General features: G+C 34.1%; 2 protein-coding genes across 3 annotated transcripts; one reads left to right on the top strand and one right to left on the bottom strand.

Moving 5' to 3' along the window:
* Nucleotides 1-4059: 4059 nt before the first annotated feature.
* Nucleotides 4060-29803, top strand: LOC110099017 (protein transport protein Sec61 subunit gamma-1). 2 transcript variants are annotated; one of them, XM_020826024.2, is made up of 3 exons: nucleotides 4060-4279; nucleotides 4417-4532; nucleotides 29584-29803. In XM_020826024.2, the coding sequence occupies exons 1-2, from the start codon at nucleotides 4186-4188 to the stop codon at nucleotides 4530-4532; spliced, it is 210 nt and encodes a 69-aa protein (XP_020681683.1). In that variant the 5' UTR covers nucleotides 4060-4185; the 3' UTR covers nucleotides 29584-29803. The 2 variants fall into 2 exon arrangements, with proteins under 2 accessions (XP_020681683.1, XP_020681682.1); XM_020826023.2 differs by lacking the exon at nucleotides 29584-29803 and having other exon boundaries at nucleotides 4061-4279; nucleotides 4417-4851.
* Nucleotides 29804-54135: 24332 nt separating this feature from the next.
* LOC110098996 (probable alpha,alpha-trehalose-phosphate synthase [UDP-forming] 9) lies at nucleotides 54136-58134 on the bottom strand. Its single transcript, XM_020825981.2, has 3 exons — nucleotides 56042-58134; nucleotides 55106-55379; nucleotides 54136-54726 (listed from the first exon to the last, which is right to left on the bottom strand). The coding sequence occupies exons 1-3, from the start codon at nucleotides 58018-58020 to the stop codon at nucleotides 54403-54405; spliced, it is 2577 nt and encodes an 858-aa protein (XP_020681640.1). The 5' UTR covers nucleotides 58021-58134; the 3' UTR covers nucleotides 54136-54402.
* Between the last annotated feature and the right edge of the window lie 877 nt (nucleotides 58135-59011).

The raw sequence follows: 59011 nt of genomic DNA on the forward strand, positions 1-59011 counted from the left end.
TTTATTCATCTAAAAAAAGTCTAGTCATCATTAAGGGTAAATAGAAGAGACTCTTTGGAATAGAACTTAGGAACTTTTTATGTGCACCAAATTAAGAAGTGAATAATACAACATCCTTAATCGAGAGTTTTCTTAGATCAAGGTCTAAGATGTAATTAACTACGGGGGCTTGTGCCCGTAGGAAACCGATCCCGACAATCAAATAAACCTCATTCGAGCTGATGTATCGAATGGGGGAAATCTCGTGAAGTTAGGGTTATATATATATTATTATCCATTGAGGTTGGTAGGTGAAAGCCGCTACTCTCTATGACTAATCATATCTATAACTCCATCTGCTCTTCCATCGGCCTGCTTGTGTCGATTGTAAAGGCCTACGACCATTTTGTCCTACGAGATAGTGTGATCGCACTCTTTACATTCAAACCACATGAGCAGAATCCTTTCAGAGACCCATAGCCATTAAAGAAGTATACAATACAGCTGAGCATAGAATTTGTAGTTGTCATATGTGGAAAAATATTAAAAAAAAATTTTCATTGCAAAGAAGGACATAAACTCCAAGGTTTGGTTTGGGGAGCAGTAAATGCTTACACTAGCATAGAGTATACCATTAAGCTAGCTGAGCTATGTGTTTTACATCCTAATCTCCATATGTACCTTATGTCATTACCTTACAAGTGGTCACGAAGTCAATTTATGTTTGGGAAAATGACTTATCACGTCATACCAGCTTGTCCGAGTGTCCGGCTGTCCCGTCGCCTCATGTCATCGCGTCGCCCAATCGCGTTAAGCTTCGCATCGCATGCAGGCTTTGCATCGTGCGTCGCTCAATCACGCAGGCTTCGCCCAATCGCGTCGCCCATGGCTCCGTCGCTTCGTCCAGTCACCGTCGTTTAGCCAACTCCGGTCTTAGGTGCTTTGTCGCTCCACGCCTCCACCTCCCTGTGCCGCCTCGACCACGCTAAGTCCAGCATCCACAGTCCACCTCGCCCTCACGATGCTCCGGTCGCACCGCGGTTCCGCCTCGACCACCTTAGTGTTCAGGTCGTTCGACACTTCGAACAGAAGCATACCTGAAGTAGACCACATGCATCAATTTTAGAGGGTCGGGTCAACCCGTAACCCGCACGGGTCGGGTTCAGGTTAAAATTCTGGACCCGTTTGTAAAACCGGGTCAGGTTCGGGTTGACCCGTTTAGACCCGGGTCAACTCGGGTTCGACCCGAACCCGACCCGCCGACCCGTTTTGACACCCCTAAATGCGTGGATTGTGGATGCTAGAAATAAACCGGTTGTTGACTTAATTGACACGATTCGTGGTAAACTCATGGAACAAAGGGCAACACATAAAATTACAAGTTCAACATGGCATCGTGAGTTAGTGCCCCATGCAGAGGAATATATAAGAGAAATAACTACCAGGAAAGAACATTTATTAATTAGGCAATCCAGTTTTCATAGGGCTGAAGTGGAATCACTCCATTGCAGACATATTGTTGATATTGAGACCAAAGAATGCACTTGTAATGTTTGGAAATTAACTGGACTTCCTTGCATCCATGCCATAGCATTTATTGGGAAGAAAGAGCATCCATTATGGCATACATATGTTAATGATTACTACTACATTTATAGGTAATATCTACATATTCTTCTTTTAATGTTCAAATGATGTGTTACATTAGGTTGACCATTTACGAGTGCTTTAGGTACCGGCTATCATATGATGGAGCTATTGCTATGTTACCTGGGAAGGATCAGTGGCAGGTTGTTCAAGATTTGGTTGAAGTAGGAGCGCCCAATACATCAAGACCTAGAGGAAGGCCTAAAAGAAGAAGATTGCCAATTTTTTGGAAAAGAAAAGAAAAATTCACAAATGTAGCAGATGTGGACTTTTGGGTCATCATCGAAGTACATGCAAGAATCCATTAAAGAACATCATCGATGACACATTGCAAATGCAAGAAGGGCAACCGAAACGATCAAAATTACCAAGCAGAAGAACGCCAACGGAAATCTTTGAGGGTGATGAATACGATTTTCCTTATGTGGAAGGTCTATAAGTATTAGGAGGTTGTGCATGTTTTTGGCTATATATTTTGTAACAGTGTTAATGTAGTAGGTGAACCCAAACAAAAGCATTCAGTTTTTGGCTATATATTTTGTAACACTGTTAATGTGGAAGGTGAACCCAAACAAAAAGCATTCAGTTTTTTGCTATATATTTTGTAACACTGCTAATTATTGAGCTGTCCAATGATATACTGGTTTGAATTGTTGAGATCTCTGCTAATTCGTTTCTCAGGAAACCTAGCAGATGCTATATATGAGAAGACATAGCCTACTATACATGAGAAGACCGCCTAGCATGCTATATGGACATAGTTTGGATTTGCAAACTGATGTAGAACACTATCTGTAATGGTAGCATGCTATAAAGTTTTGCAAAACTTCTCCCAGCATGCTATATAGGTAATGGCAGCATGCTATATCATCCAGTTTTGCAGAACACGTTATGTAATTAACTCATTTTTAACTCCAAGTCATCTTGACCGTAAACATACAGTTTTACAGAACACGTGCATTGCAGTCAAAGCCTTGATTTTTTTACATCTTTGAGTTAAAATAGAACATGCTTACGGTCAAGATGAGAAACTGATGTTCTTTGAGTTAAAACATTCAAACATTAACATTTCATTCAATACTGATTTCATTGACTACAGATACAAAAATTAGCATTTCAATGAAACAAATACTGTTTTCATTCCACAAAATCATTTAAGATACAAAAAGATAATGGAATACATGCCAAAAAAGCTAGCTCTAGTCACAACAACGCTAGAACTAGTAACCTTCCACAAATACAACATAAACTACTAACATAATTCATATCGTCTTCTTAAACCATCCATACAATCTACTTCAATAACACATAATACTATCCAAAATAAAGTTGAATTGTAATGTCAATAAGAACAAACTGCAACAAAAACTTTAATCATCAAGAGAATATGGTCAAGCTTCTTAGAATTCCTTCTCTTGTAGACATTTAATTCGTTATATGTGACATAGCATGGCTCTTCTTCTTCATCAACCCATTTAAAGTAATGGCAATCATCATCACTTCGATTATAAATACACCTATAAAATTGTCTTCCACTATTTGGTCCTTGGTGGCAGGTGAACAAAACACATTTGAGGTGACAATGACAGTATACTTGGGATTGCTGCCGCCTGACTTTCGCAACAGATGAATTTGAAGAACTCATTTAAACTGCAAAAAAAAAAAAAAAAAAAAAAATTTAAAAAAAAAAAAAAAAAAAAAAAAAAAAAAAAAAAATCAGTTAATAAATTGCAAAAAAATTTCAGTTAACACATGAACTTTAAGAAAACACCCTTTCATTTATACAATTTTTGTGTTTAGCAACAACGTGTAGAAACATGGGAAGAGTAACTCAATACTCATCTACTGCAATCTGCTCAAACATTAAATATCAAAATTAAACACCATTTTTAACATCGAATAAACACTGCTATCCAATGACAACAGAAAAAAGGCGTTACTACAGGCCAATGGCGATTGTGAAGACTTCCGATCTTCACATATAGGCGTAAAAAAGAAAAACCGTTAAAAAAAAGGGACTCATCTACTACAATCAAAGTTAAAACAACTAAAAAATTAACGATTGTGAAGAGTTCCGATCTTCACATATATGCATTCGATCTCAGTCCGATCTCAGCGACCAGCGGTTGGAAGAGATGTCGAAACCTGCATTTAACATCTACACCTCAAATCAAAACAATATTTTCATTCTTTACCTTGGATTGTGAAGAGATACGATCTAAATAGCGTTTTCCCCCTCCATAGCTTCGCCTGTTCAAGCCCTAAAAAATGAAAAACCGGGAATATGACGTCGTGAGCGTCCGTGAAGGAGTGGTAGAAATGATGTGTAATAAGATTTTGAGTGGTATTTGTGTAATATTAATAAATGAGGTGTTAGATATGTAAGATATATAAAATGATAGGTATACAGTGGTATGCATGTAAATTTACCTAAATTTTTTTGAGTAGCACCCGGCGCGTTATTTCAATCCATTCCTGCCCTAATTCCTCCTTCCCCGTCGCGAAAACGAGCCGTCTTCTCTCAGATCAGATCGCGATCATCTCCATTTCGCGAGCGTCATGGATGCCGTTGACTCTGTTGTTGATCCTCTGAGGGAATTCGCTAAGGACAGCGTCCGTCTCGTGAAGCGATGCCACAAGCCGGACAGGAAGGGTAAATTCCAAATCACAGCTCGGTCACCCTCCCTCCTGTCCTTCAGCCGCCGATCGAATTGCGATTCTTACATGTATGGATCTACATTCCTGATTTTGGAACCTATTTTGATTGGAATTATTGCCTTTGGAATGCAGAATTTACGAAGGTGGCTGTACGGACGGCGATTGGCTTTGTGGTCATGGGATTTGTGGGCTTCTTCGTGAAACTAATTTTTATTCCGATCAACAACATCATCGTCGGGGCAACCTAGGTAATTAGGTCGTTATGCACGGATGGAAATCACTTTAATTACATGAAAATTCCCATAATTTTATGAGTAGTACAGGTGGGTAGTTTGATATTGGAGTAAGGTTGGATAAGTAAATGAGCATGACTCGATACCTCTTTAATTTCCTACCCTTTCTCTTTTCCCCTTGCTTGTGAATCCATTTGAATCATGTGGTTCACCGATTCTTGGATTCCATTGTTTCGATTCTGTTTATTGTTATGAATATCTTATATGCATTTAAAAGGCTCACTTGTCATCTGAACATGATTGTTTTTTGTGTTACTTATTATTATCATGCTTACCATTTAGCAGTTTTTTCTGATAAATTTATATGCACCAAGCCGGCGATGAGCCAATTGCAGTTCTATCCAACCACGACTCAACCTAAAGCGCAATCCTTTGACCTGCCTCAAGCATCACGTGGAGATTGGTTAATTAATGGGCATTCAATTGGGTGAATAAATGGTAACACATGTAATTTTCCCTGAGTTTGTTAACGAAGGAATAGGGCTCCTATTTTTATTTAATCTTTTGAGTTTAGGCTGTGTCACTTGGTGCTTAGTAGAAAAAAATGCGCTACTTTGGTAATCATGAAGAGGGATTTGCATAAAATGGCTACAGTAGTTGCATTGGGATAATGAAATGCCAAAATTCCTTATAATTTCTTAGTTTTCTCTTATTCTTTCTTGTTCACTTTTTGCCGTAATGATGCTGTGTCCTAGGAGTTGCCATCATCTTCCTTGACTTGCTGTTCACCCATATCAACTAATGCTCTTGTTGAGCTCATTATTGAAATGGATGATTGAACCCGCAACACATTTAAGGAGAGTGATTGCCTCTTTGCTATTGAAGACAAACTTGCCACAATCAACTAGACTCTTAGGGATATCCAAATTTGCTTAACCCTCGTGGAAGTCAAATTTGAGCAATATCTGCCCTTAGTCGCTCCTATCAAATAGCCTCCACACCTTGTTGTCGACGAACAAAGCATGTAGAATTGATGGGCAACAACACGCTCAATGCAATGCCCATCCCCATTCCCTAATTCATAAGTGACACAATGAAGATTTGGATCCAAAACGTCGAGCGAACCCAAATATGGCTTTCGCAAATTATTCGATCTAGACAAATCACATTGAAGTCCTTAAATGTGGGCTGACTAGTTGATGTGTGGTACTTGTGGTTTGTGAAAACAAGTCATCTCACCTTTTGGCTAGATATCATTACAGCTCTTTGCATTTGCTTTGGACCATCAAATTATTGTAACCTTCATGATGAATTAATTAAACTAATAAAATCTGCCACAATGGCTGATTACTAACTACAGTTAAAAAAAAACGCTCCAATAATATCTTTGGGGTTAATGGAATTTTCTATAGAGTTTTTTTTTTTTTAAATTACGATTTAAAAGTCAATATTCACAATTCAATAAACAACAAATCCTCTTCATCAACTAGCCCCTTACCACCTCTCCAACCCAATCTCCCAAAGCCATTATACCTTCCACTATAACCAACATCTCCAATGCCCTAAAAAAAAAATTAACTCTAGTTGAAGTGGTTGCACACCAAGGAAAAGGGGTTTTGTTTTAATTGTGATGAGAAGTTCCTTCATAATCATATTTGTATTGGGAAATTATATACACTCTTGAATGACCTAGATAAACCATAATTGGCACCTATCGACAACTTAGTCGACACAATCCCATAACCTGTAGACATGAAACCACCAAATGCAACATCATCGTTGAAAATTAGTTTCCATGGTTGACTGAGTTTATGTTGGCTCCACCTGTGGTTTGTGGGGTATAATTTTTTAGTTTTATTGAACTTCGAGGAGTCTCTTACAATAAAGCTTAAAAAAGAGACTTAATCCCCCTTTAGAGTTTGTTTTGTTGAGGAAGGTCTTTATGGGATTTTTTTTGGAGCTCTCACTCCAAGATTCATGGGAATTAATATTGTTATTGAGGTCTTGAGAAGAATTCAAGTTATAATGATATTTATTATAAGAGCAAATACTATTGAATTGTCTTCAAAAGAATCAAAAATCTAGAAGGATTTGAATGGGATCCCAAAAATGCTAGGGCGTTCCTTGGAAGCGACGCGCTATATAGGTTGAATACAATGAAACTGTGCAAAGGCAGCTACATTGGTGCCCTGATGCAGTGTTAAATAAGTGTTCCCATATTATGAATGGATGTGGGCAAATAAGTTAGTCTATGAAATTAGAATTAGAATATAAACTTATAATATAGGTTCTCTTATGGGCAAATTAATATAATTAATATATATTATGATTAATAGGAAGATAAATATTTTATGTATTCAAGAAATTATATGGATTTGAGAAAAGGTTAAACAATTTGATAGTTTAAAATTTAAACTATTGCATTTAGTTAGGAGTCATACTAGAAATGACGTATGTGTGATTGCAGATAAGAGTTTGAATGATAGTGTTATAGAATTTAATAGAATTGAAGATAGAATTATAATTTTAAATATTGTTGTTGATATTAAGATTATTAATATTATAAGTGCTTATGCTTTTCTAGTCTGTTTGAATATGTGTTTAAAATTAAAATTTTGGAATGACTTAGAAGAAAATTATTATAAAGAATATCTTTTGAAGAAAGAGTTTTTGTTTGATGAGATTTATATGGATATTTTAGTAGAGTGATATAATATTTTAAAAGCATTTATGATGATTATTGATATGAAGTGATTAATGAAGATGATCAGATCATATTAGATTTTGGTTTATAATTTTGTAATGGCTAATATCTTATTTAAGAAAAATGAGGAGCATCTCATAACTTATAAAAATGGATATAATAAAACTCAGATGAATTATTTTCTTATAAAAAATAAATCGTTTAGATCGTAAATATTGTAAAGTTATTCTAAGTGAGAGTTTATCCATCTAATGTTGCGGATTAGTTTAGACTTTAAGTGAAAGGATGCAATATGAAAAGTAAAGTAAAATATTAGTCTAAAATTAGATGATGGTATTTAAAGAATGCATTTTTTTTTTAGAATATTATGTGAATAAAAGTATCTAGAGATATTGCTAATGTTGCAAAGCATGTACTTGGAGTATCAAAAGGAAAAACTCCTAATACTAAAAAAAGTTGGAGTTAGAATTAAAATATACAAAAAATATAAAAATATGAAATTTTGTTATAAAAAATTGATTAAGATGTAAAAATTCAGTAAATTGAGAAAGCAATTTGCGATGCAAAAAGTTTATTTTTTAATGATTTATATAATAAATTAGATACTAATGAGGGCGAATTATATATGCATAAGTTAGCTAAATAAATAAATATGAGAATTAAAGATCTAGTTCAAGTGAAGTGCATTAATGCTAAAGATAAAAAATATATTTTTCTTAGAAAATGATATTCAACCTAGATGGATGAGATATTTCAATAAACATTTCAATGAAAATTTTGAGAATACGATTGACTTTAGTGATCATAACACCCTAAATGAAAATAGATATTTTTTATCATAATATTATTAAAATCGAAGTTATAATAAAAAATGAAGCGTGGAAAAGCTGTAAAACCTGATGATATATAAATGAAGCGTGGAAATGCTTAGGAGATCAATGAATTTTTTGTCTCATTAAACCTTTTAATATTATTTTAAAGATTAAAAGATATCAAACGAGTGGAGAAAAGTATGTTTGTTCTTCTTTTAAAAAACAAAAGTGATGCACAAGAGTGTGCAAATTGTAGAGGAATTAAATTAATGTGCCATATATTAAAATTATGTGAGAGAGTAATTGAAAATATGTTTCGACATGATACTAATGTTTCTCAAAATCAATTTGGATTCATGCTGGTTAGGTCTACGATAGAAGCTATACATTTGTTCAGAGGTTTGATGGAGAAGTATAGATAGACTAAGATTGATCTACGTATGGTATTCATTTATTTAGAGAAAACATATGATAAAATTTCAAGTGAAGAGCTACGGAGAGTTCTAGAAAAGAAATAAGTTAATAATACATATATTCAAGTCATTATATATATATATATATATATATATATATATATATATATAACATATTACTTTGTTCAAACATAAAGTGATTTGATCAAGTTTTTTTCTATTTCAGTGGATTACATCACAGATCAACTTTAAACCTATATCTTTTTTTGCTTTAGTCATGGTTTTTCTTACTAGACATTTTATATTCTTGTTGATACAACTAGATAAGGAGTTAAAAGGAAACTTAAATTATGGAGGTCAACCTTAGAGTCTAAAGGTTTTTGTTTGAGTATATCTAAAACTAAATACATGGAGTATTATTTTTGTAGTAGTAAATTTAGTGGTGGGATTGTGATGTTGGGTGATTAAGTCATTAAAATAGTACACATTTTAGATATCTCGGGTGTACTATTCAAAGCAATAGTGAAATAGATGGGGATATTATTAGTAGAATTCAAGTTGGATGGTTGAAATGGAGAAATGCATCGGCCGTATTGTGAAAAGTACCTATCAAACTTAAGACATAATGGGAATTTGACCTCTCAAACTTTTTTTATTAGATTTAAATCAGAATTTGATTTAAATAAGAATTTGACTCTTAAGAAGACATAATGGAGAAAAATGATTTATATAGCCGACCCATATAGTGAGATAAATGCTTGATGTTATTGTTGTTGTTAATTTGTTATTATCTTAATACTTGCATGTATTGGGTTCATAATAATTAAAAATTGATTCTTGCATATATTCATAACAAAAATCACATGATATGAATTAAGTTTAATTTAATATTATTTTGAAGACTAAAAAGATATTAGATGAGTTGAGAAAGAGCATGTTAGTTCTTATTTTTTAGAATGAAGGTGATGCATAAGAGGTGCAAATTACAAAGGATTTAAGTTAATGTGTTATACATTAAAATTATGGAAGAGAGTAATTGAGCATAGATTACAACGTAATACTAATGTTTTCAAAATTAATTTGGATTCATGCTGAGTAGGTCTACTATGGAAGGTATACATTTGTTGAGAGATTTTATGGAGTAAAGAGGATTTACATATGATATTTATTGATTTAGAGAATATGCATGATAAAGTTCCAAGAGAAATGCTTTGGAGAGTTCTAGAAAAGAAAAAAGTTAATAATGCTTATATTTAAGTCATCAATGCTATGTATACAGGCGCTCTTACTTTTATTCAAATATAAGGTGGTTTGATCAAGTATATTTTGATTTCAATTGGATTACATCAAGGATTAGCTTTAAGTCCACATCTTTTTTGCTTTAATGATGGATGTTCTTACTAGACATTTCAAAAGAATGTACCATGGTGTATGTTTTTTGTTGATAATATTCTTCTTGTTGATAGAAAGGGAGTTTAAGGAAAACTTAAATTATGGAGGTCAACTGTAGAGTCCAAAGGTTTTTGTTTTGAGTAGATTTAAAACGAAATACATGGAGTGTAATTTTAGTAGAAATATGTATAGTGGGTGGATTGTGACTTTGGGTAGTCAAGTCATTAAAAAGAGTGCATGTTTTAGATATCTTGGGTTTGTCGTTCAAAATGATGGCCAAATAGATGGGGATATTATTAGTAGAATTTAAGTTGAATGATTGAAGTGAAGTAATGCATGCATCAAGCCTATTGTGTGATAGAAAAGTATCCTCAAACTTAAAGGAAAATTTTATAAGATCGTGGTGAGACCTGCAATGCTTTATGACGCACAATGTTGGAAATTAAAAAAGAAGCAAAAAATTAAGTGTTGCAAAGATGAGGATGCTCAAGTGGATGAGTGACTTTCCACTTAGAGACAAAATGCGAAATGAGTATATATGTGAATAGGATGGAGTAGTACCAATGGTAGATAATATTAGAGAGAGCAGTCTGAGCTGGTTTGGTCATATATAGTGTTTGCCTTCTAACTATCCAAATATGATAGTAGACGTGTTAGATTTGGCTTATATTAAGAAAGGTAGAGGTGGAACTAAAAAAAGTATTTTAAATGATATTTTTTATTAAATTTAAATGAGAATTTGACTCTTAATATGACACAATGGAGAAAAGGAAAAAATGATTAATGTAGTCGAATCCATGTAGTGTGTGATAAAGGCTTGATGTTGTTGTTGTGCCTAGATCCTTGACCGCTTTTTTATAGGAGCACATTGAAGTTACACTGCAATCTAGAATATTTAAATTACTTTTAAATGGTACTTTGGCCTCTCTATTATTGGATTTGGTATCCTTGAATACGACTCTTATTGGTAGGTGTGTTTCTTGTAGATAAATTACTGCAGCATGAGTAGGATGGAGATGGTTATCAGGTACAACTTCTTATTACTGTTAGCCAAGTACAATTGAGCAATCATTGACATCTAACATTAATGGTTAGGTACTAGTGGGCAATTTTGCTTGAAATGGTTACCCTTTGTAGGGTTCTTGGTTTTTAATTGAGCTAGTTATAGTTGATAACTTCTCTTAGACTACTTCTTGTTGACGATTTAATCTAATGAATGATTTTCTTAGTTCGGCTTACCCAGACAACTCAGCCCAAATCACCAATAACTTAGCTCTTATCACTAAACAGTATTTAAAATTTAATTTATCTCATACTTTTAAAATTTATATCCCTTTTCTGAATCTTGCCAAACTAGTCCATGAATATCTTAGTCTTCAATGGAAGGTTTTTGTGACCTTTCATTGAAAATATGACTTGCAATATGAAGAAAAGATGAGTCGAAAAATCTCATATGAATAAGAAACCTTCTAAAGCAGCTAACTCTTTTGCAACATTATTTACAAACTATGTTGCTGCCCTTCTTGTAGCAACATCTCGTTTCTAGTCAAAGATTATCATTTCTCCTGCCTTTATTAAGATGATAGACAGAAGCTACTAGTGGAATCTATCAATGAGATTCTTCCTATTTCTCAATCTACAGTTATAAATTCTGCAACCGCGTCCCTTCTCTTGATTTTGTTCAAAGAATTACTTATCTTTAATCTCATTAAATTGTCTACTACAAAGTTCGTTCCTGCATGGATGTAGATGATGGCCAATGAGGAAGTCTCAACGAATGCTAGCTAGACCCAAAAAATCTTATATGATGAAGTAGCCTTCATAGTTACCTCATACCTCATACGGTGAAAAGCTGGAACCATAAAACTTGTCAATAGGGCTTTGGTTAGGAGGATGACCTTGTAGACCGTTATTTCGATGCTATTAACCAAAACACTAACGACTTGCTCAAGTATTAGGTGGAGTCCTTTGTTTCACACAAAGCAAGAAGGTGAACATAGTCCCAGGTGCTCAATGATGAAGCTGGAATTGCCGAGTACTTGCGATACATTGATATGTTGTTTAACAAGCTTGATGCTTGCACATATCACCCTCAGGATCTCGTGAACAGATCAACAATTTAAGAGTGAGGGTCGGTTGTTTGAAAGATAAACTTAGTGTATTGGAAGCTATGTTTTGAGAACAATAATTTGTGTTTTTCATAGGGGTGTCAATTTCGGGTCACGATTCGGGTTCGGGTCGAACCCGAAATTGACCCGACACCATTCGGGTCAACCCGAACCCGACCCGTTTATGCAAACGGATCGGTTTTCCGGACCCGAGCCCGACCCGCTTTGGGTCCGGGTCAAATCGACCCGACCCGAATGACCCGGGTTGGACAAAAAACTAATAGTTTTCGAGTCCAAAATCGGGTCAAACACCGCTTTTCGGGTAAAAAACTGGTCAAAATCAGGTCAATCTCGGGTTCCTGGGTCAGAAACGGGTTTTTAGGTCAAAAAACGGGTCATTTTCGGGTCAAAGTATCAACCCGAACCCGACCCGGTTTTTGAAACGGGTCGACCCGTTTCGGGTTCGGGTCAACCCAAATACGAAATTTTCGGGTCGGGTTTTCGGGTGGGGTCCAATATTGACACCCCTAGTTTTTCATTTAATACTTGTATTTGAGGATGTTGACAGCTTGAAAGTCCTTGGATAAAGTGAATCAACATCACCGTGAAATTTGTGAGTATCTATGGAGTTGCTTATTTTGACTACTTTGTAAAAAGAATAGAGTTCATGCTATAGCAGCTGATTGAATTAGGTGATGTACACTACAGTATTGTTTACGGTGATCGCTTCCATGCTTCCACAAAATAATCAGAGCTTCAATATATAGGATCAATGAGGAATTCTTGAGTTATCTTCGTTACTAGGTTTTTAGACATTATCTATATTATCATCCGAGGAGTCATTATAAAGAACTACCAATGTCTTCCTCCAAATAGGTTCCATTAGAATGGCTGTCTAAGGCAATTATGCAAGAAAAACAAAATCAGACACCTCTTTTTGAGTTGCGATCCTCATGAGCAACTCTCGTGGAGCAAAAGTCAGTGCTTCTAGCGGAGCAACAATCGTCTTTTAATTTTGCTCATTTGATTCAGCTTCTTAAAAGATAAACACTTCACCAATTTAAGTTAGAAAAGGGGAGGCTTATTTTATAATAATAATAATTTTTTGATGTATATTTTTAATTATTTATTGTGTTGGGATGAAAGGTTTCCTTCTATTTCTTTTAGACACGTGCTTATAGTTTTTATCTTTCATTTTCTTGTTTATTTTCATTCATTTGATATGGTGCTTATATGTTTCTAGGTAATAGTATGCTATATCTTGTAGTTATTCTTGTTTTGGGTGATAAACACCTCACCAATTTAAGTTAGAAAAGGGGAGGCTTATTTTATAATAAGAATAATTTTTTGATGTATATTTTTAATTATTTATTGTGTTGGGATGAAAGGTTTCCTTCTATTTCTTTTAGTCACGTGCTTATAGTTTTTATCTTTCATTTTCTTGTTTGTTTTCAGTCATTTTATATGGTGCTTATATGTTTCTAGGTAATAGGATGCTATATCTTGTAGTTATTCCTGTTTTGGGTTAACCAACTTATGGTTCTGCTCAAGTTTTGATAGGTATGTACCAACTAGTGGTTGGTAGTTGGCCATGATGCATGAATTTAAATTTCTTATGTTAGTACCTAAGTAGAAATTTGAAAGTACTTTTTTCTTAATTGACACTAGCTATTATCTATGTGGAGGTTCTTAGTATTCTTTCTACTTCTCTAGGCATTTCATGCCTTTTCTTCTTTCTCCATTCGGCAATCTTCATGTCAAAACCAATGGCTTTTGGATGTGCTTAACGTTTTGTTAATCTTGAGTGGATGACTGTTTCCATCATGATGATGCGCCTTGGTGGTATTTACACAGTGTATGCAATTTCACTTAAATGTTTTCTACGAATGTTTGACAAAAGTGAATTTCCAATCTCCTTTAAAAAGAACGATTAATTCATATTAATTTTGGCTTGGTCTTCAACTTCACTTGTTTTCCTTCGGGTGTAGAGATTTTTGATTTCGTTAAGTGGCAATTTGATTGGATGTTTTAAAATGCATTTTAGAAATGCAAGTAATTTAAATGAATGTGTCTTAGAAATGTTGGGGTTATTTGGTTGAATGAAATGCATTGAAAGTTTTTTTGGGCTTGTTAAGATACATTTCAATTATGTTAAAACCCTTCTCTTTCTATCTTGTGCCCACAAGATGGACTTGGGCTTGGGTGCCGGTGATGAGAGTTGCTTCGTGGGTTTTTATGTCAAGTTGGTTGAACATCTCTTCGAGGTGAGATGATCTTGTGCTTGATCTTGCCAATCTTGGTGGGGTTATTTCTCATGAAAGATTTGCTATTATGAGTGACAATGTAGGTTATTCTGTGTCATTAGTGCTGGTAGAGATCAGAGTGGTTGCATATGTTTTTGGAAAGGTGAAAATCAAAGGGCAAGATGTTAAGGAGTATGGATAGGCCGAGTTTAAGGTGGTGGAATTTGCTATTAAGGGAGCCTTTGGAGGAGAATACATATATGACTATAGGTGGAGTCGTGAGACATAAGCTTGGGCGGCTAGAGAGGCCTGTGGTGTAATAATTCAAATATGTGAAATAAATTTAATAATTTATTTGAAAAACATGAAAATTTTTAAGTAGTTCGGGTTCGGGTTGACCCTAACCCGAAATTTTCGGGTCGGGTTCGGGTCGGGTTTTCGGGTCGTGTCAAATATTGACACCCCTAGACATTGATATGGTGAGCGTTGTGGTGTTATGCCATGAACAATATATATATATATACCTGTCTCACCCCACCAACTCCCCCACTTGGTTGCTTGGTCAGGAAGAAATTGAGAGAGGAGAGAGGAGAGAGAAAGACATTTGATCATATTTGTCAGTCATTTTTGCTACATATTTTGTCTATTCATTGTAAGTGACTAATCTCTTCTTTTTTCAATGATGTTGATTTCTACGAATTTTATCTTTCCTAAATCTGACGAAAATACATTCTCCTGATATTATGAATGGTTTGATATGATTTTATTACATTTTAAATGAAGTACTGAATGATATCAGATACATGATATGAGAACTCCACGTGATACCTTATTGATCCACGTGATACCCTACTGATCCACGTGATTCATTAATTGGGAGTCATCATGAGCTAAAGATTGATTGAGAGTTATAAGGAGTCGGGACGATTGATTCATATAATTTAAGGGGAGTTATAAGGAGTACATTAATTGGGAGTTATAAGGGGAGACTGATTGGGAGTCATAAGTGCAAGAGCAAGATACCCTTAATATACACTCATTGAATATCTGAATTTTGATACCGACACTGATATGAATATTGTATTGATATTGTAACTGATAATAATACTATTTACTGCCATTAACACCATTTAACGTTATTGATCATGATACTAAATTGTTACTTGCATTAGTATTGTTGACTGTTATTGATATTATGACTAATGATGTAATAGATTGAGATGTGATGAACTATAGAAGGATAAATTGATACAGATAATCAGTGTAGATATTGATGCATATATTTTTTATATGATTTTTAGCATATTGTTTTTTTTTTCTTATATTGATTTTCGTTGTAAGATTTTAGTTACTTGCGGGTTGTGCTCATTACACATATTTAGGCTTCGTTTGTTTTTTTTTGCGCTTTTGTAAAAGACAGTTTTAAAAAACTTTAGTTCAGAAAATGGAGTTTTGTAACGGAGAAGCATATATAAAAAGCTTTCTCAAAACTGCAGAAAAATGAAAAAAAGAGAGTTATTGAGAACATGATTTGAAGAACCAAACAACACAAAAAAAAAATTCCTCCGTTTCCAAAAACGGAAAAGGCAAAAAAACGCTCAAACAAACAAAGCCTTACATGTTTTCAGGAAAGGGTAAGGATTTTATGATATGAGGCTCCAGACAAGACAAAATATAATCATGTTTCATTTTGCTGTTCATTGATAAACTTTAGTTAAAATGTTAAAATGAAAGGCAGATGTAATTCTTCTAATATAGATCATGAAGTGTGACATTTGGGAGGTTGCATTGGTGATGAGTGGGCTTAGGGAAGGAAAACACGAGATGGGATATTATTCATTTATTCGATGAAGGTGGGAGGCATTGTGAACAAAATAAAAGGCTAGAAGAACGGTTAGTTTTCTTGTTGGCGCCTTAGAAGATGGGAAGATTTAAAAAAAATCCTAGTACTATTGTAGAAGATTACCAACCTTGAGTAAGGATGAAACGATGTTGCATTCCTGAAGAACCACCTGATGGATTAAATGTGCTGTTGAAGGAGTACCTAATCACATTTTGGGACGCCAACAACCCCAATGATTGTTCCTTACTAGTTTGCACTGAACTTGGTCGCCAGCATAGTTGCTTTTGTTGTCTTTTCTTGCAGCTAAATGCTTTCAGAGCCTTCTTCTAGATGAAGGGGTAGAAAGATGGGACTATACTCTTTTATTCGATGAAGGTGGGAAGCCTTGTTAACAAAATAAAAGGCTAGTTAAATCGGTGGTTTCTCAAACACAAGGTGGTTTGACCAAGTATTTTCCTATTTCAGTTGGATTACATCAAGGATTAGCCTTAAGCCCTTATCTTTTTTGCTTTAGTCATTTCTTACTAGACATTTGCAAGAGGATGTACAATAATGTTTGCTTTTTGCTGATGATATTTTTCTTGTTGATAAGACTAGAGAGAGAGTTGAAGGTAAACTTGAATTATTGAAGTCAACCTTAGAGTCTAAAAGTTTATGTTTGAGTAGATCTAAAACCGAATACATGGAGTGTAATTTTAGTACTAATAGATCTAGCGGGGGTTTCGTGACTTTGAACAATCAAGTCATTAATAAGTGTACTCGTTTTAGATATCTCGGGTCTATTGTTCAGAGTGATGGTGAAATAGATGGGGATATTATTAGTAGAATTCAAGTTGGATGGTTGAAGTGGAGGAATGCCTTCGGGTTTGTTGTGTGATAAAAAAGTACAACTCAAACTTAAGGGAAAATTTTATAAGATGGTAGTGCGACCTGCAATGTTTTATGGTGCAGAATGTTGGCCATTAAAAGAGAAGCATAATATTAAGTTAAGTGTTGCTGAGATGAGGATGCTTAGGTGGATGAGTAGATTTACTCTTAGAGACAGGATAGGAAACGAGCATATCCGTGAAAAGGTTGGAGTAGCTCCAGTGTGGAATAATGATTAGAGAGAGTTGCCTTATATGGTTTGGTCATGTAAAATGGCAGCCTTCCGATGACTCTGTTAGGAGAGTTGATGTATTAGATTTGGCCTATGTTAACAAAGGTAGAGGTAGGCCTAAAAAGACTTAGTTAGAAAATATTAGAAATGACTTTTCTTTATTAGATTTAAATGAGAATTTGACTCTTAAAGTGGGATAAAGGCTTGATGATGATGTTGTTGTTGTTGTCATAGGAGACCGGAAGAGTTCAAAAAATTTGGGTAGTATTGCAGAGGAGTACCAACCTTGAATAAGAATGGAAAAAGGTCTTGTTGAATTCCTAAATAACCATATGCTTTGGGATGTCATGTTTAGTGGCCGATATGTGGATTATCATTTATTTTTTTGTTTTGTTCTTCTTTATTTTAGTTCATTGAACGAACTCATTCTTTCATTTGCATCAACTTAGATATCAAGTGGCTTGATTTCCCTTCAGCTTTCACTACGGAGCAACTTGCTATTACTTCCACAAATGTTGTCTCTCTTTCTGAGGAGGATGAATGCAAGGAACATAAAGAATTGGAAGCCTAACTTCATTCTTCCTAGTATTCAAAAAGTAAAAAAAGGTCAGTTCTGAGTGAGTGGAGGTCAAATTGCGGAGTACTCGCAGCGGGCTTTGGTTACGTCACCATCTTTGGGGGCCCTCTAGCTAGTTGAGGTGCTGTTTTCCCCACACCTTGTAGGGGAAAAGAGATCAAAACTTTGCCTGAGTTTGCCACCCCTTTTATTCTGGAAGAGTGATGACAATCTACTTTCTACATTGAATTTTTCATTGGATCATAGATTCGATAATAGTGTGTATAACTCAGTTGCTTTTGACTAAAGATTGTTGATTTATTCAAAGGATAGTTAGAAGAAAATTTATTCAATCATTCTTTACTGGCTTCACCTCATCGTTATGGAAAGAAAGATAGTTAAGTTGGGAATATGATAATTAATTGTGAATGGCTTATCCTTAGTTCTTCAAGATAAACAAAATTTTCTAGCATCTTCTACATAAAATAAACGAATACCATAAGAAAGTTTGTGATGAGTAAGAGAAAAAAATCTAAGCTAGAGTTCTTGCTCTTGTCTATGAATGGAAAATTTCTAGAAGCAAAGATAGCCTAGGAGACTGCAAACCAGAATCTTTAAGTTATCATTGAAGTTGCCCTCTTTGATGATGGTGAAGTTTCACACATTCAATGTATGGCATTATTTGAGAAGCTTTGCAACACATGTCGAGAACTCAAAGATGAAATTATAAAATTGAAGATTTGAAGGGTAACTACAAGCTTCATTTGGATATTCATGATTTGGAGTCAAAGAAGTCATCAAGGCTTCAAGACAAAGTATGAGCACTTGAGATGTCTGAGTGGCTGTTGAGGTGGCAAAGGAAAGCCAATCACAGGATATCTCCATATTGAAAGAAATAGTTTTGAAGATGCCATTTGAAGCTGAGGCAAAGGAGAAGTTAGAGTTGTGAATTGAGTTTGAAGATGCAGTCTCGTGCCAGCTCGAGAGTACTATAGGCTTTTTTCTTAAAATCTGTCTTCGAGAATGTGCAGTTAGTACTGAAGCATGACAACTCCAGTGTCATTTTGGATGGCTTTTAGGATGAAGGCCCCTCTGAGTTATTCCTTATAATTTTCTATTTCTTCTTGTTTTTTCTTTTAATATCCTATTGGAAATATTTAAAAAGTTATATAAATATTTTTTTTGTGAATGTGATTTTCTTTAATTTGCTGAATGCGTTTTTGTGATACTTGAGTACTTGCAGTTTTCTTTGCTTTTAATTTTTCTATATTTCTTTTTAAAATGTCTTTTGTTGATGTGTCGAGAGTGATAATTATAGTTGTCAATTAGTCCTTGCAATGTGGTACCTTATAACATTTCCTGTGAGCAAGTATGAACCTTTATGTGGAGGGACCTGGTTGCATGAAGATCTTGCTGTCGTTTGGTGTTTGCCTCTAAGAGTAACCATAAGGAGAGACTTCTCTTTGCTGCTTAATGCAAGTCTGGACACAGGGCTTTTTAGCAGAGAGGCTGCTTTTCTTTCCAACTCATTTATTGAGTGTTTAAGGGCCTTACTTGCATGCGAGAGCAATCTGTTTAGTTATGCTTTGTGGCATTTTATGAGTAGTGAATGTGGTAAGGTTGAATGGTGAGTACCTAGTATTAATCAACCATTGGGTTTAACTAATGTGGAATCACATTATACATTATGAGGTGGAAGGTATTGCCAACCAAGGGCTTTACTGCTATTGATGGACTTGGTCTCTCGCTCCAAAGAGGAGTTTGATGCATAAGCTCATCGCTAGTAAGGACTTCGTTATTTTGAAGGACCTTGGTCTCAACCCAGAAGGTGCTCGTCATTGAGATTGGCCCTTTGCTTTCCCAATTAGAGTAGTCAGAACTTAACATGTGAAGACACCTTCTAGGATACTCTTTGATACCTCATAAGTTCTACTCATTGCCTAGTTCTTGAATTATATGTTTATTTGATTGGCTTATTGGCTATTAATGCTTGGATTACTTATTATGGAGATTTTTTTAATCTAATTATCTAGATTAGGCTGCTTGAATTACTTGCTGTAATAAATATTTCTGGTACCTGTACGTCTTTGAAAAATTCACCTTAATGTTTAGAGTTGAGTGCCACTAGTTGGCAACCAATTTCAAGCTTTGTCTTTGAAAAATTCACCTTAATGTTTAGAGTTGAGTGCCACTAGTTGGCAACCAATTTCAAGCATTGTCTTTGAAAAATTCACCTTAATGTTTAGAGTTGAGTGCCACTAGTTGGCAACCAATTTCAAGCTTTCTTAGAGCTTTCATTTGAGCTCCACAAAGAGATGGTCATCGCTAAGCAAGGACTTTTCCTCTATGGAGGGACTTATGGTCTCATCCTACAAAAAATTATTATACAAGTTCATCACCCGCAACGACTTCCTCCTCGAGGGACCTTGGTCTCATACTGGAGACTAGTCTCCTACCATCATAGATAGAGTTCTTGGCCACATCATATGAAGAATCATCTCCTAGAGTTCTATTCCCTTTGTTTTGTTAAGTTTTTTGACATGATATTAAATTTTAATTATTTCGACTGCCTTCAAGTAATTATGAAATTGTAATTCTCCTTGAATTATTGTGGTGTGGTTTTCGATTGGGAACATCACAACTAAATGATTGGTTGATGCCACGACCTTCAAGGAGTTCTACGAAAGTCTTTCTAATATAGTGTTATGGGTTGCTTATGCGTCGACAATGAAAAAGTCGACATGGTGACTGAAGGAGTACTACCCATGTTATCAATAAGGTGATTATTACTTCAATTCCTTTTATTTTCTAGAAAAAAAAAACAAATAATGGATCTTTGTGGTGAACGACTTATATGGGTCAATGTTCATTTTTGCAAGCTTATGTTTGAAACTCGATTAGTAAAACTTTTTTCTATGAGTATTGGCTATGTAGTTGGCTATCATCACACTATTGTAATGACATTATTTCAAAAGTTGCTTGTGGTCTTCTAATTGTCTGTAAAGTAACTAGATGTTGATTGATGTGCTTATGCGGCTGAAGATGTAAGAACCATTCAATCATTCTATGCTCGAACTACTTAATGCATTGCACCCAACTTTTCTTAAGATAATAGGAACTGCATCAGCTATTTTTATAGCATGAGCGAGAGCAATTGTATTGCTCTCTTCTTTTATTGGCGCCTTATTGGGTTATTTTCTAGGTCAATTAGAATAAATTCTTTTAGCTTCTCCCCTCTAATGAATCCTTTGATGAGAACTCGTAGGTGTCGACAATCCTAAAATGCATTGGCGGTGGCCTTTTGAAATCCTCAACCATTGAAACTTGCGATGACATTTAGCTTGCTTAAAAAGGTGACCTTTTTCTCTATAAGGGATTGTAGGATTCCATTCCTTATTCAAAGTCTTGAGGCTATTTTGAGATAATGGCATCTTGGATGATGAAGGTTATGACTTAGACTGTCTTTGTGATGATGTTACTACTCACTTTTGTACTGAACTTTTTTTGTCAATATTAGATGGTTGTATTCTTCCATGTTAACGTGTCTGGTGCCCATCTCTAACAACTCAACCAATCGTCTTTGGCAGCTTCATATCGAGGGCATATTGAAAAGGATCTTCTTAGAGTCCTTAGTATGTTTTGCTTGAGCAACCATTTGTAACATAATAGTTGGCTATAAAAGGCTGCCACTCTGAAAGAAGCTATGAATCCAAACTTCTAGGGGAAGAATAGTGCGAGAGTGCATTGATAGCCTGGTCATTCTGTAGATTTGTTGCTAATGGCCTAAAATCTTGGGGAAGGTCGCCGATAAGATCAGTTCCCCTTGCTTATTTATATTAGATGGTAGTCTATGAAAGAGCTTCTCATATAAAGGAATGAACTGTTCGTAGAGCTCAGTCCAAGATTGATAATCTAGATATGCTTTCAGCTACCACAATGTGATAGTTGGTCGTTTCGAGCCCATCCAACAGGTGTTATTGGTAGGATTCTAGAACTCGATCACTCTTTTGATCTTGGTGGGAGGGATGCTCTCAAAGCTGAATATCAAGGTATATATGACTCCATAAACATCTGCTTCCTTTTAAAGTATTCTTGTGTGACTGCAAAATTTATTGAGCTCATTGGATGTACCCGCTCACAATAATATAAATTTGCCCCACTAGAGAGTCTCGAGACCACTCAACTTGACTGTAATGGGCGATGAATTAACTGCTTTGATCGTCTGCTTTGCTAAAAATATTATTATATGGCTCCAAGATATTACATATCCCTTAACTCACTTGTTTAATAGTACTTTCTGGCTAGTTATACTCTCCGCATTTTAATTTGGTGGTTACCCATTCTATAGGATCTCTATACATAGAAAGGCCAAGCTCTCAATAAGAAAGTGTGAATGACCACATTAAGAAGTCACATTAGACATTATAACTACTTAACTTCTCCTAATTTTGCTCAAGCCTAATATCCGCCTTGACAGTCTCCTGAGGGTCATGGTTATTTATCATGATCCAAATTGCCTGCTTAGTAGGATCGCCACATGGCATTTCATGTGGTCTCCTCTAGTTGAATACTTTTCTACAATGGAGATAAAATAAAAGCATATATTAGAAAATATGTGATATATCAAAATGCTGAAGAAGAAAATTTAAGATTGTATCATTGATCTAAATGAATTCATATTTGAATGTCAAAGTTCAACTCGTGCTTTAGGCAAGGTGTGAGCCTCAACATACTTTGCAAAGTCAAAGAAACAGGGGCAAATCTTGTTACTGTAGGCCTCAATATTTATTTCCTTGAAAATTTTATCTTAAGTGTCAAAAACCAAGAATTATTATATATAAATTTTTATCTTTTTTTTCCTATACTCAGTGCATTATTATTTTGTGGTAGCCCTTAAGTTTTTCAAAAATCAAGTCGATGTAATGTGCAGCACAGTGAGTCCAAGATAAGTGCTTCATCTTCTACATAAGTTTGCACCTGCTGACTCATAAGCATTGGTATTATTAGGGGTGTCAAAACAGGTTTTCAAGTTTGGTTAAACTCGAAATTGATTTGCTCTTAATACATATGACTCGAACTCAACCCGTATGTCTAAAGGGGTTAAAAATCTAGACTCTAACCCGACTTGACACCAGTTTGACCCATCCTGCTAACCCGATGGAGTGCGAGCGTGCGCCTGCACGAACACGAGTGTGAGTGCGATGAGGATGGGCGAGGCGAGATGCGACCGAGCGAGCGCAGGTTAAACGGCTTGTTTTCGAATTCGCGGGTTACTCCAAAGTCGAATCGATATGTCAATCAGGTATGTCAATTGGGTCGAAAATTAAACATGAACTCGACTCATTTGTTAAACGGGTCGACCCAAACCTAGAATTTTCGGGTTGAGTCCGGGTAGGATTTTCGGGTCGTGTCACATATTGACATCCCTAGGTATTTTCTTTTACCAACTAAACAAGGTTTAAAATTGCGTAAATAAGCCTCGAGGCGGTTTTCGTCCATGAGGCGAGGCGTAAGCCTCGAGGCGGTCTGAGGCGTAAGCCTCACGGACGCAGAATTGCGTAAATGAGAATTTAAGGGTTTTAGCAGGTAAATAATAGCAAAATTCTATCATACAATAAAAACATCTAAATGACAAGTGGAATTAATGGAAATTAAGAAAAGAGATGCAATAAAAGTATGTTCCAAAGTACAAAACTGATTGTCCTCTTTCATCTCCTGGATTAGTCATATACTGATCCATAGGACCCCGTGCACCTCTATTATGTATAGTGGAGGAAGAGCCATTTCCACTCTCGCTTCCGAAGTAAGCATCATGTTCGACCCTTTCATCAAATTGCTCATGTTGTAAGTGTTTTACCGTAGTAATTTTCTTCATGTAAACAATAATTTCATCCTTCACCTTGTCCGGCACTTTTGCACATGGTGATACGTTCTTATGAGAGCATGATAAGTGTTCCTTCATGCGGGTTACTTCTCACTTCACTACTTTCTCACAAAAATTTTATTTTAAATACACATACGTCTTCTCGCCGCCTCTTATGTCAACTTGCACACTATATTTCCAAGAAGGGTCACGCCACAATGACGTATTCACCTTTTCCTTGCCTCTAACCATGTTTCCTAATGCAAAAATCCAAAAACACAAAAAAAAAAATCAAAAAATAAAAACTCTAGATTTTCTTTCACTTGAAAAATTTTACCATAAACTAAAAAAAAAAAACCTAAAATCGATTGTGGAGTACTCCTAGAGGGCGGCCGGACACTTCATATTTGCCGGAGAGAGGCGGCGCCGGCGGGAGAGGCGGCAGGAAGGGTGGCAGAGCGTGCGGGAGCGTCTCTGGTTTGCGAACAGAGCTGCTGGAAGGGAAATTTTCGGAATACCTGAAACCCGTGCGGGATGAAGGGAAGAAGAGGCTTTATTTTAAGTAGGTGGGACCGGTTTGGTGAGGCGTACGCCTCACTTATAATTGTGCAATTGCGCCTCTGAGGTGCGCCTCAGACCAGGCGAGGCGTACGCCTCTGCCATGGAAGGAATTGCATAAGCCTCGAGGCGTATTTGGTTCAAATTGCGCAGAGGCGCGCCTCTTATCGCGCAATTTTAAACAGAGCAACTAAACCACCAAGTGCTCTTCAATCTTATCGATAACACCATCAAGTACTCCATAAAGAACACGCAACTTTTATCTGATCAAATGTCTCAATAGACTTCAAGAACACTGTGCCTTAAGGGTTATAATTAGTATATTTATCAAGCTTCTGTTCTTTATATATGACCATTCATCAGACATGATAGTGCCCATGTCTTGCTCCAAATCCTTTTGATTTTCTCAGTCTTTTTTAGTGTTCATTAGTTCCTCCTTCAAAACTCATGTTCTCAAATCATACATATAGGAAGATTTTAATCCCATCATATGCTCCAACAGAATGGATAATATTCTAGTAAGCAGGGGAGGTCACAAAATTAAAAGGGATAACATTCTCATCTATGATGCACCGACACTTATCCTCAAAGAGGCGTGCAGTGTCCGACACCGTGTCCGACACGACACTTGTTCGACACTCCTCTGACACGTGTCGGACATGCCGAAAACGTGTCCAATTAAAAAATTATTAAAAACTAATTGGACACGCGTGTCCAACACGTATCTTAAATATTTTATATTTTTTTTAAAAAAAATATAATTTCTTATGTTTGGCGAGATTTAAATTAAATTTCTCATTTTTTATCTACAACACCAAATCAACTTCTTCATTTAATACCCATTCATCGAATATTCTCATTTTTATTTATCTTTGGCAATAAAGGTATTTTCATCTCCTCTCTTTTTTTACAATTACAAATCTCTTTTGTTGAACCAAAGTTGAAAGCAGTAATATTCAATGATGATGATATTGAAGGCAAAAAATAAACCTCTAAAGCTAATCCTAGTAGTTGAAATTTGAATGCTTGATGTTGTAGTAAGTGATTATTTGCTTATATTTTTGTGGTTGTATTAGATATTTTGCACTAAATATTTTATATTATAAGCTAGACAAATTATCATGTCATTCATTTATTATTGTTTGTCATTTTTAATATGATATTACATTAATATATATACACTATATAAAAAAAATGTATTGCCGTGTCCGCGCCGTATCCGTGTCCTATATTTTTAAAAAAAGCCGTGTCCCATGTTCGTGTCGTGTCGTGTCCGTGTCGCAGTGTCCGTGTCCGTGCATCATAGATTCTCATACAAAAATCTGCATATATATGTCCATGTCTACGTTGCAGTCTCTGGGAGTAGGTTTTGTGATGCAGAAGGCCTATCTCCATGTCCATCCTTCATCGGGTCCATCATTTAGTGATCTATGAGACCTCTTGCACCCTTATAGGATATGAGTTGTACTGAGGATGATGAGTCCCGACCATCACAGTCGCTCCCTTAGTGCAAGCGAACATCAACTCTGTCATTAATCTGTTGTTGTCCAAAACGCTTCAAACTTGTTTACTTATTCATGTGTGCTTTGATTTTCTCCTTCACTGTATCAGGTATTTTGCATACGTTGCCACACTCTTGTTGGATATGGGTAGGTGCTTCTTCATCCTAGTTATACTGCCATTCACCATATTTTCACAATAATTGTATTTCAAATAAATATATGTATTCTTACCGCTTCCCTCACCAACTTGAATACTATGTTTCTATGACAAGCCCTTCCTATAACATGACTTAATTTTTTTCCTTACCTCTAACCATCCTCTGTGAAACTTAGAATAGAAAGTTGAGAACAAAAATAAATAAATAAAAAAGGTTGCAAATTTTTGTTTTTCAAACAAAATAAAATTTGAAAGAAAATGTAAATTAAATGGAGTTATTCAAACAAAAAAAATTTAGATTTTTTTTTTAAAAAAAAGGAAAAATGCTGAAGAATATTTGGGGGAGAAAAAAGTTATGTAATAGGAAGAGGTGGCGGCGGTGGCAATGCTTGGCTCCCAAGCTATGTTGCACGGATACTCCTATTTACGAGGCATGTTGTATCGGACACGTGTCGGATATGGATACGCCACCGATACGGCACGGATACGGCTTTGCCGTATCCAATTAAAATACTATTTAAATTTGACAGGGCACGCGTATCGGATACGCATGTCCTGTTAAAAAAAATACTGAGCCGCAATTTACCGAGCATTAAAGTCGATAGGATCATCCTTCGTCGACGGAGCGGCTCGACAACGCTAATAGTGAAGGCGACGTGAGCAGTGAAGTTTCGTTTTCTTCGTCGTTCTTCGTTTTCTTAATCATAGGCTCGGTATCGAAACTCGGTATTGCTTGGTACCGAACGGTACTGGAACTCAGTATTGCTCGGTACTGCTCGATACCGAGCGGTACTGGAACTCGGTACCGCTCAGTATTGGAACTCAGTACTGCTTGGTACTGTAACTCGGTATTGCTCGGTACTGTAACTCGGTACTACTCGGTACCGAGCGGTATTGGAACTAGGTACTGTTCGGTATTGGAACTCGGTACCGCTCGGTATTGGAACTCGGTACCGCTCGGTATTGCTCGGTATAAAGGGGTACCGAATGGTACCAAGCGGCACCGAGAAGCTAAAACATGCTCGGTACCGCTCGGTATCTTTTCATAAAAACAACTTTAAAAATAAACAGCACTTCAAAATTTGTTTCGGGGGCGCTGCCCCTAAACCCCCCGCAGGTCGAACCCCGCCAGGGGGCAGCGCCCCCTTGGACCCCCGGCAGAGTCGCAACATATGTACACTTTCACTTAAATTTTTTATGTATCATTTATATATTATAATGCCGTATCCACGCCGTATCCGTATCCTGTATTTTTAAGAATTGGCGTGGACAGTGAATATCATGCTTAAAATTTTTCTTCTTTAAAGCTGTATGTATTGATATATTGGGATAGTTATCACGGTGAGACGTCAGTCTGCCATTAACTTTGTTGGAGTTTTTACATCTGATAGTAAGATGATATAAACTAGTGGTAGTCATTCTTCTATGCATGGCAGGTCTTGAACTTGTAATCTTCACCTGAAGGCATTCCTTTTCTATAGATAAAAATCTGATTGTTCCATAGCTTGCAATAGTTTATCATCATTGTGTTGATCCTCATAAGCTCTCCTTAACTTCTTATGGCTTTTTAAATTTAATGATGGGATTATTTGAGCTGGTAATAATTCTTCTTTTTCACGCCTAAATGGTCTTGCAACATCTACTTTCCACCTGTATGTTTCGTTCTGTTAAGCAACAATTCGTTTTGCTTATGGTAACAGATTTCTTTTTTGTTGCATTTCATTGTCTTTTTCTTGGCTGTTGAATTAACATCCTACAAATAACCGCTTCTTTCTCATGGCTGCTTTCCTTCTGAAGAAGTTGAGTACTTGTATCACTTTGGTGTGTTATTGTCACAATTTTTTATGGCATCAATCCTTTTTTTGTGTAAAATATCTTTTTCTCATCAATCTTACTCTCGTTCATCAATCCTTTTGATTATGTTCATTTGTTCAGGATTGCCTTTGATTATTCATTTTACCCGCTTTATTAATTATTTGTATTTAGGGAAATTGATGCAGGATAAATTATAGTAGGATTTATTTTTTGACATTATTTATTAAACTTTTTTTTGTTAAAAAGTCAAGGACTTGCTATATGCAAAGAGATCTTTCACCTAGGGTTTCAAAGTTTGGATTATTTATGATTATGTAATGAATGAAAATTGATTTCCTTAAAAGCCATTAGCTTCTTTTTTGTCTCTCAATTCCTCACCTTCATGATCTTCTTGTTCTGTCTCTGCCCTCTTTGGTCCCTCCTTTCAGCACCGAAGTTTCTTTCTTTTTTTTTTTCCATTGTGTTGCCCTAAATCAGTTTAGGATTAGAGATTAAGCATGTTCTCCTGCCCTTTTCAAATACAACCTCGACCATGACTGTCATCCTTTAGCTCCCGATCATTACCTTGTTGTTTCAATGCTTCTTTCCACTCAACTTGTCCATATATGTTGAATTTTTGCTCCACCTTTTACCCGCAGCTTGCTCCACTCATTATTCAGTCACTCCCTTGCAATCCAATCGATTGCACCCTAGCTCGCACTTATTGCAAGCTACTCTTAGTTTCCCATTTTGCAACTCTTCACTTTTTATTCGCTCCAGCTTGCGTGTGTTTTCACACTATAACCGCTCAATGCATCTCTGCCCCTCTTTGTTCATTCACGGCACATCGCACTGTACCCAATCTCTCAATTGAGATCTCAAATCCCTCTTCTCGAATGGTCTTCATTGACTTCAATGGCTCGCTTTTCTTCGCAACATTCACTCTCATCACTTCTCCATTTAAAGTGCTTGAGCCCTTCTTATGGGCCTACCCAAATTGTTGCATAACTGCTCTTAAGTAGAAAAGTTTAGTTTGGTACTCAACTCATTGCTATCTACAACAAAATCGATCACTCTTCAACACCATTAAATGCTAGTGCAGTGCTTGGGGATCAATGACTTTACCGGTACAGAGTTTTTAGCAAATAGAATTTAATTAGACACTTTTGCAAGATAGAATCCATAGCTTAAAAAATTGGATTTAATTTGAGTTGATTGGAAAATTTCATATCATGCGTGAATTATGCCTATGAAGGGAGTTAATAACGTTTATATTCAAGTAAGGATATTTACATAGGAGCTGTTAATTGTATCCCCCAATATAGATTAGACCTCCCATTAAAGATAAAACAATGAAAAATTGAGTATGATTGTTTTAAATTATATAACAGATGATGGTAGATGCATTAAAAGATAGATATACAATTATTTGAAAGAAAATATATTGACTAAAAGTAATATGGATGAAATTTCTGTAAAAAAATTTATATTATCATCTAAATGATGATGATGATGATGTCGTGTCTTGTAAATCTTTATTATATTTGTCCTTTTCTCCGAAATCTTTTAAATTCCCTTAAATTAAAGCCTTTTTAATTAGGGCTATCAAATTGGCTAGAAAATCAAAGATCAATTGAAATCGAATTAACTCTTGGCTTATATCAAAGTCAACGAGCCGCGATGCACCGAGCCTAATTTAGACCTAAATTGAATTGATTCGAACTTTAAATGTAATGAGCCCGCTCCACATTAGATTGAGATGTATGTGCATGCATATATGAATATATACATTAATATTTTTGAATTATTATATATATATATAGCGCAACAAGGAGAGTGTCAGTTAAAGCTAGTTCTTTGAAAAAATTTATCAAGATTTTCATTTCAGACCGCAACAGAAACAATCAAATGATGCTAAATTGTGATATAAGCATCATTTGATTGTTTCTGTTGTGGGCTACAATGAAAATCTAGATAAAGTTTTTCAAAGAACTAGCTTTAACTGCCACATTCTAAATGCAGGCGCGAAGACGAAATAGGAAGGGAAAAAAAAAAAAAGATTGACGCATCGCTTTCTTGTTTTGTTAAGACCTAGCTGTAATTGCTCAATCGAATCCTTCTTCATGGATTGATTAGCTTCTTTTAAAAAAAGATAATTCAGTCTTTTTTTAATAGTTAAATTTTAACTTGTCGTGTTGCGTAAAAGAATTCCAACGAAATCTGCCGAAAAAATCTCTTCGAATGTGATGGCTCGCTTCTATTCTTGTCTGTTATGAATTGGTTTTCCTTTCGTATATTTTTATTTTTCTGTAGTCGCAATCGCTCAAAAGGTTGAGCATCATGGCCTCCTCCTTAGCTTTTACTTGGCGATGATGGGGATGATTTGTGCCTTCTGATGGCTACATTTCTCTGATTTTTATCAAGAGAATTGCAGTTTCTGATCATGCAATTTCGGCTCGGTGGGTCCTGATAAGGATTGGCATCCAATCGATGAAATCGTGAGTAGTTGATAACCATACAGAATTTGCTTATCGGTTTATGAACCCACTTGCTTTAGAAGTTGTGTTGGACTCAATTTGAACATGTTAGAGATGAATAATGGTTGCCCACTTCAAATTTGATAGGACAAACCTTAAAAATATATTTATTTATACATATATTAATTTAGGTTTTTGTTTTTCTAGAAGGATATGGGGATTTGTCTTCATCTTTCTTTAAATGATTGAGATTTAAAGTAGATTATTATTTTGCTAGATCTTAGCCATTCGAAAATGTACATGAGTAGTAGTAGGGAATTGAGGGAGAGGGTTGTGTAGTAGCCATCAAACTCATATGATTATATTATATTTTTTTATTATGATCTACAATCCAAACATTATGTTATGATTGAGTTTATTATGTTTTTGAGATGAGTGAATTATAAGCATTCAAAAATTCATAGAGAATTTGAGAGCAATTTTTATAGGAGATAGGAATTTTAAACATGGAAACATGTGAAGAGGAAAATTATGAGGTTTGGCTTAATTGAAATGTTCTATTATTGCTTGTTGTTGGTTTTAAATGATATAATTTTTTGTAATTGGGGAAGTTGTTAATAAAGTTTAATAGAAATGAATTTTGGCAAATGGCTTTAAAGCAGGGGCAGAATCAACCTTAGTTCTTAGGAGGTAAGTGAAAAATATAAATATATATATATAATATATATTATATATATATATATATATATATATATATGTCCAAAATAATTTATTTTGCACGTAATCTTTTTTCATAGATTTATTTATTAGTGCTAGTAAAGTTCAATATAATTGGATGAAAATAACGAAATGTCAAGAGGCTTTTCGATTTTTAGAGTAGCAAATTGCGTGAAAAAAAATTGGCTAGGGTAAAAATTATTATTTTTTTTGGGGGGTTAGGGGGGTAGGGGCAATTTGAATATATTATATTAAGTTTTAATTTTTTTTAGGAGGGGCAATTGCCCTCCCTCACCATTACACAGTTTCTCCCTTGCTTTCTAAAGATGAAAGTTGGGAATAGCTTTTTGAGGGTTTGTAGTCTTCAACATATTATTAATGATTTGAACAATTATTCTGCGTAGAGTTTGGGAGGATAGAGATGAGAGTATCTTGCTTGTTCGATAACTTTTAAAAGATCGTGTTATTGATTAATAAACACGTAAGATTTGTGGTGTTCAGTTGCTGAAACTTGTCTTGAATTTCCAAGCATATTCCTTTTTGAGTAGTAGCTTAAATCAGTTAGACTCCAATCAAATTATTTGTGTTACTTGATTGATAATCGAAATATTCGTTTCAAGTTTTCTTAGGTCTTCGTTTAGAGTTTTTTTTATTTTTTTAAAGTTGTTTATAGTACAAAAATTAAAAACTTTTGTAATAGAAAACTTTTAAGAACAATAAAAAAATCATCTCAAACGAAGCCTTAATTGAAAAAGGATTTGCCACTAACTTTCCTTTAGGGCTGATTTGAGGAGGATGTCAATTCAAGCATGCTTTGCTACCATTGAAAAACTAAAAAGTTCTCTTGTCTTTATCCTCAATAATTTGCTTTAGCCTTTTTTTTTTGTTAGAAATTAGGAGTTTATAATCTTGTACTTATCTTCGTACTTTTGATAGAAGAATATATGAACAAAGATAATATTATAAAATTAAATACCATTTATTATTTCCTCCATTTCATCGGTAAACTTCACAAATATTTTTTTAATGAATTAGAAAATAAATATATTTACCAAATATAATAAATATATAATATGAGAAATTAAATTATTTTGATATATGTAATTTTATTTTAAAATAAATTTGATAAATTAAATTTACTTTAAATATTTGATTTTTTTCGAATCTTTTTGATTATTCTATGTGAATTCATGTAAAAAATAATACTTGTTAAAATAATTTTTCCTTCTTTTCAATTTTTACCTTTCTGATTTAAAAGTATAAAATTTTGTTGTCCTTTTGAGATGGTTGTAATTTAATAAAGTTGATTATAAAATTATTATGAAGATAATAATTAAAAAAATAATAAAATAACATAATATTTATTTAAAACTAATTAAAAAATAAGCAAAACATTGAGGAAGTTAACTTGAAACAGGTGGCCTTCGGTTTATCGGCTATTTTAGATTTCCTGAAAGGATCACGAAGGCTTCGCTTGCAGCCATTAGTACAGTCAATTCTTAAAAGTTGTTGAAAGTTATGCTTCTTCAATTATTAGAATATCTGTCAGTTAGATTTTTATTTTTCAAATAATAACAGCTTGAATATATCTTAATTAATATCATTTAAAAAATAGAAAAAATTATTATGAAAAAAGGATCTATCTTACCAGCCATAAAAAATCAAAAATAAAATTTAAAATGAAAAATATAATGAAATAATACTTGGCTGCTTTGTGGTCAGGCATGCATTGTGGCTTTGCTTTAGTTTTTTTGTTGCGTTGAGGGCACGCTTTTCCAATTGGAATCCTTCACAGGCGGCAATAACTTGACGAAAACTTTGATGCATTATTATTAGCCTATTTTCTATTTTTGATTTTTTTTAAATTTTACTTTGGGTATTATCGTCGTTGGAAAGTGCAGTGAAGGAGCAATTTTATTATATAAAATATTAAATTATAATATTTCTTGTATGAGCGACTGTATATTATAATATATAAATAAATAAATGAAAGAATTTTTTGCATTTATTATTTTTTAAAATATTTTCTTTATTATAGGTTGGGGTGTAAGTGAGTCAAGTTGATTGATTTTGAGTTGAACTCGAGCTCCTTGATAAATATCTGTACATGAGTGATGCTCAGCAGTTGAGCTATTGATCATTTGTAGCTAGTTTGACTTAGCATAGATCTACTAGCTGGCCAACCGCTCTAGTTGAGCTGTCTACTGACCGAGTTTAGCCTCAATGCTTATTTAAAAAATGAGTATAAATGTACTTAAAATACATTGCATCCATAATTTTAACCCTTTTTTTTAATTAAAAATTATATCTTACTTTTTTATATGAAGTAATTCTTTATTTTTTTATAATTTTTTTATTTTATCATTTTATTATAATAACTACCAATGTCATAAAAATTTTCTCTTTTTCATAATAAATGAGTTGGCTAAAACTTGTAGAGCAAAGCTCCAGCTTGAATTTAATTAATTAATTGAGTTCAAGTTCAGCTCCAACTTGATTCATTTACACACCTAAGTTATAGGCGTAAAAAAAAAATCTAAATTCATATCAAATATGCAAACTTCAAGGAATAAAATCTCAAAGTTTTATTATTTATAAGAAAATATTTTTATTATTTTTATTTTTATATTTTTAAGAGTATGATATTTCTCTTCCTGATAACTAGGAAGAATACGATATGAAAGTGCTAACCTTCTGAGCAACTTCATGAAAGTTAACTATATGCTTCACAAACAAAATTTTCTTTTAGCATTTTTTGTTGTTTCTATTAACCTATTATATATGAAATAAAATATATAAATATTATAAGTCTACTATTTATTGGTTGCATGTGTTAATAGTCCCGAAAAACTAATAAATGAAGCAAAAAAACAAAATCTCATCTAAATAACAATTTAATTTAAAAAATTTCCTTTCTTAATCAATTCAATAAATTTTCTCAATAAAATAAAATAAAATAAAAAAATATATATTTTTCTTTTTTAATCCAAATCATTTAATTCTATTCAAAATTATGAGTCATATGAGTAAGTTTTTTTGGGAAAATTGACGACTACTTCCAGTATTCATTAATAGGTGAAAATATTATGATAATTATTTTTATTGAAGATATTGACTATAAAAATTAATAAAACAAAGAATTTATCATTATAAAAAATATGAATAAATATAATATAAATTTTTTTTTTTAAATTTTCATGCTAGTTTGAGCATGGGCGGCTTGGTTTACTTATCCATATAACTAGAATTAGTATAATAAATAAAAAGTAAATGACATTGACATTATAAAAAATATGAACACATCTTATTTTTAATTTATTATACTAATTATAGTCATATGGATAAGTAGACCAAGCCGCCCAAGCTCAAATTAGCATCCACATAAAAGAAAAATAATTTTTATATTTTATTTATTCATATTTTTATAATGATAAAGTTCTTTATTTTTTTAATTTTTATAGTCAATATCTTCAATAAAAATAATTATATAAACATCAACACTTATCCTTATTTGTGAGATTGGACTTCTGCTAACTTCCAAATTAGCAAACCTTCATTTTTAGCAAAATTAATAAAAAAATTTGATTTTGTTTTGATATTTTATTTATTATACTACGATGATTATAACATGTATTAATTAATTAAAATTTAGGTTATTTTAATTATTTATAATGACAGTCATAACCCGATCATTAGCTGAATAATTATTTATAAGTACATAATCTAATTTGTCTTCATCTGTGACAATCAATGCTTAATTAAAAAATAAATAAATTAATTATTTTTTATATTAAAAAATAGTTAATTGGACTTATTGGTCGGTGGGTCAATGCTTACTCTATGTCATTATCTATGTTGATCATTAAAAAATATGACCTAATTTAAATATTTGATTAATAAAATATTTTTTTATTGAGAAAAAAAGGTTTAACTAAGTTATGGCTTGGTTAGATATTAGGTGAATCTTGGTTGATCATGATAACGCTTTAAATTTTTTCTAATTTATAATAAATTTTGGCCAATAAAATCTGCATTTAACATTTATTCATGGTCCAAAATATGAAATTTATTTATTTATTTCTTATTGACTTTGAGCTGTAATTGATCCTGATTAATTCTAAAGGATGTTAATAATTAAAAAATAATAATTTTATTATCAATACTAAATATATTCACAATTTTTTTTATTAAAATTGACAAATAATTAGTTTTCAAAATGTATTCATTTTGTTATTTTTTAATATTTCATTCACTATAAAAAATCCGACGTTTCTGCAAGAGTTCATAGCAGTGATTTTTAAACATTGTAGAGATCAGGTATAGGTAGCGTGTTTACCCTAGCGCTAAAACCTCTTAAAAATTTATGTTTTTTCACAACCCATTAGTATTAGCTTTACTGGAGCAGCACTCATGAAACAACTGGGAAAATCTTTTCAGCGAACGCATATATAGCGGTTTTACAACGGTTTTTAAATCGATGCAAATAATTTAGCAGGTGTTTAAACCACTGCAGTAAGTAAAAAAAAAGTGTTGTGAAAGCCTAATTTAGTAATAGCGACTATCAAATATTAAAATTTAAAATAAATTTAGAATTTAATGTCTTATTCAATTGTTTAATATTTCTACTATCAAATATAAATAAAAATAAAGTGAAATTTTCTATCTATCTTGTAAATATATCTTCAATGTTTCATCATACTTATATTTTTAACCATGCAAAGGGAAAATTTACAAACATGCCACTGAATTCTTATATAATTACATATCTAATACCTAAATTTTTTTTTATTTATAAACATTTATGTGATTTAACCAGTAAGATTTTATAAAATTTTACCCATTTAACATGATTTGATTTGAAAATTTTGTTCTAAAGTATTTATCATTAAAGATAATGCTTTACCTAAACCCTAATCCCTACCTAAGGAATCTAATAAATTAAAGCCTAAAAGAAACCTTAAGATGAATGACAAGTGAACCTAATACCTAAAACTAAGATCTACAATTTCATTGCACCATTAATCAAACCATAATATTAATTAGTTGACCAACATTTAAAAATATAATATCTTATTAATTAGTCTTAATTACTTCCCTTTGATTTATTCCAATCTGATTAAATCTCAAATATAAATTAAGATTTTATTTGGGATAGCTTTCTTACTGTTTTCTAAAACAGCTTTTTATTATAAAAATATCTTGAAAATAGCAAAAAAATAGTAGTAAAAAATTGTCATAAACAATACCTAAGTAAAAACAAAAATTAATTTAAATAAAAAATCAATCAAATGCATGCAATTTGTTTTAATAATATATAAAATTAATTAATTGGCCTATTATTTTATTCAAATTTTAATAATTTATAATATTTTATCCCAATTTTTCTCAATTGTAATCCACATAAAATTCGCAGGATGGTAAGATCTTCCACGTCTCTCCTATCATTCAATCCAAAACTCTTCTCTCCAGCGAATAAGATCTTTAAGATTTTGAAGACTAATGAAAAGATAGATGAAACAAAAGAAAAGATAGAAGAAAAAGAAAGAGCGAGCGAGAGAGAGAGAGAGAGAGTCTAATTTCTCCACGTTTCTTCTCTCTCTTTATAATCTCATCTGTGTGGAAAATTAATAAGAAGAAGAAGATAGTTAGCTGGTGGTGTTAGTTCTGAAGTTAAAAAGGCCAAAGCCAACCAAAGGCACGAGCTAACTGTACTGTGAAATGGACAGCAACCTAAAATGAAAGAGAAGGCAGCTAATTCAACACCAAACTTAGTACGTTTTGCCATTAATTCATCCATATAATATACCCATTATGATCAGGCTTGTCAATGGACTTATCCAAGTGATAATATTTTCCTTTATTTTTATATTTTTGGCTCTAGCTTTGTTTGACATGATTGTACTAGGCTGTGCAATGCAAAATAATTAAAATATTAAGAGTTTTATGAAGTATAATTATATGTATTCATGAAGAGATTATTACGTGTGGATGCCAAACGTATTAGGAGGCCAATCAGGAGGCATCACGTCACGCAATGCATTGTGCATTGGGTGACATGGCGACTCCTGATTGGCATCCGGATAAGTTCCGAGTTTGCACGTAATAATTTTTCGTATTCATGATGATGACATGATGCACAAGAAAATGATAGATTTTAAGCTTTTTTTTTTTTTATCAAATAAAACATATATTTTAACTATTTCCTTAGACCCTACAAATAAACTTATTGCAAATACTATGTTGATTTTTTGGTTTATGTTATATCTTTAAGATGTACTGATATGAATATATAGTATATACATAATATGAGACAAATTTGTATATTAAAGAAAATATAGAACATATATGTACACTCAATTGTAAATCATTTTTATTTTTGGGAACTGGGGTATCTATCCGCTGCCACCCCTAGAGGAGATGCTTGGTGGAGTACTTAATCTCTCGGCGGGCCAAGCGGCAACAATCCCCACAGATGCCGGACCACACACTTATTTTCTCCCAACTTAAAGAGCCGCACCGCTTGAGAGGGGAATCGAATATGAGTTGGTCTGTGGTGGGCAGGCAATTTGCCCACCCCGAGTTCTTAGGTCCACCCTTGAACAAAATATCAACAAAAAAAGCAATAAATTCTTTTATATTTAATTTTTTAACTTATATTATATTTGCCATATTAAATTCAATAATAATAATAATAATAATAATAATATGAGTCATATGCTCTATATGCTCTTCCAAAAAAAAAAATAAAAAAATCAACGAGAGCTCCATTAATTAGCTCATATTTGTCTACATAATAGCACGAGACTTTTGCTTGCAAAGATGGGAAAGAATATTGATAGAGTTAGGTTGGAAGACGTAATTAGCCATATCTATGATAGGAACGCCTAACGTCCACATTAGTAGGAGATGCCACCCTGGCGGGAAACCGGGACGCAGCCTCCCACGTGGCATTCAATCTGTCATACACGTGTCTTGTTCGTCAAAGTAGGTTAATGCTCCATTTTCCATCACATATGTCTTATTTCAAAGTCAAATGTATCTGCGCCTATATGCTAACTATATTCTTCTAACATTATATTATATGATGTGATATATTTATTTTTATATCTATGTAATTATTATTTTATGAATTAGATTGATTATAGATGATAAAAAGTTAATAATTACATAAAGTTGAATATGGCATAATGTAAATTTTCTTTTATTAAAGGGTCGAAATGATAAATATTTGTGTTAATGATAAGATGGCCGCAAAAACACAACTCTCCTTGGCCTATTGGTTGAGAGCTAAGGCTTCCAACTAAGAGGTCTAAGGTTCGAGTCTATGTGTATGCGTCGTGTGTGTGAGTTTGCCTTAAATGGCCTAAATGTCCCAAAAAAAAAAGATGCCCGCAAAACTAATTATTGATTTTAGGATGTGAGAGGACTTACAGAATTAAAAACTAGTGAAAATGACAAGAGAAATTCTTCTTCTTTTTTTGTTTAAACACAAACTTTATTCCATAAATGAAAAGAGTTGTACAAACATAGGCCATCAAGGTCAAAACACGAAATCACAAAGCTTAAAATACCACAGTAATCTGCAGATTGTAATGCAATCAGAAAATGAAAAATAATCCAAAATGGAAGAAAACAAGAAGGGTTTGAAACCAATCAGACTCAGTATCACCACCCAATTGTCATACTTGGACCATCCATTGGAGGAAAAGAATACAACATCAAGAAGCCCCAAATGCCAACCAGAAGCCACCATTAACCGCACAAAAGAAATAACCACCAAGGTTGCCAAGACAAGCAAGGCCATCCAAGGGGGCATGTAGGAAACCTGCCTCATCATAGTCCGACCTTGATAAATGAAACCTTCCAAGTAGATGCAAACAAATCCAGTTATCCAAACCTCATAGCCTTGCTACCAATCCAACCGAAAGCCAAAACCTACTAACAACCAACGACCGCAGAGGCAAACAAAAGCCCACCAAATAGAGTAGTACAAAAAAAAAAAAAAAAAAAAAAAAAAAAAAAAAAAAAAAAAAAAAAAAAAACACATATCAGACCAACAAAAAGGATCCACACCGAGTCAAAATAAACCAAACCAAAAATAAGGAAGAAAATGAGAACTTTCCTGAAGCCAGCAAAGACGGCAATAGTGGCAAAGTTGCCGGGAGAAGCCCAAGCGGAGTGGCAGAGCAGAAGAACACTTTTACAACAAGACACATGTGTTACATATCGAATGTCACGTGGAAGACTGCGTCTCAGTTTCCCGCCAAGGTGGCATCTCCTATACTAATGTGGATGTTAGGCGTTCCTATCATAGATATCTCTAATTACATCTTCCAACCTAACACTATCAATATTCTTTCCCATCTTTGCAAGCAAATGTCTTGTGCTATTATGTGGAGAAATATGATCTAATTAGGAGAGCTCTTCTTATCACATATGTTAGCTCTCGTGCAGGGCAGACTTACGTAGTGCTCAGGATGGACAATTGCCCATCTTGTCATTTTTTTCACATAATATAATATATATTTGACTATTTTGCACTCTTCAATAAATATATTTGTCAAAAATTCTAAGTAAAAGAGCTCTTTTCTATTTCACCTCCACTCCTGTTTTTCCCACCCTCAAAAGAGAGGCTAATTTCACCCCTACAATCTCATGTGTGAGATTAATGTCATGAAAGCTAATTAATATAATTTTTTAGTTTTGGCACTTCAATATGACATGTATAGTAGATAGATGCATTACAATATCAAAATATGAAAAATTTGATGCATAAAGATATAAGGCAAGACATTGTTAGAAATCATAAAAATTTATATATTGGTTGAATTGTGTGCTAAGTCAAATTAAAAATGCCTATATAAAGGCAAGCTAGATAATAGAACATTAATGGAAAAATAATAAATGAGAATATATTACACTAATAAATACTATATATTTCTACTTTAAATATTAAATATATGTTCTAATATTTATTTGGTAATAAATAACTTCAATAATTTTTTGAGGCATTTGTCTGACACACATTCGACACTTGTTACACACATTATGAGCATATTTGATTAGAATAAATAAATAAAGGATTTCAATGCTTATGATGATGATAGAAATGAATAATTCGTGAAAGGATCAAAGACTAATATGCTTTTAATTTTAAAAGACCAAATGAAATATGCCTTCAACAATTAATTTCTTTAGATTGCATTTACTTTTAGTATTCATTTTTTATTTCTTTTATAATTGAACAAAATTTATTATTATACAAATAAGATTATCTATATTTTATGTTTATTTGATTTGTGCAATATATTGTACCATACATATATTTATGAAAATTAAACATGATTGAGCAAAAATTTCTAGATCATATTTGAATTAAATCCTTTTCAAAAATAAATTTAGGAGGATCCAAACATTGATTTTAGCAAACTTATAGTTAAACTGAATGTCTTAACAAGATGAATCCAATGAACCAAAAGTAATTAAATTGAGTCCAAATCAATAACTTGAAGTATTATTAGAAATATTGGAATATAAATTGAAAAATCAAATGTTCTATGATTTTCACATGCTTATTGTTACAAGGAGAGTTTAGACTAGAGAAATCTAATGAACTTAAGATCACTCAATCTTGAAGTCATTAAATTACTTAAATACTATAAAAATAGTCTATAATCAAAATAAACAGCACGGGTAATTAGAATGTTTTTTTAGCATTTTGACAAAATTTACCAAATTTTCACCTTATAACATATAAATAAATCATCTTTCTCCACATGACGTGGACCTAGACTTTAGCAAATATTATGACATAGAACTTAGAGCTAAACTTGAACTTGGAGAGAGTTTGGAGAATTGAAAAACTCTAGAGTTTTCGTGACAACCACTGCCAACAATCACCATCTTTGGCCATCATGTTTGTTCGACTATCATCACCAATCTTTCGTTAATTGCCTGATTATCATCATCTAATTATCGTCACCTGACTGTGATCTCTTGACCATCATCACTTAACTATAATCTCCAAATCATTGTTACCCAACTACAATGTCATAACTATTATCACTTGACAACATTCTCCTTTTTTTAATTATTTTGATTATTTATTTATTTTTACTTGACAATAGTCTCCTGACACCATTGCATGACTATTGCTTCACATCGACTTCAATACTAACAATGCCAACACATGCTATTGCCTATAAAGCTGATGAATTATATTGACAATAATGTTGACGTCCACCAATTTTATTTAATATCATCACCAATAATGTTAATGTATGATATTGCATGTGAGGTCAATGCATGTCATTAAAGCCTATAAGCTTTGCTGCACTCCATCATACAAGGCTGGTTCTCGTCGATCTCATCACTTAACATTATTCATAATGCTGATGCATGCCATTACAAATAAGCTTTATAAGGTACATATATGTTCATAAAAAAATCTCAAAAGGCAAAAATCTTATAAGGCATGTTCATCACAATATCTTCAAAGGTATAAATTCTCCAAAAATCTCATAAGACGTAAGTCTCAATATCATTTCTTCAAATATCTTAGAAGATATAAGCCTAAGTAGGTCTATGATCTTTAAAAAAACCTCAGAAAGCATAAGCTTCAGAAGGTACATGATCTCAAAAAAATTCTCAAAATACTTAATCAAAGGCACATTTTTTTATTCCACGTAAAACCCCGCAATATATAAGTCCGAAAAGGTACACCCACCCTCTTTGTTTGTTTAAAAATACCAAGTATTAATCAAGAAGTAAGGCTATTATGCTCTTACAATAGTGCAATATATTTTTATTGGTTTTCTAGTAAGACTTAAAAATTTTAAATATGTATTAAAGACATCTAAATGGCTTAATATCCTATGAAGGTAAGTTTTTATAAATCTAAATTACTCTTACATGAAGATAAAATGTTTTTTACTTCCAATAATTTGATTGTAATATCAATTAATCATGCATATTAATACACCATGAATCATACATATAATAACTAGATAATTTCATAACCATATGTAAAATTATTATATTTATATGATGCCAACATACTATTCATCACCATCATGAAAAATTTCATAAAGTTTTCTACAGTTTTCAAACATTCAAACTCCCACCTTAGCTTTGAACTAACGGTCTCCTTTCACTTAAAGTTTATTATAATTTTGATTTATCTAACTTCTTCTTCAACTAAAACAAATAATTAATGATTTCAATGACATCAAAATCAATGCCATTGTATATATATGTAAAATACATTCAATATACCTAAATATATCATTTTATAAATATCATATAATTTTAAATAATATTAATGGATAAATAGTAATATCAAATTAATGCTTTATTTGTGACTACTTTTTTACTGCTCCTTAAAGCAGTTTTTCTGTAAAAAAAAAATAATTTTTGTTCTAAAAAACTGCTTTAAGAACCAATAAAAAAGCCGTCCTAAACAAAGCCTAAGTCTTTGTTTGGGACAACTTTCTTACTGCTTTCTAAAACGGGTTTTAGTACAAAAATTTCTTGAATAAAAATTTTTTGCGTTAAAAAATGTTTAAAAAAATAGTAAGAAACCTGTCCCAAATGAAACCTAAATCACATGCCATAACATATACTCTATCATTTAATATAAAGCCCCTTTTAACCACGCTTACTTTTCATTGTGAGTTAGAGAACTTAAACTTCTCTTGTAGCTTAGAAAAATGCCAAAAGTGAGAAGAATTGATGTCAAAACGCATCATGCTTGTAAAATAACATAAATAGGCATGTGCTTCATTAATTATATAAAAATAAAATTTGTATGTTACTTCTTGGTAACATTTTATGTGCATCTTATAGACTAAACAAAGTTTAATTCAAGGAATAATTTTTTTTTTCAATAGGAAAGTGCATGGAAATTGCTACACCTATTTTGCTTGTACCAACTTTTGATGACTTGTTTACCAAACTTTCAAATTGTGTGGCTCTATATTCCATACCAAATTATGACTGATTTAATTTTGTATGTTCTACAAGTTCTCTCTTATCCACTGACCTCTTAGAAAGCTTTTATTTTGCATGTGTCTTTAATGGGCATATTCAAGATTAAATTTGATAAAAGATCTAAGTTTTTTTTTTTTTTTGGTGGAAGGATGTTGCATTATATTTATTCTCTAAGACAATCTTTTTATTGATAAGAATCACTATCTATCATAATATATTTTTTTATTATTGCATGCAAGAATTTATATTGGTTGAGAGAGAATTAGGTTGTCCTGGCCATGGATGATGACCCACAAGAATAAATAAAGGGAGAAGCATATGTAATTTAATAGTAAAAAATTTAGAAAGGGAAACAATTATAGGTCCTAGTTTAGTTGGCAAAAAAAATTTAATGGTAACATATATGATTTATGAAGAGCCTTTTTGGATTTCATGAATTGAAGAAAGCATGTATACAAAGTAGTTGAAGCAAGCTATTGTAAGGGTACGTATTTAGTGGTGGCAACACATGAAAGCAAGGGAGGTAGATGGAGTTAGCTATATTAATCCTCTTTTTAGAGGGAGGATGGCATGGACTTAAGGTGCTAGATGAGGCGACATTAAAAGGTTAGGGTTGCTATTGAAGATGACTGGTATGGTCTCCTCCTAGAGATAATGGTGACACAATTTGGAGGTAATATGCATAATGACACAAGAAATTTGTGAAGGTGACTAAGTGTAGCATGAAGGTCCTCTTTCAAGAGATAGAGGTGACATGAATTGAAAGCGATAATGATGCAATAGAAGGTAATAGAGTTCATTCATAATTGACAAGATCATTCATCTTCTAGAGGCAAAGGTGGCATGACCTAGAGGTGGTAGGCAAGGCAAACCAAAAAGGAAGTTCAGGTGATTGATGTCAATTTGAATGATCCTCCTTTTAGAAGTAAAGATAATGTATCCTGAAGGTGATGGCAAGTGGTGCAGGAAGGTCATGGATGACATTATAGAAGAATGAATTTGCATCTCCATTTAAGATGGTGATGATACAATATAAAGGTGTGATATAGTGGCACATGAATGTCATGATCATAACTTAAGATGGTCTTTATAGTCCCCTGATTCAATTCATTCAAGCTTCTAGATTTGCTTAATGCAACTATATGGAATAAAATCTCCATCAAACTAAAACAATTTGAAAGTAGCCATTGAACAAGCTTCTGCCATGGTCTATGATTTTCCCTTAAATGGAACAACCCATTGTTTTGATAACAATCTTTGAGTTAGGTTAAGTTGACTACTTTAACTAACCAGAGAGATTAGGGTGCATGATCACTAGGGAAAATAGAACTATAAAATCTTGATCATGTGATTCAATAGTTCCCACTAAATCGATTTAAGCATAGGAGTGGATCACTATTCTATTATTCTAAAAGAGTCACCATATAATCAATTTATGTGATTGTATGTACTACTAGCCCTAATTGAAAATTTCCTCTTTCATAAGAGAGGTAATTAATTGTAACATCTTGAAACCATAAGAATCCTTCAATCCAAGAAAATAAATTCATCTTAAGTGGGTGAAATTTTTGGTAGTGCTTTATCATGACTTAAAATTTCATCCTAAAAAAGAATAAACCCTATTCAAAGATCAATTAATTAACACTTTTCAAGACCAATAGACTTGAATGTAATATGCGAGGAAGTGAAATAAGGTCATGAAGGTTACTAAAGATAGCTAGGTCCATACTCCTCTTGGAGATACAAACATTACAACTTATAAATGGATAGCAAGAAGATATAGGAAGTCCTTGGCTGTGGCTTTTGGCATTAATTTTTGAAAATCTAAAATGTCACTTGATAATGAGGTTTACTTAGCTCAAGTTGCTTAACACTGACTTGATTGAGTTAGCCATTCTCAGTCTAGGTTATATACACTTGAATGGATTTAGAACTCTAATGCACTAATCTCTTGGTCAATATGAATGATTTTTTTTTGGATAAAACCCACTAGGGGCTTATGTGTTAATTAAAAACAATAATTATATGTCATTAAAAAACCACTAGATATCTAAAAATATAGTATTCAAAATAAAACCTATGAGCCAGTGGTTCTACATATTACAATTAACTAAGTAAAAAGAAAAAAAAGACAAACAAAATAAGCCTAAACATCACAACCAGATAAAGAGGCTGCAACCAGCAACCGCTAGAGGAGAAGCCATAACAATCAGGAGGAAACACCTGCAAAAAAATCAAATAGGAGACCAAAAGGAAATAGCTAGAATAACAAACAAAAGACCAGACTAAACACCAAAAACCAAACCCACCACAAAATAAGAAACTCCCTAACCTCTTAGAGAGAACTAACAAACCAACCAGACAATAGGACCCAAAAACGGAGAAACCACAAACACCAAAAGAAGAGACCCAATAAAGAAGATGCCCAAAGACAGAGACGACAACAACAATTTACTTCTTTTTAGATTTTAACCTACGTCACTTGCCACCACTAAACACTTTCTAGACAATACGACTCAAATTCAAATTATACACTTCATGAAAATCATCCTTAGGGTCAAACAAGTCATCCCAACATCCCCACATCCCCACATTGCGGTGAAAAAGAACCATCCAACCAATCATTATGTTTCACACACTTTTTTTTTAGGAGAAACCCACAGAGGGGCCTATGCGTTAATACGAAAGGAAATTACAAGGTCATTACAGAGAACCTTCAACTCGCTACTGCTCAAAAGAGCTACAAAAAAATTTAAAATAAAACCTATGAGCCAATGGTTCCCTCTTCTACCGAGTAAAAAAAACCCTAATAACATTCTAGGGCTGCCAAAAACAAGGCCCCAAAAAGGAAGAAAAAGAAAGTACACTCGGCACCGTCTTCCTGTAAAAAACCAGCAAAATTCCAAAATCTCGATACCTTTAACCTGCATGAATGTCAAACTGCAAAACATACAAAAATATGGCAAATAATATGTAGGATAATGAGTAATTGAATAAAAACAATAAAAGTTCCAAATATTAAAAAAAGCAAAGCAGATACTTCCCTGAAAATGAACTGGACACCCCTCAGAGTACTTTCAATTAGAAACCAAAATGTTAGATGCCATTTCAGGAGTTAAGACAAGGATTTACGATTGCAGCCATCTAACATATGGTAAAGATGCAGAAAAGTAAAGCCATTCGGGCAGAGAATTAGGCATTGATAACAGCAATAGGGACCAAAAAAATAGAGCACAAAACTTTCAGATTGCAGAGATAGTGGATACCCGTCAAAGTAGTCAGAATAGCATAGTCAATAACACTAGAAATGGGAACTGAATAACACATCTCCCAGATACAAAAATACCTATTAACTGAGAGCCAACAATAGCCTAGGTAAATAGAAAATTGGTAGCCAAGATAAAAGGATAAAGCATGAACAATAACACTCATAATCCTACCAGAAATGATAGCAAAATCAAAGCAAACCTAGTTCACAACACAGAAGAGCAGTCTAGTCAAAATAGAGAAATAAAAGTTCAAACCAGGACTAAAAGGATCAACAAAAATATCTTACGGGATAGCCAAACATCAGAGGAACCAAAAGCTGTAATATAGTAAACCATAATTCAATGCCTTAGCAACAGGGCATGGGAAAGCCAGAAAAATGTTCTCATTAATATGAGAACAACTCAGGTGATAAATAACAACAACATCATGATGTAACCCCAGATTCCACTTCAATCTAATCCCTGGATCCACAACCCAAATGCAGCCCAGAGAATCAGCAAACAAGCAGACAAGATGAGAGGTTAAAGCATGATACCCACAACCCCAACTAAACGCCCGGAAAAGAGAAAGCATCAAACCCAAAGAAAAGCCTCCCAGCTCTATACTGATAGAGAAACCAAAATGATACACAAAAGTCGGGTAAGAAAAAATACTAGCCACACCTCCCATAAGGGATCTAGAGACAAGAGAGTAATAATAAGGGGTTAACTCAATATAATATAAGTTCCAATCATTGTTATTCCTCCTCCACACATCACCAAAAAAAAAGCATAACCAACAAATGAAAGACCTAGAAACCAGTCCAAAGAGCATAAGTAAAATTCAGAAAAGGATACCAGAAGAAAATCAAAGGAGCACCAAAAAGACAGGCCCCAATAACACCAAAACAAGAAAGAACCAACAATCCACCTAGTAGGGAAGCGTAAAATTAATTAGAACGAATGTAGGGAAGGCCCAACCGATCAAGCCTAGCCAAACCTTTAATAGTATTGGGGAGAGAATCCTCAAAAAATTCGTAAAATCCAGTAAAGTACAACCAAATTGTCCATCAAATTGGATGCCAATTGGGCATTCAAATCATCAAAAGAAATAAGCACAATAGGAACATACACAAACGACACATAACCATTCAGCCCCAAAGCACTAGGTGAATTATCATTAGAAAAAATGGGAGCATTTTTATGAGGTTCTACATTCATGTCAATAATCGGATCAGCCAAACCATTAACAACACCTAGATAGCCAACATGAATAGCAAAAATCAAAGTATCCAAGGGTCTCACAACCTCATTTTCCACATATTACAAAGTAACAAAAAAACTACAAGAATCCCCAACAACACTAGGGGATGCAATGGGGCTAGCTATAGAGTTACGTTAACCAAACAAATATTAACACCCTTATTTAAAGGCCAAACAGGTTCAATCGAAGTGGCTACATCCATAACATTTCCAGCCTCCCTATCCATTTCAGAAGGCAAAAGCAGCAAATCACCAACAATAGGTGCAAAATCAGCCCCCGCACAAACACCAACATTAGAAACATGAGATGGGGTGTGTGTGTGTGTGTGGGGGGGGGGGGGGGGGACGGTTGGGGGGGGGGGGGGTGATAATGTTAAATTGAATAAAATTGAAAGAAGGACATGTTAGAAAGACGAATATCATCATCCAATGAAGCCACAATAGCATTGGGGCCATTCATAGAACTCACAGCATGCTTAAAATGCAACATAGGACAATCCAAATCGGAATGGCCAAGCAACTTACAATGATCACAAAATTGAGGAAACTCCATTTCCACAATTTGAACATACCCAAATTTATCAGGACTGATTCAAACACGATCAAGATAGGATTTAGTGACGTCTAATTCGACAAGAACTCATGCAACAGAAGGGCGCCAACCAACTGTGGTGGCATTGTTCGTCTTTAACAGTTTCCCAAACAAAGACACCAAACCATGAAGGATACATGGAGAAAAAAATGAGGGCGCAAATTAGGGAAAGAAATCCAAATTGGAATCACAGGAGATTCCATATTGACGTACAAAAAGGGAGACCATTTAGTAAGTTTCATAAAGGAATTGTTCAAGAAATAAGATCGATGAGAGAGACAATAATCTAAATCCTTGTTCAACTTAATCAACCCATGCTTAGGGCTTAATAAAGTAACAAAGAAGGAACAATTTAGCTTTAAGTTGAAAAAGAATTTTCAAATGGCATGCATCTATAGTGGGCCGACAGTTAGGAAAGAAACCAATCAGCGAAAACTCAAACGGCGCCGCTAAGGCGAGGACCTCCTCCTCCAAAATCCATAGAGAATGCAAGTCCCGATACAAGAGGCTTTTAGCTCGGGAAACACCACATAAGAAGAAATATTATAAAGGGACTCAAGAAAGGAATATGAAGAAAGCTTACCATATAAGAAACTATGATCGAGCATGCGATTTACCACCATTCCGACCGTAGAACAGCCAGAGGTAGACGAATCACGTCAGCAAGCATATGACCATCGAAGAACAAATAAAATGTGAAAAATGAAGGGATAAAGCCACTTACCACAAGACGACGACACCGAGAAGGCACGTCACGTAGAAGAGACGCCGGAGGGAGAAACCCTAGTAGAGAGCTCTATGCATGAGAGAAAAAGTCGAGCTATGTTATACGTATGGTCAATTTGACAATGCCATTCGATTAAGGTTGATATAAGGCATTAGATCCCAAATTGTAGCATGAGTGACTAGGTTAAAGTCATTCATATATATTATCATATGGTAACTCAATTTTAGTATATGATCATCCCCATGTTATAATGTTAGCTAGCTTAGTCAAGCCTAATATAACCATACGAAGCTAAAAAAAGGGCAAAAATTCACTATAGTCTAATTATCCCTATATATCAATAGGGAATTATCTAATCAAATATATAAATTTGCCTATTTTTTATAATAGTCAACACTTGACCCTATTCTAACTCGATGGGTCAATTAGGATTTCAATCTATTAAATATCTACTGCAATACATCAATCATATTTCTTTCAAAGTAAATTGATCATTGTATCAATCAATTTCAATCATGGCCTCAAAGTTTGACTAATAATCAATCCCACTCAACCGCTTGTCATAATGGGTTATTTTGAGCCAATTGGCCCAATTGACTAACCAAACCTCTCATAGCGCCTACATGCCAACCATATTCAAATCAAGTCAAATTGACCATTTAATTAACCTGTATCAAACTCAAACTCTAGTGAACCCAATATGACTGATTAAGGACCTAAACTTTTGAATTATCCAAATTAACTTTAGTCAACAATTCTATTGGGTTTTAATAAGTTAATTTTAATCAAATTGAGCCAAATTCATCTTTGGATTAGCCTAAGTTAATTAGACTTGACCCCTAATTTAACCAAATTGACCCTAATTAGCCCTTCCACCGAGTCCCGATAGGTTAACAATGACTACATTGGGCATAATTGATTAGTGGCATCCTAATTAGCCGATGAGACCAAATCGACTCATTTACTCAATTCACCTTAATTGATTAAACACAAACTTGAATTGGATGCCTAGGACATAATCCTAGCTAATTGGAACCAACTAAATCCTTAGACTAGCCTAATTGGCCATTGAACTCAAACTAGCCCAAAATTGAACCCGATTGGATCCAATGGAACTAAACATGAATTCCATTTAATATGATCAATTATTCTCAAAGAAGAGGACATGGCATAACCAAGGGTGGTGAGTGAAGCAATAAGTTCATGGTGGGCAATACAAATAGCTAGGCTGATGATCCTTCTAGATGTGAATACAACATTACCTAAAGATAAGAGATATAAAGGTGCAAGATTGTTGTGGAGGCTATTTAGGAAGGTTGAGTTTGTCCTTCTTTTAAAGGTTAATTAAGATGGTATGACCAGAAGGTGAAAAATAAGTAATAATCTATATTTTGAACGAGTTAAATATTTTTTTAAGGAGTCATTATAAGTCCAATTTGTAAATTGTTTTCTTCATAGTAAAAATAAGAAATAAGAGAGAAAAGAGAGGAAGAGGAAAATAAAACTTAAGTTTGAGAGTCATAGAGCCAATTTGCCGGTCCATCCATTTGTGAAATTTACTTGTCTCGTTGTAAGCTACTATTACTTTACCTCTTATTTCGATTTTGAGTATTTTGTGTTTCATGAATTTTAATTTAGTCAAAACTCGCAAAAGTTATGATATCTTGCAATTTAGCAAATTTTTACTACATAACTTTTATTCTGTGATAGATGTTGTCAATATGAGTATTTTGATCAGAACATATTAAATTTTCACCACGTAAATTAGAAGCAATGATTTTATGAAGTAAATGTATAATAAACAAATTTTATAGATTTCTGTATTTTATAAGCTACTGCATTCCATACATAATATTGAATTCCATTATACAGAAAAAATACAACATTCACATGTAAGTAAAGAAGACTGGCTGTTAAACATTAAAATATAATGTCTTATGCAGGAGGGTGGGCCAATTGCTTTTTTTTAAAATAAAAGGTTGGTGATGTGATATTTATTGTAGCATGTAATCGATTGACCGAATTACGCTGACGGATAGAGAGTGACAACTCTTAAATAATCATTGAAAATTACTTATGAAAATAAATGATTAATAAAAATAAATAAAAGATAAGATAAATTTGACAGATGAATAGATATGACAAATAACAGATAGAATGATAAAAATACCACATTAAACTCGGATGTTCTATCTTATTCTTTCTAATTGTATCCATGATTATATTTATATGATAGTGCATTGAACTGATTGATATAACATACTGATAGACAATTATATATGACATTATGATTGATATAATATATATAATAAAATCATCAACATGAATATACCTGATTAATAATTGATGTTTGTTTTACTACAACACCTGTTATAGATTTATAAACTGTTTACTAATTTTTTTATAGATTAATAGATGTCTTTTGCTTAGTGAGATAATATTGATTGATATTGATTTGAATTATATCAAACATATTGAATCTATTGGCTTGCATTGAAGGCAGTCGTAAGTTTTGATTATTTACTGTGCTTCGCAAACTCATTATGTGATTTTACATGATTTCAAATAAATATAAGGAGCCTACAAATTAAGGCTAGATAATGATGATTATTTTGATTTTGTTTTAAGTTCTCTGACTTATATGCATTCTTTTATAGTCGGTAGTGACTATTATATATGTTTTTTTCTTTTTTAATTTTAGAGCTTATAGCATAATGTAAATATTGACACTAGCAATATAATTATGTTTTCCCTATTATTTATGTATTTTCTTTATTGTTTATTTATTTCCTTTAATGTAATTAATAAGCTATAAATGCCAAATTGATCTGGTTGTAAATAAATGATTATTTGTTACTAACTGAAAGAAAAAAATGTGTAGAATGATTCGAATAGATAAAAAAAAAAATAAAAAAATTATTCTTTTTTTAGATTTTGAGGTGCTACAAAATAAACTTGTGCAAAGAAATTGTAGGGGACATATAATTGATTGGTTCATTCCTCCTAAAGATAAAGGTGGCACAACCTAAATGCGATGGATGAAGTACTTGAAGTTTATAGAGTAAAATAAATAAATAAATAAATAAAAATAATAAAAAAAGAGAGTAAAGAAGAGCAATCATATTAATCTACCTTCAAAACATAGAGATAACACAACTTAAAAGGCAATGAGTGAGATAGTGTACAAAAGGTCTTAGATGTTCTAAGGGAGGGGGTCCTTTTCATGGAGACCAAGATAGAATGAATTCAAAAAGTGATCATTAACAACTTTAGGTGGCAATCAGAGCTTTTAAATTCTCCAATCTAAAAGATTAGAATGTCTCCAATGAGGAAAAAATATTATTTCTATATAAGCTCCAAGGGAGGGGGACATTATGGTCCTTACAAAAACAAAATCTAAAACATCCTTAATTTACAAGCGCAATAAACAAATTGAATAGATTCTAATTTTATCAATAAGCAATCAAATATTCAATTTGTTTATTGCGCTTGTAAATTAAGAATGCTTTAAGTTCTTTGATTTATATGTATTCTTTTATAGTCAGTAGTGACTATATGTATATATAGAATGTAAATATTGGCAGTAGCAATATAATTAGATTTTTCCTATTGTTTATTTATTTCCTTTAAAGAAATTAATCAGCTATAAATATCAAATTAATCTGGTTGTAAATGAATGATTATTTGTTATTAACTAACAGAAAAAATGTATAGAATGATTCAAAAAGATAATAATAAAAAAAAGAAAGCAAAAATTCTTCTTTTTTAGATTTTGAGGTGCTACAAAATAAACTTGTGCAAAAAATTATAGGGGACATATAATTAGTTGGTTCATTCCTCCTCCTAAAGGTAAAGGCGGCACAACCTAAATGCAATGGATGAAGTACTTGAAGTTTACAGAGTACGAAAAAAAAAAGAAAAAAAATTTGAGAGTAAACAAGAGCAATAATAGTAATCTACCTTCAAAACATAAAGATAACACAACTTAAAAGGCAATGAGTGAGATAGTGTACAAAAGGTCTTAGATGCTCTAAGGGAGGGGGTCCTTTTCATGGAGACCAAGATAGACTGAATTCAAAAAGTGATCATTAGCAACTTTAGGTGGCAACTAGAGCTTTTAAATTCTCCAATCTAAAAGATTAGAATGTCTCCAATGTGGAAAAATAGTATTTCTATAGTACCGAGCGTTTATAACTGTCAATACCGAGCAATACCGAGCTGTACCGATTAACATACCGAGCAGTACCGAATGATTAAACTCGGTATTGAATCAATAATATCTTTAATATTTTTATCTAAGCGTATAACGACCATTAAACGTCGATACCGAGCAGTACAGAGTGTTTATATCTGTCAATGTCACTCGGTACAGAGCAGTATCGAGTGTTTCAAATGATTTAACTCGGTATTGAATCAATAATATCTTTTATGTTTTTTATCTAACCTTATGCCGACAATTAATCACCAATACCGAGCAGTACCGAGTGTATATAACTGCCAATACCGCTCGGTACCGAGCTGTACCGATCAATACTAATCTGTACCGAGTAATACCGACCTCGATTCTAATATTATTTCTTCACGAAAGATTAAAATTTCAGCTAAACTCGGACTTTATCCGTAATCCCTAACCCTAAACCCCATTTACAAAAGAGAAGGTGAGACACTGATTATCAATAAAGGAACTAACCTGAGGTATTATTTCTTCTTGAAAGCTTCGAACTTGGAAGAAGATGAATAGTTGCCGGAAATGCGTGAAGCTTCAAACTTGATAATGCGGGAGCTTCGAACTTGGAAGAAGAAGAATAGTTGCCGAACCAAATCTTTGTATATGCAAGCAAATGATGACGGAAGTGAAAGACGGTGATCTTTATTTACAAATTAAACAAACATTCTTAATTTACAAGCGCAATAAATAAATTAAATAGATTCTAATTTTATCAATAAATGCTTATTGATAAAATTAGAATCTATTTAATTTGTTTATTGTGCTTGTAAATTAAGAATGTTTTATTTTATTATTATTATTTTTTTTGTAAGGATAGAGAGAGAGAGAAAAAAAAGAATCTCATGATGGAGGTGATGTAAACAAACAAAACTATGGAGAGGCAAACAAAACGGTCGAAATGTTGATTTGTATTGGAAACATAAAAAAATAGAATAAAAAAGGACGAGCAAGCATGTCTCCAAGTCAAGATAACTCTTATCCATCCATTGTACGCCTTTGTATTATCATTCAGAAGATTTGACTTGCGCCATATGCATTATCAAAGATGGCATATTCTATAAGAAAAAGCATAAAAATAATGTCGCTACAGGAATCCATCTTAGCCAACTAATCCATAATAGTATATATTTTCGGTTCATGAACACAACTGCATTATTGAGAATGTTTATTCAAGAAGCTTCCAACTAAGACGTTGGATCTTATCCAAATGATGCCTTTATGACAGAAGATACCTACGTTTTATACAAAAAATAATTCACATATGATCTCATCTTTTTTCAATTGAAGCAGGAACTATTCCAACTATGCGGGATTGAAGGAAAATATCAGAAGAATAGAGAGATAAAAGGAAAATATTGATATTTCTTACAGAATATTCAAAGGAGTACAAGTGTTGAGAGTATATGCAAGCAAATAAAATGGATATGATTTCATGTACCTGTAATATGCGTGCTACAAAGAAGAACAAAAGAACAGCTGCCCTGTGATATTTACATAGCTTTTTTTGGCTTTGAAATTCTTCATGTGCAGAGCTGACTATGAAGGTATTTAAGATTATGTGCAAGGAAGAATATTTAAATCTTTAGCTGTTTATTCCAGAATTAGAGAGATCCTTCGAATGATACTTGAAGGTGAGGTCTTCTAGCTGGTTGAGCAGAAGCAGCGGCTATGCCTTGAAGCAAATTGATTACATCAACTGTGTCATCGAGGTAGTACTTTGCCTTGCTTGGTTTCTTGCCAACTGTGCAGGCAAATACATCAGAAATTGCGGGAAGAGAAGGCTCGGTCGTCGGGGAACCCATGATAGCCTCGAACATATCTTCATCGGATCGATCGTCGCCGATACAAAGAACGAAGTCCGGTGGCTTCCCTCTATTCGACATGGTCGAGATCAGATTCCGCACAACTATGCCTTTGCTTATGCCCTGCGACATTACAGAACAAATGATGAAGAAACAATGGCGGGTTTAAGAAAACCAAGTCAATAGTAATGGCTGAGGCCAGCTGTATATGAAAGTTAGATTATGAACCTAGAGAAATTCGGTAGCCAATTAGAGGGCAGAACTTATCCACAAAGGTTTATGGTTGTTAGAAAGGAATCAACAAATGTCATTCAGAACAGAAGAAAGGCAATAATTGTAAACACTGGTACAACAATAGGTAGGGCCTGAGAATGATTAATTATTTTACGTTTATTTTGATTCATATTTGTCTTGCTGAATAAGACTGACCACCTTTTTAAGCGAGGTGAAAAATAAATAAAATTAAAAAAAAATGGAGAGAAATTCAATTATATAAATATACCTGAGGGTTTACTTCCAGAATATGTTGGCCTCTCTTAACAACTACAGGTTCATTAGCAAGAACATTCTCCAAGTGATCAAGGAGTTCTTTTGCTTGGCAGGAACCAAAGTCTGGATCAGCTTCCTGATGGTGCCAAACTAGAGCGGTTTCTTTGTGTTCAATATAGGAGCCATCTGTTGCTTCTGTGTAATGCCTCATCACTGGTTCGGCGATCCTTTTCCACTCCAAGTCAGAAGCCACGTTGCAAGACTCCCATGGTGAATCTCGGCACCATCTACAGTAAATGAGAACAAGTCAGAAAAATAAAGCATTGATCAGCAATGAATTACGTGTTAAATTTTCTGTCCATATATACTAATTCTTGCAATTCAATCAAAATGAACAGTAAGATAATTAATTAATGCCCTTGGTTGGCAATGCACGGAAGTAGCTGGATTCAACTTTTGATTTATAGTGGAAGGGAAAATTGGCAATATGAGAAGCACGAAAATGGCTAAGTTCAAGATCAATTGAATTCTTGAGCATATTTTAAGTGTTTAATAATGGTAAGACTCTACTTAATTCATCCTATGTTCATAATAGGATGTTGTGATGAGATCATCAAGCCTATGATTTCATGTTATAAGGAATTAAAGACTGAATTAATCTGATAAACAAACAACAATATAAGTTTAGGGTTTTAATTGCAAATGAGATTCTCCCTCGTTTTTTACCGTTTTTTGTTTAAAACACTCTGAATTAAGGAAAATAAAGAGGACATCCTAATCAAAATTTGGTTAAGGATAAGTTTTAAAATTAATAAATTTGTTTTCAGATAAATACAATATAAAATGATTAATTATATGATCCAAAATTCATACCAAATTTTGGTTATTCAAAATTTCTCCCAGAATTAATATACTGAATAAAGATAGATTTCAAAATGCAAAGAAATACCTTGTGAAGTATCCATGCTCAGCAGAGATTCCTAACTTCAGACAAGAATCAAACCACTTGCTCAATGAATCTTTCCCTCTACCGCTAACCACAAAAACAACATTCTTCTCATCAGAGCATAAGCTATTCAGAACATCAATAACCTTCTTGCTTGGGGTCTTATCGATCGAGCTCTGGGGCATCATCGTCCCATCATAATCCAACAATATCAGCCTACTGCTCGTCTTCCTGTAAGCAGAAACTAAATGCTCTACTGACAGCTTCCTAAAGTTGGGACCTAGCGCAACAACCCTAAAGCTCAACCCAAAGCCAATGCCCCAACACCTTTTTGTGAAATGATCCTTACAAGCTCTCTGCAAGTCCCGATCAAATGACCTTGCCCAATATGTAACATCATGAGAACTAACGTACTTATAGTGCTTGTCGTGCCTCAGCTGCTTCTCAGTTTCTGGCATGGTGATTGCCAAGTTCATTGCCTCGGCCCCAGCTTCCACATTCCACGGATTAACCCTAATTGCTCCACTCAGTGATGGCGAGCACCCAATGAACTCTGAAACCACAATCACACTCTTCTTTGGGAAATTCTCCAATGCCGGGCTCCATTGACGACAAATGGTGTACTCATAAGGTACCAAGTTCATCCCATCTCTTACAGGACTGACGACGCAGCAATCAGCAACAGCATAATAAGCAACCTTCTCAACGGTAGTTAAAGGGCCACCATCTAGCAACACAATGGGATTGTACCCAGGAGAGCCGAATTTCTCATTAATCCTCTTCGCTAGAGAATTTGTCTCCTCCTGCACCTCCTGTATGTCCTTCCCCTGGCTCCGGGCAGGGTTGGCAATCTGCACTAGAACAACACGGCCACGAAGCCCAGGATTGTCAGCCAATAGCTGTTCCATTGCCAAAAACTTCAAGCCGATTCCTTTGAATATATCCATATCATCAACACCAAGAAGCAGTATTCTATCTTTGTAATTAGCCATCAGTTCCTGGACCTTGGATTGGGATTCGGGCGAGGAAATCACGGCCTCCAGTTGCCCCATGTCAACACCTGCAGGGAGAATCTTAACGGTAACAGTTCTTCCATAGTACTCTATACCAATATACCCGCGCTTGGATTCATAGTGAAGGCCAAGGAGGCGAGAACAGCAAGAGAGGAAATGACGAGCATAGTCAAAGGTATGGAAGCCGAGAAGGTCGGTGTTGAGAAGGGCCCGGAGCAACTCCTCTCGAACAGGGATGGTGCCGAAGATTTCCGAGGAAGGGAAGGGGGAATGGAAGAAGAATCCGAGCTTGATTCGTGGGGAGCGCTTGCGGAGGAAGGATGGCAGGGCGAGGAGGTGGTAGTCGTTCGCCCAGACAAAGTCGTCGTCAGGTGAGACAACCTGCATGACGCGGTCAGCGAAGAGCTTGTTGGCGGAGAGATAAGCAAGCCATAGGCGGCGGTCGAAGCGGAGGCCACCTTGGACTGCGGGGGAAAGAGGAAGGAGGTAGTGGAGAAGAGGCCAGAGATAGTGCTTGCAAAATCCATGGTAGAAGCTCTGGTGTAGGTCGGGGGGCAGGAACACGGGGACGCAGTGGAACCTATCGGAAAGTATTTGGGCGACCTCGTCCTGGTCGGCCGGGTCTATCTCAGCACGGAGGGTGCCAACGTGGATGACGTCGGAGGAGGAGGAGGAAGAACCGCCAGGAAGGCCGGAACGGAGCTGGAAGGCGAGGGCGTCGAGGTCCCAGGAGAAAGACCATTGGCCGGAGATGGGGTCACGAGCGGCGTGAAGGGGGAGATGATTATTCACGATGATGCGTCGCTCCTTCATCGGAGAGGGAGAGAGGGGGCCACCCGAAATGGTAGAAGAGTCGTCGGCGTAAGCGTCGGAGAGGATGCCGGGGTACGTCATGACCCGAGGGAGGCGGGCGGGGGGCGGTGGGGGAGCGGCTAGGTCAAGAAGATCAGCGTATGAACGGGAAGGCATGGCGCAATTTAGGATTAAAATTAGGGTTAGGGTTTACACTTGCGGGCGTCGGAGTAGAGCGGTGAACGCGTGGAGAAGGAAGAGGAGCAGGAGGCCATTCGGGGAAGAAGAGAAGCGCGTCTCGGCGCATATATGTTGGGGAGTAGTGATGTGGGGACCGAAAGGTATGGTTACCGAGAAGATCGGCTGGCGATGGCCGGTAGCCTTTAGTGGGGTGACCGGGAGAAAGAGGTTAGCGGATAAGTTGGGACTTGGGTGGCGTGGGGTCGACTCATGGGGACCGGTGGGAGTGGCGATGGGTTTTCACAGAAACCACGTGGGTATTTCTATTGCCAGTTAGGATGAGTTGGGAGTAGAATAGATGAACCGTGTAGAACGGGTAACATTAAGAGCTTTTATCAAAAAAATTAATTTTCTTTATCAAAAAAATTGGATAAAGTTTTATTACACTCATCATATTTAAATAAATTAATTGTAACAAAATATTTCTCTTCATCATAATTTTAGGAAACTAATAAAAAATAATCATCAGATAATGGCGGTGACAATCGCATCTGTTTTGTAATGTATTTGGAAATAATTCAAATTAGAGAAATTCCAAATAAACTAAAAATGCATTGCTTGAGTAATTTGAAATGCACTTTTTTAACACTCTGAATTACTTTACATCTTAAATGCATGCAACCAAACAACCCTGAAAACATTTAAAACTTCAAATCCTACGAACAATACCAGCCTTAATTTTCAAGGGGGGCAAACTTATAAGTAAATGTTGGTATTGCCTAGAATTTGACTCGACCGTTCCCAACAAGAAAATAGGTCAATAGACACTCATATTTATTCATATTCTTAATCATCGCATGCTTCACAGATATATTAGGAGTCCAAAGAGGCAACGCCCCCTAATAGGATTCGACTATTTGTGGAATTCAAATGAATAAATAAAATCATTAATTATATTTATTAGGGTCAATTGCCCAAAGACCGTAGT

Source organism: Dendrobium catenatum, unplaced genomic scaffold (genome assembly GCF_001605985.2).
Source record: "Dendrobium catenatum unplaced genomic scaffold, ASM160598v2 fragScaff_scaffold_156, whole genome shotgun sequence".
NCBI classification, from domain to species: domain Eukaryota; kingdom Viridiplantae; phylum Streptophyta; class Magnoliopsida; order Asparagales; family Orchidaceae; genus Dendrobium; species Dendrobium catenatum.

What these genes read in the sequence shown, in the direction of transcription:
- LOC110099017 (XM_020826024.2), top strand. Translation starts at nt 4,186, where the DNA reads ATGGATGCCGTTGACTCTGTTGTTGATCCTCTGAGGGAATTCGCTAAG. An exon ending in CCACAAGCCGGACAGGAAGG is followed by an intron (nt 4,280 to 4,416) that starts GTAAATTCCAAA and finishes TTTGGAATGCAG; the next exon opens with AATTTACGAAGGTGGCTGTA.
- LOC110098996 (XM_020825981.2), bottom strand. Translation starts at nt 58,020, where the DNA reads ATGCCTTCCCGTTCATACGCTGATCTTCTTGACCTAGCCGCTCCCCCA. An exon ending in GAGCATGGATACTTCACAAG is followed by an intron (nt 55,380 to 56,041) that starts GTATTTCTTTGC and finishes CATTTACTGTAG; the next exon opens with ATGGTGCCGAGATTCACCAT. An exon ending in TTCTGGAAGTAAACCCTCAG is followed by an intron (nt 54,727 to 55,105) that starts GTATATTTATAT and finishes GTAATGTCGCAG; the next exon opens with GGCATAAGCAAAGGCATAGT.